General features: G+C 34.1%; 9 protein-coding genes and 1 non-coding gene across 21 annotated transcripts; 5 read left to right on the forward strand and 5 right to left on the reverse strand.

Annotated features, from left to right (window-relative positions):
- Positions 1–221: 221 nt before the first annotated feature.
- LOC123216198 (protein LAX PANICLE 2-like) lies at positions 222–6,731 on the forward strand. Of its 2 annotated transcripts, none has more exons than XM_044636594.1 (4): positions 222–1,306; positions 1,444–1,494; positions 1,658–1,730; positions 6,282–6,731. In XM_044636594.1, the coding sequence occupies exons 1-4, from the start codon at positions 996–998 to the stop codon at positions 6,438–6,440; spliced, it is 594 nt and encodes a 197-aa protein (XP_044492529.1). In that variant the 5' UTR covers positions 222–995; the 3' UTR covers positions 6,441–6,731. The 2 variants fall into 2 exon arrangements, with proteins under 2 accessions (XP_044492529.1, XP_044492530.1); XM_044636595.1 differs by having other exon boundaries at positions 231–1,306; positions 6,285–6,731.
- Positions 6,732–10,229: 3,498 nt separating this feature from the next.
- On the reverse strand, positions 10,230–13,867 carry LOC123215387. 3 transcript variants are annotated; one of them, XM_044635449.1, is made up of 4 exons: positions 12,751–13,867; positions 11,646–12,503; positions 10,898–11,077; positions 10,230–10,767 (listed from the first exon to the last, which is right to left on the reverse strand). In XM_044635449.1, exons 1-2 carry the CDS (start codon positions 13,670–13,672, stop codon positions 12,370–12,372), a joined length of 1,056 nt encoding a protein of 351 aa, XP_044491384.1. In that variant the 5' UTR covers positions 13,673–13,867; the 3' UTR covers positions 10,230–10,767; positions 10,898–11,077; positions 11,646–12,369. The 3 variants fall into 3 exon arrangements, with proteins under 3 accessions (XP_044491384.1, XP_044491386.1, XP_044491385.1); XM_044635451.1 differs by having other exon boundaries at positions 11,646–12,508; positions 12,751–13,865; XM_044635450.1 differs by lacking the exon at positions 11,646–12,503 and having other exon boundaries at positions 12,751–13,866.
- A 2,437-nt stretch (positions 13,868–16,304) lies between these two features.
- LOC123215544 (transcription factor bHLH137-like) lies at positions 16,305–18,213 on the reverse strand. Of its 4 annotated transcripts, none has more exons than XM_044635691.1 (7): positions 17,748–18,213; positions 17,516–17,644; positions 17,371–17,436; positions 17,209–17,277; positions 17,035–17,121; positions 16,783–16,954; positions 16,305–16,665 (listed from the first exon to the last, which is right to left on the reverse strand). In XM_044635691.1, exons 1-6 carry the CDS (start codon positions 18,015–18,017, stop codon positions 16,796–16,798), a joined length of 780 nt encoding a protein of 259 aa, XP_044491626.1. In that variant the 5' UTR covers positions 18,018–18,213; the 3' UTR covers positions 16,305–16,665; positions 16,783–16,795. The 4 variants fall into 4 exon arrangements, with proteins under 4 accessions (XP_044491626.1, XP_044491627.1, XP_044491625.1 ...); XM_044635692.1 differs by having other exon boundaries at positions 16,783–16,951; positions 17,516–17,647; positions 17,748–18,208; XM_044635690.1 differs by having other exon boundaries at positions 17,516–17,647; positions 17,748–18,208.
- Positions 18,214–21,707: 3,494 nt separating this feature from the next.
- On the forward strand, positions 21,708–23,105 carry LOC123215545 (acyl carrier protein 1, chloroplastic-like). The gene is made up of 4 exons (XM_044635694.1): positions 21,708–21,920; positions 22,316–22,414; positions 22,540–22,662; positions 22,758–23,105. Exons 1-4 carry the CDS (start codon positions 21,852–21,854, stop codon positions 22,884–22,886), a joined length of 420 nt encoding a protein of 139 aa, XP_044491629.1. The 5' UTR covers positions 21,708–21,851; the 3' UTR covers positions 22,887–23,105.
- A 5,795-nt stretch (positions 23,106–28,900) lies between these two features.
- LOC123217637 (serine carboxypeptidase-like 45) lies at positions 28,901–31,929 on the forward strand. The gene is made up of 10 exons (XM_044638723.1): positions 28,901–29,362; positions 29,468–29,569; positions 29,695–29,790; positions 30,175–30,267; positions 30,366–30,445; positions 30,575–30,856; positions 30,970–31,094; positions 31,193–31,285; positions 31,369–31,486; positions 31,591–31,929. Exons 1-10 carry the CDS (start codon positions 29,107–29,109, stop codon positions 31,738–31,740), a joined length of 1,395 nt encoding a protein of 464 aa, XP_044494658.1. The 5' UTR covers positions 28,901–29,106; the 3' UTR covers positions 31,741–31,929.
- A 52-nt stretch (positions 31,930–31,981) lies between these two features.
- On the reverse strand, positions 31,982–34,990 carry LOC123217638 (protein NEOXANTHIN-DEFICIENT 1-like). 4 transcript variants are annotated; one of them, XM_044638725.1, is made up of 11 exons: positions 34,724–34,990; positions 34,457–34,556; positions 34,266–34,349; positions 34,110–34,173; positions 33,934–33,980; positions 33,266–33,320; positions 33,145–33,183; positions 32,849–33,017; positions 32,655–32,718; positions 32,515–32,571; positions 31,982–32,301 (listed from the first exon to the last, which is right to left on the reverse strand). In XM_044638725.1, the coding sequence occupies exons 2-11, from the start codon at positions 34,519–34,521 to the stop codon at positions 32,040–32,042; spliced, it is 906 nt and encodes a 301-aa protein (XP_044494660.1). In that variant the 5' UTR covers positions 34,522–34,556; positions 34,724–34,990; the 3' UTR covers positions 31,982–32,039. The 4 variants fall into 4 exon arrangements, with proteins under 4 accessions (XP_044494660.1, XP_044494663.1, XP_044494661.1 ...); XM_044638728.1 differs by having other exon boundaries at positions 34,457–34,543; positions 34,722–34,990; XM_044638726.1 differs by having other exon boundaries at positions 34,457–34,553; positions 34,722–34,990.
- A 2,412-nt stretch (positions 34,991–37,402) lies between these two features.
- On the reverse strand, positions 37,403–41,892 carry LOC123216984 (auxin response factor 2A-like). 2 transcript variants are annotated; one of them, XM_044637706.1, is made up of 12 exons: positions 41,328–41,892; positions 41,189–41,245; positions 40,942–41,094; positions 40,775–40,859; positions 40,085–40,175; positions 39,622–39,906; positions 39,413–39,488; positions 39,166–39,334; positions 38,925–39,029; positions 38,137–38,822; positions 37,851–38,041; positions 37,403–37,746 (listed from the first exon to the last, which is right to left on the reverse strand). In XM_044637706.1, the coding sequence occupies exons 1-12, from the start codon at positions 41,571–41,573 to the stop codon at positions 37,575–37,577; spliced, it is 2,316 nt and encodes a 771-aa protein (XP_044493641.1). In that variant the 5' UTR covers positions 41,574–41,892; the 3' UTR covers positions 37,403–37,574. The 2 variants fall into 2 exon arrangements, with proteins under 2 accessions (XP_044493641.1, XP_044493640.1); XM_044637705.1 differs by having other exon boundaries at positions 38,925–39,050.
- Positions 41,893–45,673: 3,781 nt separating this feature from the next.
- On the reverse strand, positions 45,674–45,746 carry TRNAR-ACG. The gene has a single exon. It is a non-coding gene; the product is annotated as a tRNA-Arg (tRNA).
- A 3,190-nt stretch (positions 45,747–48,936) lies between these two features.
- On the forward strand, positions 48,937–52,824 carry LOC123217236 (U-box domain-containing protein 44-like). 2 transcript variants are annotated; one of them, XM_044638123.1, is made up of 4 exons: positions 48,937–49,384; positions 49,682–50,506; positions 50,618–50,918; positions 51,208–52,824. In XM_044638123.1, exons 2-4 carry the CDS (start codon positions 49,703–49,705, stop codon positions 52,659–52,661), a joined length of 2,559 nt encoding a protein of 852 aa, XP_044494058.1. In that variant the 5' UTR covers positions 48,937–49,384; positions 49,682–49,702; the 3' UTR covers positions 52,662–52,824. The 2 variants fall into 2 exon arrangements, with proteins under 2 accessions (XP_044494058.1, XP_044494059.1); XM_044638124.1 differs by having other exon boundaries at positions 49,702–50,506.
- Positions 52,825–54,459: 1,635 nt separating this feature from the next.
- LOC123216372 (putative disease resistance RPP13-like protein 1) lies at positions 54,460–58,386 on the forward strand. The gene has a single exon (XM_044636797.1). It carries the CDS (start codon positions 54,460–54,462, stop codon positions 58,384–58,386), a length of 3,927 nt encoding a protein of 1,308 aa, XP_044492732.1.
- The last annotated feature ends 1,867 nt before the right edge of the window (positions 58,387–60,253 follow it).

The raw sequence follows: 60,253 nt of genomic DNA on the forward strand, positions 1-60,253 counted from the left end.
TTCTAAAAAGAAGGAAACTTTACTGTCATTTTTCTCCTTGAAACATGCCCTAAAGTGTAAGTTCGAAGGCCCTTAAATACTTTTTCCATTACAAAACAAGTGGAGCTTATGCATTTGTTTTTAATAAACAAAAAGATATTACAGTTCGACCTCCCCAAGAATATTTGTATTATTATAATTAGGTTAATAATATAACTGACTGACTGACCACCATCTCTTTCTCTCTCCTTTCCTGCGACTATTTCACCTCCACAAGCTTCCAAACGAAGAGAATTAATGGAAAGTGAGATTTGTAAGGCTTGTTCTCCCTCTTGTCCTATGACATATTTATGATGAAACAGAAAAAAATAGCCCTTATCTGATTAATGGGTTTCTCTCTCTTTCTTTATTCCTCAATTTCAAAACATGCTTATACCAATAACTAAAAATCCCTCTTTCCGATATAACTCACTCCTCCATAAATTTTCAATCCTTGACTCATGTTGATATCAGCTATAACAATTATCATCCAAACTGCTGGTTCGGGTTTTTTTGTTCTTGGATATGACCATGGTGCCTGCTGAAAATCTTTCTAAGCATCATCATCAGCATCATCTTTATTCTGGTTATGGTGGTTGGGGTAATAGTTGTCCGGAGAGTTTTGGTCTTATGAGTCGAATACAAGGTTATGACTATAGTAGTGAAGCTTGCTTAGGATCTGATCTATTTGCTAATCCCATGGCTGAAGATGAATCAAGAACTAACAGTCTTAACGAAGCCGGCTCAAGCTCGAAAGAAAACCAAGAAGATCAAATAGATGAAGGATGGCTGCAACTGAGTATAGGTAGTCATCACAAAACAAACCTTGACATCAAGCATCATCAGGAGGACCCAACGGCGGAAGAGGAGGATTGATCGAGCTTGATCTATTACCAGGTGGAGGTGGTAGTTCACTACAATCAAGGCCTTTAGCCCCTACTTTTCATGTGCCTGATTTTCGAGGTCCTCGGCCGGTTATGAATATTGCCGCAGGTGCAAATAGTTTTAGTTCATCTTTATTCTTTCAACACCAAGGAAGTAGCTCAACATTTCCTCCTTATCAAGAGATTAACTGGGCATTTAGACCCATCTCACAAAACATTGCGATGGCTTCTTCGTCTTCTTCTTCATCTTCTTCTTCTTCGATGCCATTTGGGTCCTACTTCGCACGACCATTTCAACATACGGGAATAGACGTTGCTGGGCCAAGCTCAGATTTGAGAGTTATTGATCCTCCTCGGAGACCCCAGTCTGGCATTTGGTTTATGCTATTAGCATCACAAAATCAGTTAAGTGCAAAACAAAGCGTACAAAACAATAGCTATAGCCCCACTTCTCTTTACTTTTCTTGTTTTCTTTGTCATCATCTTTTAATATATTAAAAGACTCTCAGTTTACATTCTTTCTATTCATTTATCAACGCAGAGCGAGAGAACCGTTCTTGCCTCAGATACAGAAGAGCTACTTAAGAATCAAGTAATTTATTCCATTGTCGTACTCTGCGTTTTATCCTTTATACTTTGTTTTATTTCCTTACAAGAAAAAAATTTAATGTCGTGTAATCGTAGACGTTTTTCCTTTTTTCTTTATACTTCCTTTAACTCATTCATTTGTGTTTATTGATTTCTCAAACGTTCAGGGACGGGAGGATGACAGTTCGACTATTAATAAAGTATCTGGTTAATAAGCTGAAGTTGGACAGCGAATCACAGGTACTTAAAACCATTTCTGCTACTTATTTTCCTTCCAAATGCTTATCAGAAAGTAGCTCCTTGATTTATATATGCTGCGCATTATCACTCTCAAACACATTTATTTAAGTTGCTTTAGCTCCATTCAGAAAAGCCAAAAAGAGAAAACCAAAACCTTTTCGTCCACCACTTAATTACACAAATATGGTCGTGGTTGGTGTTAGAGACATGATAGAAACATCAGAACTAAATGCGTTTCTCTAGGGATATATATTTCCTTTTGATAACATAAAATTTAGGTGGGAAGTATATTTCTAGGTAGCCATCTTCTCTTTGTGTATCATTAGCCTTTTACCCCATATTCTACTGCTACATTGTTGGTCTTCCAGCAAACAGCATGTCTAATCACAGTATTGACTCTTCTAATTAAAATTCCCATAAACTTCGTCTTTAGTTAGTTATAAACGCTTTTACTGACCAAGCTTGAAAGTGTAAGCTTCAAATGTAGATCTTTGCCGATGATATATAGAAAACTACCTACCACCTTCTTTTTCGGACCATAAAATAAATGGATGAGGGTTTACTTTCGTCCTTGTACACATGATTTTACTGTTTAGACCATGAACATTTTTAAAAGTAACCCGTAAGTTGACATAAAGTATAATGATGTCGAAGTTCCATACAAAAATATTCAGAAAAGTATACACGTAAAGCAAATGGGTTGTACCTATAACTAAAAAAAACCTTAAAGTAGAATCCTAGGCTGAGTCTCCGCGTATTATGGATCGTATAGCTACAGTAAAGACAAAGCATTATCGACGTCTTTGTTCCCTCTCATGGAACTATCATATTTTATAATGTTAAAAGATTAAGAGTCTATATTGTAGATGAAAATTTTTTGTTTGGGTTAGTCTGAGCTATAAGGAATAAGTTTTCTTTTATCGATTTCTAGAATCATAATTAACCAGTATTATTGAAGTTTTGAACATTCAACATGACGGTGATGGAGTTTGGCTCAAGTTAAAGCATTGTGTAGTTTGCAATTTCAGGAAAATGAACGTTCAGTTAAAGTCTAGATTTTAAATATGTTCTTAGAGGTTAAGTATGTGTTTTGGATGTCGTTAGTAATTCTTGAACAACTTAAGGGGCCAGTATTTTTTAGGAGAAAGAGAAATAGAAATTTGCTTCAATCTTATTCAGCAACATTAACATTTATTACACTGCACTCAAGACCTTAAGTTTGCCTGAAAATAGGCTTACTTTCTATATTGCACGAATTGGCTTAGAATAGATACTTCCTTCTCACTACATGTGATCAAATTTTAAGATGCTTTATTTACATTAATCTAAAAATGTTCTTGAGCTATTATTATGACACAGTAATTTGCTTCATAATTTTCAGCATGCATGCATACTAATGGTGTTGATCAGATTTTCTTTTCTAGACCTTACTAGATATTATAACCTTCAAATTAGCCTGCATTCATTATTAGTGATAATAAAAGAATAAGCATGCACGATAAATATTATTGGGTGGATCTAGTACATACTAAAGTTAATTTATACAAGGTCTTTTGATGAGAGAAAGTATCCCATAACAATTGGTATTTAGTCATTGCCTGTAAAAATTTAGTTTTATTCAAAAATAATGGGTGCACGAGATAAATATATACACATTTATGAAAAGAGAATTTTGAGCTACATGAAATTCACATCATTGTTTTCCCCGGTATTCATTACAACAATGCTTCTCTTGCACTCTTCATTATGAAATACCATTATATATGTTTAAAATTAAAACAATTATTGCATACTAAAGTTTCTTTTATACCACTTTAACGATCTGATGTATATATATACCTGTGAAACATTATGCATTTTTCAGTTAGACCCACTTCTGTATTAGGCCATCGAGAACCTTTAATTTTTCTTGAGATAGTTTGATAAATGAGTGCATAATTGCATATACAATGCAATAGATATTCGAAGAAATTATTAACTGTAGCTACACTTTAATATCGCAGAATAAAATCAATATTGTAGAATGGTCTTGTGTGTTTGATATTGGAAAGAAAATTTTTTTAAACCCGTTGCATTATATGTCCACATTCAGAACTAGAGGAAACTATACTGTGTCAGTGCTAGTAGTACGTAGATTGCTTCAAAATCTTGATATCGCTGCGTGCTTTGATTCGTTGGATTTGCTATAGATATATAACTATTCTACATTGATTACATGTGCCACCATGTATGCATACTTGTAGGTGTAAAAGCACTAAAATAATAAATTACGAGTGGAACTTTTTAAAAAAAGATGTGATACGAGGAAGAAGAAAACTTGTATTCAAGCTGTTCATTTGTTATAAGTGTTAGCAATCCCTAGTTTATATTAAATCAATCTTAAGAAGAAGGGAAAGCCTACGCTGTGGTCAAACAGTTTGTTTTGTAGAGTTAATGTCTCTTAACCTAGAGGTTAGAATTGAATTTTGCTTGCTTTTGTATTGTTAGAATGTTTAGGGACAATTATTGGTTACAAAATTAGAAAATGAGAAAAATTACACGAACAACGATGATACGCAGGGTTTCCTTTAATTAAATTCATCTACAGAAGGCATGTATATTTTTTTAAGAGTCAAAACTCAAACCAGGACGGCTCCATTAATTAGAAATCCAAAATAATCAGTTGAATCCAATATATGTAATTGTTATCGTTACCTAAAACAAATAAATTATGTGAGGTTGTTGGCATTTATATCAGTCGACATTCCATTTTGTTTTAGTTTAATGAAGTTTACCAATAAGTTGGGGATTAGGTTAGTCCTTAATAAACCATGATATGGATGAGACTTAGACGTAAAATAAATTATTGAATCACTCATTCCCAACATAACAAATTAAAATTTCTTTCTCTCTCTTAGCAGATACCCACAGATATATGGCCAGTTATGTACTCTTCACCTAAAATATATACACCTAAGTTGGTCACCCTCAATATTCTTCTGCCTTATTCCTATTATCAAATTAGTTCCCCTATAATTTAAACATCTTTAGGTCAACCAAATATGCCTTTGATTTGGCTACTTCTTGGTAGCAACTAGCTTTGTATCCGCGAACTAGCTTATTATACAATTCAATTATCACATAAACTATCTTTTCCTAGCCTCAAGATTCATTAATATTTCCTGCCGTCCAAATGCCAAATCTCAGTTTTAGAGCAATAATCAGAGGAGGAAAAGTAAAAAGCTGTATGAATGGGGTGAAGGGTTTTCGTTTTTGTGTTTGATTTTTATGAGTGAGGATTGACTTTATGATAAAAATATGGAACAAAAACTCATTTATATATATATATTTCAACTTGGATTATATTGGCCAAGTTGATATTAACACATCAAAATCATCATATCGTAGGGCCCTGAAAATCACACGTGGACCCTGTCATTCTCCTCTCTTCATTTGCATGCGTTATCGCCTCCTTTCGTCACGCTTTCGCCTCTCTCGAATCATCTTTCCGACAGCTAATATTGTAGGCCCTTCCTTATTATTTACCATATTAAAAAAAGACCCTTCTAAAGAAATAAACCTTTTTAAGTGCTGCACTTTGATTGAATTTTAAACACCTCATCATCTTTCTTCTTCCACAACCAAACACATATAATTACATAAAGAAATAAATATTATATTATATAAAAAAAATAAGCTTAATATATTTTACGTCGGAGGAAAGCAATGCATGAGAGATAATTCAACAACAGAATCATTCCAAGTTGTTGAAAAAAACAACAAATATATAATAGCATAAAAGACAGATAAGAGCCATCCAAATTTTTTTTATATTGTTGGTGAAATGGACTGCACCTGCATGCATATTAAAATATAAACCGGATAATTCTTCTTCTCTCTCCTTTATTCATCTCAACAATGACCCTTTAAACAACTATATATATACACACACTATTTGACCTCCATTTTAGGGTTTATTTTTACTTTACAAAAGGAAACGTGAAGTCTGTAGACATTCATGTGTACATTGATGATAATAATAATATTTATGATTAGGTTTTATATGCCTATTCCTCGCCTTGCTTTTTGGATCCGTTACAAATCTTCTTTGTATTTAATTTTGAAGAGAGCACTGGTTATATTATAATGTCTGATACCAAAATAAAAGTCTTATTACTTCATGATTTTGGCTTACGAGTAAAGTCTGAGTGGGTCCTGTAATCATGAAATCCGGGCCGGTTAATGGATGGATCGGGCATCTCTAATCCTTCTACTTCCTTATCTGCCCGTTGCCCTAAAAATTTCTGCAACAAATCTCTTTTTTCTCTTGCGAGTAAAGATATAAAGTTAGTGTGAGAAAGAGAGAGAAATTTTATGGGTAAAGCTGAAGTTATGTCATTGAGATAGAATGGAGAACACGTAAGCTACTAACGAAGCATGACTTCATTAAAAACTTAAATTAACTAAGGAAATCATGCATGAGGTTAATTATCTTTATTGATTATTGTGATGGTTTGTTTGAAGACTGATGAATACAAGTTTCTGTCTGATTGTGATGGCGATTGATTGAAGCAGATAGAGATAACATGTAGAGGGCAACAGCTTCTACCTTTCTTAACGTTGCAGCATGTAAGAGATAATATATGGAGTCTCAGAGACGCAGAGACTTTGCTTCCAGATTCCTCAACTACGGATCATGTCATGGTGCTGCACTATGGTAGAACTGCCTAATTAATTAAAATACTTAAATAACAAGATTCAAAGTTAAAAAAGGAAAAAAAAAAAACAAAAACAATCCCATAATTTATTTATTTGCTCGATCTCCCACATGTATTATAGGTAAGTTATTACGAAAACCTTTCTTTCCTCTTTGTCTTCTGAGTCTATGGCTAATGGGCTTTGTTTTTTATTTGTTTCTGATTGACGGAGAGAAAATAGTTTGGAATAGTCCCAAATGGTTTTTGGGTCAATAACATGCATTACCCAAAGTTAATGTATTTCCGAGCTACGCAGGTTTGCTAATTATTATTGTTATGTCGTTTCTTTTTTTCCTTTTTTGGTTAACACTTATTCTTCGACAACCCTCGAACGAAACAATGTTTTACTATATGGCAGGAAATTTTATGTTGTATATGATTGAAAACACAAGCAGAAAATATCGTACTACATGTGTAACTCCAGATCTTGGAAAGAATAAACTGGATATCAAAAATCTACACAGTCGAAATAAGTGGAAGATTTTATCAAGATTTAGAAAAATTGTAGTAGAACCTGGCAATCCGAGTGAACAAACCTCTATGTCGTTCGATTCAACACAAACAAAACACAGAACATAGCAATTACAACCATTGGATTGAACACTATTACAAAAAAATATCTTTCACAGTTTACAGGGAAAGAAAAAAACGAAGAGAAATGACACCACCGATTGAAGAAAACGAAAGGTCTTCATCCAATATTATTGTTTATTACTGAATATTGTTGAAACCTAACTAATACTGCACCATTTCGTGAAAGTATAATCGTTTTATTAAACTGAGAAGAAGATCAATGCTCAATCAAAGAAGTCAAACTCTTCAGCACAGCAGCTTCTTTATGTTCTCCCTCAAATAAGGACATCAGTGTTTGTTTGCTGAGAAGAAACTAAGAAAACGATACATTATTCTGATCGTTTGTTGCAGTAATCACCTCTGACAACTATGGTTAATTTTCCTAAGTCTCCCTTAATTTCATCTACTGTTCATACTCCAGTTGTATACACCAGTTAATCACCATTGAACAGACTTCATCATTCTATGCAACTCACACCACCGTGTCATTCATGATTACAAAGTATTTCTTTGACAGTTAGTTAAAGTTGATCACAACTTTCATTACTATACTTGTCTCTTACGTCAAAAGTCGATGAATAAATCTAAGTATTGACATCCTTGTCCACAACATCAAATAAGGTCTCAATATATTTACCCTTTAGGAAGGCACCACTAATGTAGATCACTGGTCGAATGTTATCGTTGAATGCTTGAATAAAAAAATTTATTGCTATGTACTTAGATTATTGTTCATGTTTGGTTTCGATAATTGTCACAATCTAAGGGTTACAAAACGCTTGATTATAACAATATTTGAATAACAATATGAATGACTCTTTTTGTGTTTCTCTCAATGTCTTTAGTGCCCATGTTTTGCTCGCCATGCCATCATATATGATATATTAATTTCTTATTGAAGCCATGTCAATGATGATTTCCCTAAACCAATGTACATGATCAACCATAAAAAAAATTATCTTCAATATTTGTCCTATTGTCTAAGCCCTCGCTTATCTATAATATTGATCTCTTTTAATATGTGTGCTAAATAGCTATATGAAAAAGTTTAAAATAGTCACAACCATGCAACCTTATTGCCTTTGCATGTCATCTATACTATTCATGAAAACATTTTATCTCTCACTTAAATCTTGTGGATTTATAAATTTTATATTGATATTCATTCTCCAAAGCATGTGGTTTGCTTGCATCTTACAAAGTGTTAACCTCTATAAAAATATCATCTGCTTTGAAAGACTGTACAACACTGTTCATTCCTTGGGCATTAGACATCAATGGATGGTTAGAAAAAAAATGGTTGTTAACGAAATGCATTAAAAACAGTTAAGATATCAAGTGATACATTAAAGCTAACTAAATTTGCTAGTCATTATAGGTTTCCTAATTAGAAATTTAGAATATCAATCATATTGTCACCATAGTCAAAGGCACCCAAGTTGGAATGTTTTCTTTCCTTTCACCCAATCCACTATCATGGACAATATATCGACATCGTGCATATTCATCTTATCATTTTTATCAGTATTCTGATAAGTATTTACCATTTGATACTAAACTTTTTGTAAATCATCATTCTTAATTACATCATTATGTAATTTGTTGAACACCAATGTTAGTGGTTTTAAGAGATATATTTCTGATTTTAGGATATTTATCACATAAACAGAATTGAGTTATCTCAATAAATGCAAAAGACTAAAAAGACCATTAACATCATCATTGTTCACAATATTGTCAGGTCTCATACTATTGATAGTATCTAGTTTCATATTTATCTAATTATGGTTCTGTTTACTGTCAATATGGAGGCATTTTCTCATTAGCTGAACTTATCTCACGTACATCATGTTTGCAAGGATTTTCGCCATTTTCTTATTGTTTCCAATATATTTAATTCTATTACACTTTGTCATTCATTCCCCTTTGTACCAAACTAAAACAATGATAAACCCGACATATCGATCAATCTTATAATGGTGATATATAATTTTTAAGTAAATTATTTAACAAATACTTACATACTAATATAAAAAAACTCAATTGTTTGAAAATTTCTTATTTAACTAGAAATTTCCAAAATATAGTTATGCGACACATAGTGAAAAATATTAATTACTCCCTCTATGTAAAATTTCCTTTAACTATATAGTAAAATATCAATTAACCTCATATTTATAAAATTTTAATTGGACCCCAACATTGTAAAAATTAATTTAAACCCCCTATATGGTAAAATAACAATTAACCCGCTAACATTTTGCTAATTGTAAAATGTCATTTCAAACCCATGTGTGGTGTCACACATGAATTCTATCATTTGTGATTAAGAAAATTATCCACTTCAAAATTATAAAATCAGTTCAACATATAAAACAACAATACACAATCATTCCAAAAATGAAACATAGAGAGTTAATGATCGTACTTGAATGTAAACAAGTTTCTTTCCTTTATTTCAAATTCTTAACTTGAAAAGTGAATGAGAAAGCGAAAATGCGACATTTTTTAAGTTTTAGACACTAAAGGGGCGTTTGATTTGAGTAATATTTTATTATCAAAATAGAAAGATTACCTTAAAGATAAATTACTTAAAAGATTACTAGGTATAAATGATTACTATGTTTGATAAAATTTGATAGGTATAAATAATTATTGTGTTTGGTTAAAGGTAATAAAAGATTACTAGTAAATTATTTTACTTAAATGCCCTTAAATATAATTATTTTTAAATATTTTTTATATTATTTGTCATATTAATTAAAAATAAATTTATTTTTATCTCAAAAAATTAATAAATAATAATATAATTATAATAAACTCAAGATTCCTTCAGTAATCTTTAAATACCTAAAGTGAAAGTGGTAATCAGATTACCACCTATATTACCTGTCATGTCAGCATTGGTAATAGAAGATTACTGTAATATTTTATTATTGATAAACCAAACAAGAGAATAAAAAATAGATTACCAAGGTAATGTTAAAAGATGCCAACCAAACGCCCCCTAATTGTAATGTTGTTTGATGAAAAACACCAGCTTTTTCTTAAAAGGGTTGAGAAATTTTTGTAATTGAATTTAAGTTTTAATTATATCAGTATAATTTCTAAAAAGTTGATTAATTTCATATACACCCCTTTTAATGGGGTAATTTTATTAATTACCCATGTGTGTGTGTGTACAGTAGCCTTAGAAAGAATAATATTATTTACTTTTTATTAGGTCGAGGGACTTGCCGATGGAGTCAGCCAGTATATGATGGTGATTGCTGAAAGTACATAGGTGAGACCATGCCTTGATTCCAACTTGGAAATGCTATTCTGGCTCCAAAACAAGCCCAACTAATCCAACCGCCCAGCTTGATTCTGCTTACACAGGCATGATCAATGAAGCTCTACAAACTCTATTGCGCAACATAAATTTTCTTTCTTGTTTTGCCTAATTTAGACAGCAGCCCGGTTTCTAGAAATTTATAGATGTTTTCTAAAATTGGAAAACTTCCTTTTAACTTAGATCCGAAGTAGCCCATAACAACAATTCTTTCCAAATCTGGTTTCAACTTTCAACTCACGAGTCCCCAGCCTCAATGTCAACCTCAAGCCCAAGCCATGTCAACAGAAAGTCCAATAAAAGCCGGTCAGCTAAATAGTAGGTTCATTGTCGTAAACTCAAGCACAGCCACCTGCAACTGTTTAGATTCTAAAACCGAAAGGCAGAGACCCCAGACCTACAAAAACAAATCCCCAAAAGGATAACTCTACAAATACTTCTACACAAACACAACAAAAAATTTGCCAATCTAATGAAAACTAACTGCATCACAAATTCTACCATCAAATTTGAATCTGCACACACACCTAACAGAGAGCAAATACTATTCAATAGTGCACATTGGCAAAACCCTGAAGACTAGATATGCTCATCTGACTGGCACCGGCTTCAAGAATGAGAACCATTTATGTTTCAGAGGACTGGCTTATATTTTCTCTGAGTACAGCTGCTGACCAAACATGTGAAGGGACTTTGATACATGGCATCTGAAATATTCCAACAGTACCATAGTAAAAGGTTTACAACACTCAAGAGGTTAATCCATATGACATTATCTAGATCCAGTCATCACACAAACTTCATAGGTCACTGAAAACATTGTATAGACTAATAACATTGATGGTGATGTTAAGCAGTCAAAAATATAAACAAAACTCTCTCCAATCACAGAAAGAGGATACAACTCATGAGGACCAGAAAGAGGCATGCAGCTCAACAGAGCGGCACAACAACAGCCACACTGAAGCAGACAACAGAAATCTTTGCTAATAAACTTTTTAACATTAGTTGTGAGCACCTCATTAGGAAAGAAAGATTCCTAATTAGTATTTAAAAAATAATAATCCAATAATTGTGTCCAAAAAAGAATCTAAGACTCCTAATTAAGGATAACTAATCTCTTTAAAAGAAGCAATGAAATAAACCTACACAAAAATTCACTGAAATCGAAGTCCCATGTAATGAAATAAGCTGCAAAAGCAAACATCACAAGAAACTAGTAGCTACTGATAGACAAAAGAAGAGCCCCAGTATGCTATTTTATGAAATACTTACAGATTAATATTCTCCACAGAAAGTGTCAACATAAAAGGAAAGAAGAGATAAGAAATCTAAAAGCAATATAGAGGAGAATCTTCAAAGATATCAAAGAAGCTAAATAGGAGATTTGAAAAGAATAAAACAAACTGATTCAGGAGACATAAGGTAAATAAATAAGTTCTCCAAGATTGTAAACCGAGAAATAAATGCAACCATGTTGACATCATGGGTTATCATTTGACAGAGGAGATTACTTAAATTAAACTCATAAAAACAAAACAAGAGACATGGTATCTCTTAGATTATAAATATGCAGATAGGATCATAACCATATCAAGAGTATGATTTTGCCTGGTATCAGGAAGTATCTCTGGGGATAACTTATCCCCACTAGAAGTAGAATTAGGACAGCCGCAACCATTATATAGATTTTTCTATGCCAATAACTTGACCTGAGAATATGAGAACGTCATTTGAAAGATTTACTTCTTTAATAAGGGCAAACTGTCCTCTATATGACATGAATCACATAAGCCCCAAAGTATCATAGTATTAGACTCTGCCAGTTCCTATTTAAAAGCCATATGTCTTTTTGAAAGGGAAGTAAAACCGTTACACATGGATCAAGCCTATCCCAGAAAGCGGAATGAATACAACTCTGTCCACCACAGAGTCGCTATCATTTGATTCCACTTGGCTTGTCTGAAACTAGTAGTTTTCTGTAAGGAATATTCAACAATTAAAAGGTTGGAACAGGAACAAAACTAACAACCAAACAAGCACTATTCTCTTCAGTTGTTAGTTTTACGAAATCCTTGTAAATGCTATACTTCATTTTTTTCCTGTCTTGGTCCCAAGGATGGATGCTGTTTTCTTTCCTACACCAAAACATCAATCAAAACACCTCAAAGTCAAGCAGTGAAATGACAACAAAAACACAATTAAAATGCAAAAATACTAACTCAAACATCACATCATCACAATTAAGCTCAGACCATCTGAGACATGCAAAATTATATCTAAGCACTAATCCATGGCCGAGTTTTCATCATCAAAAAAGAGTTACAGAATTATCATTCTTATTATTATTATTAAGCAAAAAGTCATGAGAACCCCTTACGACGCTTTTGAATGGCCGTATACATTTTCCTTCTAGAACCCACCGCATTTATTCCCATATCTTTAAGATCTTCTAATGTCAACATCGGCAACACTTCATCATCCACTCCATGAATCTCAAAAACGGGTGCATATCGACTCAACCCTAACTCAATCAGAAACGACCTCACCCCATCACTCATTCCCGGATAATTATCATATTCAGTCCTCTCATTTTCTCGACTATCCGAAACCCTAGTCCGACCCGGAGCTGAACCCGGGGCCCCTCTCCTGTGACCGGGCCAAAAATCCATGGCCACGTTATCCACCGAATGGACTGGGCTTTGGTCTTTTAACGGGCTGTCCGAATTGTGATCGAAATCTCGAAACGTTTCCTCCCCATCCTCTCTACTGTCACCTTCAGCTCCCTGGTCGATTCTCGATATCCAATTAGTTCTCGCTCTCTTCGTCGTCGGCGCTCTCTTAGATTTCACTTTCCTGTGAGAAAATTCAAGATTGTTAGAGTTGATACCATCGCCATTCTGATTCTTGTTTTCGTTTTCGTGAAAATCTTGCGAATCACTTCCGTTCACTAGGTTTGTTAAAGAACGAGCCTTGATTGATTTAGAGGAGCTATCTCTAGGGAGACGCCAGCTGTGATGGAACGGTTTGTTGCAGCGCACGTGCGAATCGTAAGAAGGTTGGTCTCCGATCTCGCCCAATCTTACGCTGGGCCGACGTTGCCGTTTCGGGGCCAGAGGTGGGCCGGCGGGGTCAATTTGGACTGCAAGTATCGCCGTCGTATTCGTAGATGCCGGAGTGGCTGTTGCGTTTGTGGTGGATGCTATGGCGGCGGTTATTGGATTGTCCGGTGGCTGTAATTCAGCGGCCATTACAGTAACCAAGGGAAAGGGTGTATGTTTGTGCGTGTGTGTTGTAAGCATGCGTAGGATAAGGAAGGGTCGCGACGGAGGGATCTGCTGATTCTGGTTGCGATTCAGTATGTGGTTTTGTCCGTTGGATCCTAATTGTGGTCCCTAGTCTTTCATGTTTTATTATAATCAAACGGTGGAGCTTTAAGATGCGTCGGTACAATTACAAAGAACTAAGTTGTAATTGTCCACTGAAGTTGTTTATATTGGATTGGGGTTGCAATTGGGCTCCAGTCAACCCAATGTTTAGGTTTAATTAAAAAAAAAAAGGCCGAAGGACAAAATGAATTTTCTAGTTTGACATTTCCTTCCCCAGATAAGTCCTGTCAGATTCAGTGATAAGTTTTTACTCCTCTCCTAATTGTAGGTTTTATTTTTATTATTATTATTTTTTAAGGCCAAAGGACTGTTTCCCACCCAAAGTATATGCACTCTCAAGTTTCTTCTCACTAATTTTAAAAATCATATTTATCCACTCATAGGCTGTTAAAATTAATTGAATCCGTTAGTTATATCATATTTCCCCCTAAACCCTAAAACTAACAATTTCTCCAAATTTAAGTTTTAAAAAAACAACATTTTTCCTCTTAAGGTTTTCAATTTTCAGATTCAAATTCTTGGTGTCGTATCTTCCTCTTCGACGACCTCCAAGCGATACCTCTTCCTCTCCAACACGGTCTCCTTCTGGCGACTTTCATGAGCATGGTCGTCGATGAAGACAAGTCATCTTCGTTGAGACGAAGACGAATCGTCTTCGTCCAGAGTCGAAGACGAGGTCTTCGTCGACGAAAATGACTTGTCTTTGTCAACGAAGATGACTTGTCTTTGTCAACAACCCCACCTAGGAGAGTCGTCAGAAGGAGGCCGCATCGAACAGAAAGAGGCATCACCTAGAGATCGTCAGAGAAAAAGAAACGATGTCGAAAAATTGAATATGAAAAATTGAAAACCCTGGGGGGAAAATGTTGTTTTTGAAAACTTGGGTTGAAAAAAATGGTTAGTTTTTAAGGTTTATGAGAGAAAATAAAATAAAATTTAAGTTTATTTTTAATAATACAGACAAAATAACAATTTTATTCTTGAAACCGTTAATTTTAACCACCCACGGGTGGGTAAATGAGATTTTCAAAGTTAACAGAGAGAAACTTAGGAAAACAACATACCTTGGGTGGGAAATAGTCCTTTGGCCTTTTTTTAATTTATTCTCATCTAAAATTTGTTGTTTTTTGAGTTTTTATTTTTTAACTTTAAACATTTTTTTTACCTATTCATAAATTGTTAAATTCATTAGTTCATAAGTAAAATCATTATTTTATCTTTAATATTAAAAATAAATTAAAATTTTATTTTTTTCCTCTTAAACCTTAAAGTTAATAATTTTTCCCCTAGACCAAGTTTTAAAAATCACATTTCCCCTCTAAGATTTAACTTCAATATCTAGCCACTCCCTTTGGCACCATCACCGACAATCTCTTTCTCTCGACGATTTCTCTTCCTTTGATAGTCTCTCTTGGTGACTCTTCTCCCTCGAAGGCGTGCGATGCTTATCTAGGAAGACGAATCATCTTTTCATATGGAGACAAGATTGTCGATCTTGTCTTCCAAGAAAAGTGTCGCACGCCGTCAAAGGGAGAAGAGGCATTGAGGGAGACTATTAGAATAAGAGGAACCATCAAGAAGGAGAGATCTTAAGAGGGAGTAGCCGAATATTGAAGTATAAACTCTAGAGGGCGAATATGATTTTTTAAAACTTGGTCTAAGAGAAAATTATTATTTTTTAAGGTTTAGAGGGAAAATGATATAAAATTTTAAAACTAACAGATTCGGTTAATTTTGATGACCCACGAGTGGGTAAAAATGTTTTTCAAAATTAAAGATTGAAAACTTGAGAAAACATCAATCTTTGGGTAGGAATAAGTCGTTTGGCCTTTTTTTAATCCTTTCATATTGAACATAAGCCATATGTGTTGATTATGTTTTAGGGTTTCTCTAATGGCTCTCATATATGTCACATTTGCAAAATATTTTTTAATAATAATGTTCTATGTACATATTTTTATTACGTAAATGGATATACATGTAATGTGTCATTATATGATTGAGTATTATTTTATCATTTATTCAAAATTATCCAATCACATGATGACAAATCATGTAATATTATATTCAAATAGAACATAAGTTCAAGCTTCCTTCAAAGTTGTTTGAGCTCAATTTGCTTAAGAGTAGTCGAACTCAAGTTTGGCTAAAGTTCAAATCAAATCAAGCTTTAAACATGATTCAGTATTGTAGTTGAGCAAAAAAATAACTAAAATAATACCATTTTGATGTGTATTAATCAAAATGATATTATATTGAATTTTTCTAAGTTTACAAGTTTGATAAGCTAAACATCCCTCAAACTCAAGATATTTAATTCCCAGACTCAAGTTTAAGTTTGTTTAAACTAAATTCGTTTTAGGATTTATTCGATTTGAGCTCAAATAAACTTGAATCAAATCTAACTTTATTTTTTTTAATATCTATTTATGTGCTCAATATAGGTGTATTAATTTCAAAAATGTATGAAATTTTATACACACACAAAGATTGGTTTCATTTTTGTTTGGTATTTTGAAAATATGTAAAAAATTGGTGCATAAAATATTGTTAATTTAACTAATTTTCTGAAAAAGCAATCCTATCCTGTTACAATTTAAATTACACAGCAAGAAATTTATCGTACTCCCCATTACAAGAAAAATCTGACAATTACATTACAACAAACGACTGCAATCTTAGCACTTAGAGAGTGGAATCAAAATTAATCCTTTGATAGAGATAGTGGAGAAACCCTTCAAATTTCAGGACAATATAGTAACAAGTCTGGAATATAGAGAGTTAAATATTTTCACAAGACTTGTTGCTTGGATTTTCAGGACAATATAGAGATAGTAGAGCTTCAAATTTCCATTTTTTCAGGATGATCTCTGCAGGTTCTCTTAATTAATTTTGTTGAAACTTACCTGCAAATAGAAACCAATTCAAATATAGTAAGATATCATATCTATGAGGAAAATTTGGAATTAACAAGACCATACCTAGCTGGAAAATTTAGTGCTTTCTATTTTATTTTAATTTACCTCTAATAAGGGCTCATTTGTCTGAACCAAGGTAATTAACAAGATCGTTTCTCCAGTCAACTGTGCCCCAAAATTGATTGCCATTGTTCTGACAGTGATTAATCATGAAAGTTTGCTCCTGATGAGGTACCTGGAAATTCGGTGGCAATTGAAAATTCAAGCAACAAGTCTTCTGGAATTAAATTCATGAGTAGTTAATCACTAAATATAAATTAATAACTTAAGATAAGATGAAAGAACTGTCTTAATTACCTCCTGGGTAAGTGCGTTTGAGTCAAAGTCCACTTCAAAGTCATTAATGCATACGGGATTTACGGAAGCAAGTTTTGCTGCAAGGAACTGAAGGTCAGAAAGAACATTAGCGGCAGTGGGATACCAAAATAGGTTTAGAAATGAAATCACAATATGTTGATCATCAAGAATGACCTCCACTTGAGTCTGTAGGATTCGGACATAGTTAATTATTTGATCCAGAATGAGAGCCTTCCCGATCATCTGTTATAATCGAGTAAAATGAAAAACTTTTCCGTGACAATTAAATCATGTGATCCTGGTAGTAAAGAAGAAAAAAAACTCCATTTTTGTCACCTTGTCACATCCAGGAACAAGTGATTGCAATAGCTTCATCCTTGCTCTAATTTTCTCTCTCCTTGCCTGCAAAATTTTCATTTAATAAAGAAGAGGATGAATTTTAGAGAAGAGGTTAATTTGTATGGTTTGCAGGTTTATTTACCCTCTCGGCCAGGCTATGACTGTCAGTGGCTTCACCCCTCCTTGCCCTCACATGAACATAACCACTTGGAGGTTCTTCGGGAGCTTTCTTCTGTTTCTTTGGAATACGTTTCGTCCTTCTCTCATCAGCCTTCTTCAAAATAAACGAAATCAAACAGAATAAGCTGATCACATTCACTCAATATCAAAGCATGTTTTTGAAATCAAAATATTATTTGAGTTCCAAAATTTACCCTTCTGTTCTTCCTCTTATTGTCCATTGGGCTTGGCTTATCCGCTCCAGGAATATTGCGGTTTTCGGAATGAGGGGTAGTTTCATGAATTTGAGCATGCAAAGGAATCTCCTGGAGATAACCATGATGATTATTAGGCAGCATTGTTTCAGAAATACAGCTATTAATATTTCCTTCCTCATTGAAGCTGGACATGTTATTCGAGGAGTTTGGCACGAGAACTGAGCCAAGAACAGAAGCAGGATCCTGAACCTGAGAGAAAAATGCCATTTGAGTGATTCAATTTCAATGAAAACCTGGGTGTGAGAGAAAAATTAATTAGATGGATGGTGATAAACACAGTAGAAAGTGGAGATAGTCAATAATGTATCTTTGACGGGAAATATCAATATAGAAAGAGAGAGATAAAGGAAAGTTCAAAGAAAAAAACATGAATTGATGTGATTTCTCCATTGCATTTGAAGAACAGATTTGCGAGCATAATTAACAGGGTTTGATGGCCAAAAGACTTATTCCCACCACAGGTTTGTTGAAACCCTAAATTGATATTTGTCAAGTATTGAAAATTAAAACTCTCATCCATAAACTGTTAAAATAAACATAATCAGCTACTTTTAAAGATAAAATCATCATTTAATCATAATAATATTTTATCTCATTTCTCCCCTTATTTAGGGGAGAAATATACTTTTAATAATGTCAACCCCCCTCAAAATTTAGAAGATTATATTACACCCTATAAAATGCATTCTCTTTTTTCGATGACCACTTTTCTTGATGATTCTATTAATCGACAACCATCTTTTCAGCATCCTCTCCCTCCTTGGTGGTATTTATAGTGCTTATTTCACATTTTTCTAGCTAAAAAATGAGTGAGAGATCTAGATCCCCTACTCATTTTTACGGCTTCATTGACCTTCCTTTTGTGGTTGACGATACCTCGTTGAATAGGAAGGAGAGGGTCAGTTCCTTGACCTTCTCCTTTTCTGATTCATGCATAGGAACGTCAGTGGTTGCTCAATATTTCAGTTGCCTGATTTTTTGCTAGCAACATCAGCTTTCTTCATCAGTTTTGTTGGTCGGCAAGATCAATTCATTAGAGATAAAGGGAGAAGCCACTAGAGATGAAGGGAGAAAATGGTAGATAAGGGTGCAAATATGATGTTTCTAAACTTTAGGGATGATTGGAGATAAAATTTTTGAATAATAGTAAACACTAAGACAAGGGAAAATGCCATTTTTCTTAATAATGTATTCATTCATCTAATTTTGGTTTTTTATGGATATGTACACATAAATGTCAACAAAGGTAAATTAATAATTTGTAATTAGATTAACAGATTTTACTAATTCTAATAATCCAAGTTTAAATTTTTAATATTTAATTAGTACTACTTCGTAATTCAACAAACATTGGGTGCGAATAAGCTTTTTGGCCGGGCGTTGGATTTTCCGGAAAGACAGAATTTCTGATCATATCATGAAATTAGATAGATTACAGACAGTTGACAAGAAATGTTTTAATGTTGTGTCACGTCGTCTACCGATTATAGAAGCTTTAATTACCATCAAATAGACAATAGCTTAATTTGTTAGGTAGTTTAGCAGGTAAATTTACCCATCTAATGGAAGATTTATCAGAATATAAAAGCTTTTTAAAATGTTACACTACAATAAATGTACTTATAGTAGTCTAATCATATATTATATTATATTATATTATATATCAAAAACTTAATTTTTTATTTAAAAAATAAAAAAATTATAATTAACATATCATCATTTTAAAATATATCACAAATATCCTAAAAAATTTTAAAATTTTTATATATATCTCTACTATATTATTATTTCCTTTAAAAAATGTATTAATTCGTATTAGTAAAATATATTGTATTGTATGATAAGTCCATTATATAATATTAATTCAATATACATCATCATATATATCATTTTTTTCATATATTGTATCGTAAAATACTGATAACTATGAATATAATGTAAACTATAAAATTTATTTATTCATTCAAGTCATTTTTTTAATTTTACGTGATTGTTTGTTCAACCTTGTATTACCAGTCTAAATTAATACTCTTTTTCTTTTTAGTCTTAACTTAAAAATTATATTTAAATTAAGTGACATTAACTACACAAGCGAAAAACAAATCACTGCGGGGCGTTTGGTTTGGATAATGTTTTATTACCAAAATAAAAAGATTATCTTAAAGATAGATTACTTAAAAGATTACTGGATATGAATGATTACTATGTTTGATAAAATTTGATAGGTATAAATAATTATTGTATTTGGTTAAAGGTAATAAAAGATTACTAGTAAATTATTTTACTTAAATGCCTTTGAATATAATTATTTTTAAATATTTTTTATATTACTTGTCATATTAATTAAAAATAAATTTATTTTTATCTCAAAAAATTAATAAATAATAATATAATTATAATAAACTCAAGATTATCTTAGTAATCTTTAAATACCTAAGGTGAAGGTGGTAATCAGATTATCACATATATTACCTGTCACATCAGTATTGGTAATAGAATATTACTGTAATATTTTATTACTGACAAAACAAACAAGAGAATAAAAGATAAATTATCAAGATAATCTTAAAAAACTTCAACCAAACACCCCCTTCATGATAAAAATAGATATTATAATATTTTCGTTGATGAGTTTGTTCATGACCAATTGAAATATGCAACTAGGAGTTACGTGCAAGCTAGTTTATATTATTTGTGATAAGAATCAAGAATGACTATGATATTTATTCCAGTTGAAGATAAGTAAGATAAGGACAACAAATAAGCGAAATACAAAATTTTGTATACAATTCGACCCAGTGATTGAAAAGTCCACATCCATACTGTAGCCATGAATGGTTTACAAAGTGTATCCTAAAAAGAAAGTATATTATAGTATCTATGTATGTCTTGCCTTACGGCCTCCCTCCTCTCTCATAGTGATATTTTATACGTATAGGACTTTAAAGAATGGGTTACATTCAAATAGGAATATGGTAAGATTCCTAATTTAAATATGATTTTTAAAATTTATTCATATTCTACTTAAATTATCTTAATTGGGAAAGAAGTAGTTTTCCCTTGTTGTTACAATAATTGAATTCTATGATACAACTCATGACATGATGGATTGCACCAAATTAGGTATATTTCATCGCGAACTCTAATTATATGTGTGCACATTTCTATTATTTGTGTAAACATTATAATGTCGTATCTTCATTTTATTCCTGTGGCAACTAACAGTGTTATTTTTAAGCAATTAGTTTATAATTGAACAGTTGTATTACTCAGAGTTGCTCACATTACCCATTTCCTTCAACTGGACTAAGTGGCTTGAATATTTTCTTTCTGGTTGACTTTGAAGTTACATAGTGCATTTGCTTGAGTCCGAAACATTTGTAGTTTATATTACTTCTTTGTGTTCTTTCTATTTGCAAGATAGCTCCGTGGTTCAAATTGTGAAATATGATTCTTTTAAAGGGTTCTTGAAAGGAGTTCAAAACCAACAATGGAGAGATTTCAGCTCATTACTCAAGTAGAGCTTGAACAAGTCAAACAGAATGTTCATATCATTCCATATTCAAACACATCACCCGAAAAATTAGAATTTTGAGAATTAATTTTGTAAATAGAAAGTGTTTGTTTTGTTTTTTCAAATGTCATATTTTTAATTGACAGTGTATTTGCTTTAGTAATTTGATTTTAGTTGAATCAATCCATGTATGTAGTCTAAGAGGGATCTCAGTTGAAAATTCATGATTTTAGTAATGGAGACTTGAGCGTAGCCAGACAGGCTAAGAAAGATTTCGCACAATGTGTGGCAGTCTATCCACTCATTTATACCAAGTCAAATATCGTCCACTCCTCTCCCTACAAGATTCCAAAAACCAACCCACTTGGATCACCTTAAAGCTTGAACATGCTTAACTTCAGTAAGAGGATAAACCCCAACAACTGTTCTATCATTTCATATTAACATTTTGTGTTTTCTGCTTCACAAATTACTTTTACTTTACTGTTTAGCTCTTATCTTTCATGTTTCTCTGAGCTTGAGTTCCAATGGCTGCTTTCTCTGCAACTTCTGTTACCTTAGCATCTTCACTCAAGCTCTTCCAGAGGAATAATGTGGTAAGTTGCTCATGCTACATTTATATTTTCATGATTAATTTGCTCTCTTGCTACTGGGTTACGTTCTTCATTCTGCTTCAGCTAGTTGGCTTCTTATTTTTGTTCCATTGTTGGAATTTTAAGCCTGCTGGTTAATTAATTTGTTATGTACTATGAGAGGTCTACCAGAATGTGGTTCTTCTATACTTTTAGAATAATTGAATCGAAGTAGCAGTAATTTTAAGATGATGCTTCTTATATGTTCCAAATGCCTCTGTAAATGACTAATACAAACTTAAAAAGTTCCGTTTTTTTTAATTGTTTGCGTCATGTAAATGAAGTTCAAAAGCTTTCAAAGTAGCAGCTGCAAATGCGGGTTTTCGTAGGATGCTAAATGTTAAAATAATTTTATGCAGATAACCGAAAGGACTTCAAATCTGAAGATGGTTACAGTAGGATGGAGAAAGAACAGCTTCCCTTCTTTGAAGACAAATAGCTTCCGTGTCTCCTGCGCTGTAAAATCACTTTCCAATTCAATTTCAGTAATCTTAACAAATGCAATAAACCACCAAAAAACTATTTACAGAAGTAGAGATGCATGTCAATTTGTGCTGACAATGCTTGTAAATATATGTGGCAGGCCAAGCCCGAGACGGTGCAGAAAGTCTGTGATATAGTGAAGAAACAGCTTGCATTGCCTAGTGAGACACAGCTCACCCCAGAATCCAAGTTCGTGGACCTCGGTGCTGATTCCCTGGACACGGTACATCGAAACGAAATATTTTTCTTGATGTTTTGCTAAATTTGATGATCTAATTTAAAAGTGCTGTACGATTGATAATATTAATGTAAATGCAGGTGGAAATAGTAATGAGTTTGGAGGAAGAATTTGACATTAGTGTAGAGGAGGAAAGTTCCCAAAACATCACAACTGTCCAAGAGGCAGCTGATTTGATACAGAAGCTTGTGGAAAAGAAGGCAGCTTAAAGAAAGAAAGACATAAGATCCAACTGACAAGAGGGTACACGTAGTGAACTGCTGTTAGTTCATTTTGCTTTCTTCTGTAATTGTTGAAATCCATAACTCCCATTTTGGTTAGAACAGAAATGATGGATTTGTGTTAGCTTAAACATTCTTTTGTGATTCTGAATATGCCAAGTTTGTTTCGAATGACAGTCATCAATGGCAAATTAGTGCTTTGGTTTACACATAAAGCATCCAGATTAGGCATGGCCGCTTGTATCAAGTGCCCCATACCACAGGTAACTTCAGGAAATAGTTGGCCGCAATGTGAGGAGATTTGGAAAGGCCAGATGCTTGGAAATTATTCCTGCTCACCCAAAGTCAGTTCCATTGCTAAGGCCACTGGATGTTTCTTGGCCAATTACATCAGCTCAGAAAAATATTACAAGCTCAATAAAATCTCTCTCCTTACAAGCTTTCCAGATTTAAAAGAACAAATGGTTAAAATGTGAGAAACTTACCTAATCAAGGGTAAACGCATAAGCTCGATTTAGTTGTTTTGAGTGTCTCATCAAAAGCGACTTAACAATATTTATCAAAATCAAATAATTGATTACATACTTAAGATTTTACATCGGTTATTAATGAATTGCCCTAATTATTTAATTGCCCACTTGAACAACCAAAGGATCCAGCATGTCGTTCAAATAGAAGATAAACATATAATTTAAAGATATTGAAAGAAAGGAAATATAGATGTCATTAGAGATCATAATACATAACTTGGATCATAATATAGATGTCATTGGTATGATGGAGATCCCTTTGACAGTGATAATGGGGGGCCTCCTAAGAGTAAAGATCTTGAATTTGGAATCTGGTGCTGTGATTGTAGATGATTCTGTTAGAGTCTGGTCACATCACAAAATGAATTTGATAGTTGTAGAAAGGTACATATTTGCTTATTGAAAAATGAAATTCCAATCCCTTTTCACTTTTGTAGTCTCGTTGATTCCATCACATTTGTGTACCCATACACCAATCTAATTTTCTTTGTTGCAGGTATATTTTTTTTCTTTGTAGTAGGCGCCAGTTTGGACTCCCAGGTCCTTCTCTTCTTGAAATTGATGTAGATGAGAGACCTGAAGATGGGACTTTGGCATCTTCTTTGATGGTGAGGCTGCAGTCTGCAAATGATTTTCACCCTGCTTACCATCTCTGAATTGGTGATGCCAATCCTCATCTACATCCTCTGTGGCAGCCTTGTTTTATCGTAGGACAAATGAGCATGATTTTGCCGTCAAAACATAAACAAACCTTTACCCTAACCCACTTCTGGTAAAATTATAATACATAATAAAGATTGATTCAATAGACACTCAAGTTGGAAAAGGAACAGTCAGGTCATACTTGGTAGCTCCGGGTGAGACTAGAGAGATCCTGTGAGCACTTGTTTTTGAGTCCCATAAACAACCCATTATAGCTAGCTATTGCCTTTTCCCTTAAATGGCCAGTAAGCCGAAGAGGATTTTGAAATTAACTGATACAGTTAAAGCATATAAAGAAGACTACCAGAAGGTTAAAAATGGATTTTGTAAGAAAGTAAAGAATACTATTTAAATAGACTCATCTTACGTATGGAAATAGTATCAGCTTGTATAAACTTGTACTGATGTGGCACAGGCATGGCTGACCATGAGGAAATGGTCAATAATCGGGTTGTCAAAAGGATCATCTATGACTGAAAAACAAGAATGCTAATCACAGTGACCATCATGTCGATATCTACTGAAGCTGGGGATACCCAAATGATTTTAATGGAGAAACTATGAAATGAAGCAGATGGTCTTAAAAGTCGACGGGGGAACTCAGAAAATTCCTGCTTTCATTATTAACTGAACCAACCCAAAAACATATGCAACGTTTTAGATAAGTTATTGCCTCCTGAGATGGAGATGGAGATGGGTGAAATTGAAATTCTTCAGTGAAATGGCATTATTATGCTTGTTAAGTGGAGCCCATTATGCAACGTTTCACCTTTTGCTCACAAATGCAATTTTTAATTTTACAGAAGTTTACTGGGAGAGTAAATGGAAGAAGAAGAAAACAATACGGCTTTGCAATTGTGGTAATTAACAGGGAGATTGGATGTAAGTAGAAGAAAGTAATAATAATATTATGTATATTTATTTTAGGTATATAATTATGTATATATTTAGATGTATCATAATATGATTGAATGTTATTTTATTTTTAATTCGAAATTATTCAATTATCTGATGACATATATAAGTGTTAAAATTATGTGAATCCACTATAGTTTTATTGATATTAAAAATTAAAATTTTAACTTATCTAATTTAATAATTGTGAGGTTGTTTATTGAATCTAAGATTTTATTTGTTTCGGCCTTTAAAAGACAATATGATTCGGATGGAATTTCTGATTTAAAAAAAAAAAAAAATTATGAAGAGATTACTTGAAGGGAGATATGGTTTTATGGTTTTGAAGGACGGAGAGGAGGCAGTAATTGTTGAAATTGAGGGAAGAGTTGTTGAGGTAGGATGGGTAAAACAACATCTTCATTTATAGAAATATTTAAACTTATAGTATTAATATTTAAACTTTAAAAGTCAATTATAAAGGGTATATTTGTCTTTTCCATATTTATCCTAAAATTTAATTAAATTTAAACATGACAGAAAGTGGAAAAATATTGTTTTTAAAGTTTTAGGCTGGGAAAGTTTATTCAACTGAAAAAAGGGGTGGTCCAAGTGGTTTTAGCTATTAAGGGGACAAATAGATTAAGTCCTGGAAGAGGGTTTTGTCATTTGTGAAATGGAAGGTTGTAAATTGGGCGTTAAAAGACTGGAATCTGTAGATAAAGCTTTTGTAAGAGGTCTCTCTATTTCTATAACAAGTCTCTTTCACACTGTCAATGGCACTTAGCACGCGTAGAGCTCTTTCTCTCTTAGCTTCAAATAAATTAAAGACAAAATAATGTCAAAGTAATTTGAAGATATGCAGATGGCTGATGAACATGTGCCCTGTTCAATTATAATATCAATAGTCACCTTTAAAGAAAGACACTAAAATTCTGAAGGCCATTTTGACCTAATCGCTCTTAATTATCTTACATTTTCTTCAGTTTCTTTTACTCACTTGGACCTTCAATATTCATTAAAATATTAACCCCAACATACACCTTTCTTTACTTATTGAAATTTTCCAGTCACTCTTCCCCACTACATTTTCTTTTATTATCCACCATTTGAATACATGAATAAACCCTAGTTGGGTATAAGGATATTGCCTCCTTTTGATTATTTTTTTTCCTTGTTATTATGACACTGTAATGATGACAATCAATTATGTTTTTAAGTGCAACTTCCTGTTGATAGATATATACTTGATCTATATCTTCTCTTGATCTTCTTCTTCTTTGTTCTTGCATTTGTGAAAGTTAGTTGAGATGGGCCACCGCCGGAAAGCCAAACAGTGGAGATTGAAGGGTTTCAAAGATGAGAAATGATATACATATATAGCTTCTGCCTTTTGTCTGCGGGTAAAAAAATAATAATAATAATAACAGTTCCATGCCATAGTCTTCTTCATGATGAAAATATATTCTAAAAACATGCTCAAGTGGGAATCATTTCCCCTTGACCCCAATGTCAGACAAAAGAAACCCACCTAATCCTATCTCCATGCTAAATAACTGGTCCCGTTTTTCAAGTTTAAAATCTTCAAAATTTTTCATACCGAGAAAAACCCAGTTCCAGATGCAGTTTATCTTCTAGTTCACTTCGTCTAGGCATTCAATCTGAATAGGGTATCTGTGAGTTGAGAAGTTGTAACTTCTACCACTAAATCTGATAGCTGAAAATGTATTCAGCAGAAAAAAAAAAATCTAATGGATGAAAATGGGTATAAAAAGTCTATTACCTATTGAAAAGTTGCGTAGCTTTTTCCCCCTGTAATTTTAAATATAATCATATAAATTATAATACAGGTTGGACTTGGAGGAAAAAACAAAAGATGGAACTTTAAATTAGCTTCCATTTCAAGCCTCTTAAAAAGCTACCTCTTATATATTACATGGGCTTCATCTGCTTTCTCATTGCACATTTTCCAATCACATATTCTCCAACTAGCCCTACCATCATATTAATTCAAATATGAAATGCCCATTTCTTATTTTTCTCTTCTTCTTTTTTCCTCCAAAAGTTATAAACATTTAAATTGTACTTGCCCTTGCTCTTAATTTGTAATACATAAATTTTGTGGGACTGCCTAAGTTTTCTTTTTTTTTTTTTCCTTTCCTTACGTTTGGAAGTTAAAGAAAAATGAGAGTTAACCTAGCTGTGAAGAAACAATTAAAAACATAGAATAACTATTAAATTTTGTCGCTAATGGCAGCCTATGAAAAGAAACAAAAAAGAAAAGCCAATCTCGCAGCCATATGGGGTGCTTGATAGGCACTGATAATATACATTAATTAGAAGTTTAATGCCATTTGAATCCGAACGCTCACCAAATATTGTCTGAACCAATTGGTCTATCAACTGTCTTAATATAGAGAGAAAAAAGATATTCTCTAATAAGTACACACAATCTTGATTTCTTGATGTTGAGAGGAGAAATATATAAAAGAATTGAAATAAAAAGTCTTGGATTTAAAAATGAGTCAGGACCTGCATATTCCATTGTTATCAATATCAGAAAGATTCACATGCTTGTATATATCTGGAATCCACCATTTCAGATCTTCTTTTTTATATTTTCTGTTTAAGAATCTAAACATGCATAACGCCAGTCAGTCATCTTTTTTATTTAATGCATATCCCCATACATTGATGCCCATTAATAGGTAATGCAAAATCTCTATTATTGTTCAGGTGAAGAACAACAATTATATTATAATTTAATTAACCAGAGGGGAGATAAAAAGGAGTAACTTTTATGAAAATGCCTTCTGCCATCTGCCATCTGCTGCTTTCAACTGGGAAACAATGCCCAGTTTTCTTGGTTAATAGGCCCCATTTGAGAGTGAAAGTTATAGAGACTTTTGCTTACTCGTGAAGGTGATGACTTGAGTACGAAGAAACAGTCTATACAGTTTTATTACTGTAGCAGAAATCTGACAAAATGGAAACTCGGACAAGTCAAACAAAGCTAAAGATTCTATTTAAGTGAAACTATATACCACAAACCTGCATCAAATACTTCTTTCTCTTTCACTAAAATACTGTAAATCTGCAAGACCACGCCAATACAAAGATTCAATTTTCATCTTCATTTACTGTATTCAACTTAGTTTCTTCCAATTAAGCCAAGTGGGCTCACCAAAAATAAAATTAATATTATGGAAATATCTGATAATCTTCCTTGAGTCACTTCTATGTCTACAGAAGAGCCAAAAATTCCATAGAAGACATGGGAAAACAAAGATATATATGATTTGGGCAATTCGGGGTTAGTAATCAACTCAGAAGCTTGTCCTTTATGGGAAAACAGAAAAGCATGGTTCGTCATTAACCATTCTTTTTCCCAACACCTTTTTTGAAAACGGAAACAATTTAGTTTTGAAAATTTTACTGAGAGATATAATAATTGCGGTAGTTGAGTTCCCAATGTAAAATTTAAAAAATAACTATTTAAAATACCTTTCTTCTAATTTTTGTAAAGCAAGTAGGTTTTTTTTTTTATCTGTAAAGCACCTTTCCGAGGAGAACAGAGCGGTAAACAACACATTGGATAGTACCAATTTTGATGGAAAATGGAATGGTAATGAGTATAATTTGGCTTATTTCCATCAGAGTATATCACAAAAATCAAAAGCACAGAAGTTCTGTAACTTCCGTGAGCAAATTCTGAATCAAAAGCACATTCTCTCTTTTCATCCTCAAGCCACGGTCACCCACCATTTGGTGACTGACCCAGTTCAGTATTATCTGACACTCTGAGAAAAAAACAGGGAAAAAAAAAATCATAATCTGAGTTCTGAGATATTAATTTCACATGTATTTCAGCTCCAACTCAAGTGTGAATAATAATAAAAGTCTTTCCCTTAAAGAATCAAAAGTTAGAAATGTTATAATTAAAGTAACAAAATCACGTTGCTTTATTATTATATAGTCCCCTCCCTGCGAGACTTCAACTAAGCTCTTTTTTTTTTCTCTTGTTCTCCTTGAAGGCACATTCTTTGTCCTTCTAGCCTCTTTATTCTCTACTGTAAAAAGCCATGTCTTCTCTACACCGGAAAATCGTAGCATTGGCTGCAATTTTGCTCCAGATATGCTTTTGCATACGAGTGGAGTGCAGTCCTTCTGTTCATTTTGACAGAATCACTTGGTTGCCGGGCCAATCCCCAGTCGGCTTTCAACAATATTCTGGTTATGTGACCGTTGATGAGAAGAAACAGAGAGCTCTGTTTTACTACTTTGCTGAAGCCGAAATGGACCCTGCTTCCAAGCCACTTGTTATCTGGCTTAATGGAGGTAAAAAATTCTCACTTCATCATAAATACAACACAAAAATAACACTAATTTTGCTGTTTTTATTTTCCTTTCCTTTCATTGCTTGCTCTTGAGCCTTTTTTGCAGGTCCTGGTTGCTCTTCTCTGGGAGTTGGGGCTTTTTCTGAAAATGGGCCATTTAGACCCAGTGGGGAGGTGTTGGTCGGGAATGAATATAGTTGGAATAGAGGTAATATAATTTACACTTACAATCAAACATTCAGAAGAGTTAAAATTCTTATTTTTCCTTTTTGTTACTGTGTTGCTTACAAAGAAGCTAAAGTGCTGATCTTTAACATGCTCATTGTTCTGCAGAAGCTAATATGTTATATTTGGAGACTCCAATTGGAGTTGGGTTCTCTTATTCAACAGACACTTCCTCGTATGAAGGCGTTAATGACAAGATTACTGGTATTTGTCACCTTTTCAATGCTCATAAGTTCATTTCTTTTTCCTTGCAAAATTTTTCTTCTGGGAGTTTTTTCGGAAAAGAAACTAAATTTAATGCTGGATGTTCAGGTCAACTTTTTCTTTTCCATCAATGGACTTCTCTTAATTTCAGGATTGCCTTTTTTTTTTTTCTTTTGTCAATCCTTTTGAATATTAAAAAAAAAAATTGCAGGCTGTAATATTTCATCATGTTCTTGGCCCTAGAATGATGATTACTTTACTGTTATACAATGTTCTATGCTTCCTGTGCTTGTTTTGGTGTTTTCTTTCTGATTTGACAATAAGTTGACCTTTACAGGCCTCATTCAACTCTCTGAAACATTGTTTTTGTCTTTGTGATTAAAGCAAGGGACAATATGATGTTCTTGCAAAACTGGTTTGTAAAATTTCCTCAATACAGAAACAGAAGTTTGTTCATCACAGGAGAGAGCTATGCTGGTAATTTTTTCTTTTCTTCCAGAAGTAATCTTTTCTTTTTTCAATCTAAACATTGATTTTGAGACTGAGATTTATTTAAATTTTCTATCTATAACTAGGCCATTATATACCTCAACTGGCTCAACTTATGCTTGAGTTCAACAAGAAGGAGAAGTTGTTCAATTTGAAAGGAATTGCTGTGAGTATTCAAATAAAAAGATTTTGAATCTTTCATCTTTACTAGTAATTTCTCTAAATTCTAACTTCTTGATTTCTTCTCTTTGATCTAAAATACCTTCTGAACCTCCACACCTCCGCTTAATTGCAGCTGGGGAATCCAGTTTTGGAGTTTGCCACAGATTTCAATTCGCGGGCTGAATATTTTTGGTCTCATGGACTGATATCTGATTCCACGTACACAATGTTCACATCTTTCTGCAACTATTCGCGATATGTAAGTGAATATTACAGAGGCACTGTCTCCCCCATTTGTTCAAGGGTAATGAGCCAAGTGAGTAGAGAAACCAGTAGATTTGTTGACAAGTATGATGTCACTCTTGATGTTTGTATATCATCTGTGCTCTCACAATCCAAAGTCCTAACTCCCAAGGTACCATTTATTATTTGTATACTGATCTATCATTTATGAATTGCGTTTCACCTTTTAACTGAACCACATCCAAATTTCTTAACAAGTTTCTCTGCAATCGTTTTGCTCCACAGCAAATGGGTGAAAGAATAGATGTATGTGTGGAAGATGAAACTGTTAATTATCTTAACAGGAAAGATGTGCAGCTGGCTCTACATGCACGCCTTGTAGGAGTCCGTCGTTGGGACGTTTGCAGCAAGTAATTCTCCACTGCTGAAATCAGTTTCTACAATTCTTTTGCAGTTCATTGTTTTAGCTGTTATGTCTAATTATTGTCTCTCCACCATACCATTACAGCATCCTGGACTATGAGCTACTTGACCTGGAGATACCAACAATCACAATTGTTAGACAACTTATCGAGGCTGGAATCCCAGTTTTGGTGTACAGGTACATATTCCTAGCCTTGAAGTTTACTCTAAAATTATATCAAGTGTTGTAGAAATGATACAGATTGATGTGTTAAATTGCAGCGGAGACCAAGATTCTGTCATCCCACTGACTGGAAGTCGAAAATTAGTAAACGGTCTGGCAAAACAATTGAATCTCAGCACCACTGTACCTTACAGGGTTTGGTTTGAGGGGCAGCAGGTAAATCATATATACTAAAAATTCAAGAAGATGATGGTAGTTTTATCAGAGAAGTGTGATTAATATGACAGACTTGTTTTTTTTTTCCTTGTCCCCATCGCCAGGTTGGTGGATGGACCCAAGTTTATGGTAATATCCTATCATTTGCCACCATTAGAGGAGCATCCCATGAAGCTCCGTTCTCTCAACCTGAGCGATCACTTGTGCTTTTTAAGGCATTTTTAGATGGCCAGCCTCTACCAGAAGCATTCTGATTTGCTTATCAGGTGGGAATACAAATTGGGATTGTAAGGAAGTTCGATTGCTAAAAAGGCAACTGTTAATCTTCTGAGAGAAATTGCATTTGTTTGTTCCTTGTTTACCAGGTCTGTAATTGTTCATGCTATGGATGTAGAAAAATTTTGTAAAAATTTCAGAGAAAGGAAAAATGTGCTCTTTGTTAACTTCTAATGTTTTATCATAGCATAACTTATCCAAATAACTGGTCAGCCCACAAATGTCAACTTCAGGGAATTTTATAAACAACATCAAGAATTAGGCAGTACAAGAATGATCAAGAAGAAACTTTTAAAGAACTTTTTGAGCAATTGGCGACAACAATAGGAGCTTCAACTCGCATTTTCAAACAATTGAATTCTAAAGCTATTATTGGCCTTGATAACATCACAGATATGCTCAACTTATGTTCATTATCTACCAGTTCTTCAGTGGCAGAGTTTGCTGTTAGGTGAGCATGGAGGTGCAAGCTTTTACCAGTGTCCTCTTTAGGTGGAAAAGATGGCCCTGAAACTTTTACTGGCTCCACCATTCTCACCCTGTATTGTTTCAGAAATCATTTCATTCACTGAAGTCAACCCAGATTAAAATTACAGAAATCTTTTTTTTTTTTCCCAATTGGGGTTTCTCTTTAGAAGAACATAAAAATTAGAACTCAAAAGGTCTGTCACAATAAAGTTAAACATTCACATGAACTAGTGGGAAAAACTGAAATTTCCTTTATAATAAGAAGGGTTTTGTAACATAAATACCTGCAATCAATATGGCAAGAATACTTTAAAATGTTTGGAATATACTCCGAATGGCCACTGCAGTTGAAAGCATAGAATTTTACCACTGTTACAAAGTGCAACTCTTTGTCCTATAACCAACAAATCGGGCAAAATTTTACCTAAAACTTGGCAGTGACATTTTGATTGCAAGCCCTGCCCTCTTGTTGAATTTCGGTGCAGGCCCTATCACCAAGCTCGAAAGCAGAAAAATATACAGTGCCATCAATAATAAGAAGGATGAAACTTCATACAAAAATAAAGATAAATGCAGAGAATACAGTTCTTCAACATATTCAGTAAAATTCAAGATTACCTGTAGCTGAAAATTTAATGTTACAAAAATCTTCAGCAGCACCACCCTTGATTTCGCTCACTTGTAAATCCATGAAATCCTTTGGAAAGTATGTCTTAGTTGTACCCAAACCAATGTTCAGAAAGTTCCTGAATTTACACTTTGGTTGCCCTTGAACTGCATTGATTCGCTATTCCAAGCATTAAAACAGAACGTTAGAACTGCCCTTGGTTGAAGTAATCTTACTTTCCTTAGCCATGCCAATTAATTTTAAAATTGAAGAGCCATAATAAGGAAGATGTAGATCAAAGCTTTACCTTAGTAAACCTTGCAACCTGACTTGGAAGCCCTACGTACTGCAAGAGAAGGCAAAATATATAAAGATAATAAATAAGATAGTACTGCAAATTAACTTCAAAAGCATTGGCGACCTCCCACCTTTCGTCCATGATCACAAGCTTCATCACTGTTCACAAGCACCCTAGCAGCCCATCTGTTGCAAAAGAAATGAGTCTGACAATCATTTATTTAGAGGAATGAGAAATGTTTAAGGTTTAGCTGCACAGCCCATTGACCTCCTAGTCATAGTTTACAAATTAAACTAGAAAAAAGATGTAACTTATATTACTCTGAAAAGTGCTTCCCATCAGCCAATTGTAAAGCCCCACATCATTACAGACAATATCTAATTGGTTCCATACACATGCTTCATTGCAACAAAGATTTTCTCTACTACTAAAGCTCTGGCAGCTAGGCCCGCTGATAAGAAAAGCAAATGAATCTGGTGGTTCATAAAAAAATTGGATTCTATGTTTTTTTCCATGCATAAATCTGATTTGACTAACCCACTCACTCAGACAACAGCAACTTGACAAATAATATAATAAACACATGAGACATTCAAGATTAGGAACTGTTAACCAGAGGAGCTGTATTACAGTTCATGAGGGTTTTCAGGTTCATGAATAACCTCATGAACCTGACTTGTTAACATTGAAAGCTCTGTGTACTATTTTAGAAAATTAATGGTGCATTTATCTCAAAACATGTTGAACCAAGTGTCATAAGTTTTAGGGCTAAATAGAAAGAGAGGATAAAGATCATACGCGCAAGATGTTGGGGGATTCCACACGATTCCTGCAATCACCACAAGCTGGTGAACAAGAAACACGCACAAGGATAAAAAGTTAAGAACGATTGTGACTGAATGAATTAACTTGAAGCACGTATACCATGCTTTTTTCTATAATGCTAATGAGTGGCTGAGATGAAAGTGTAGGACCTCATCAAATGCCCCAGCTGGACTGTCCTCATAGCTAGCGAGGAAAAAGCCACCAAGAGTGTATCTGCAGTACATAAACTCAGGTTTGTGTAACAAACATGAAACTGTTAAACCTCACTAATCAATCCCACAACTTTGAAGTAAAGTATTGAGTACCCAAATGCTTCAACTAATCTCAACTCCTTTGGGATGAATGGTCGAGCAGTTTCTGCTTTCACAAGATGAAGCTGGTATAGTGCACTGAAATAAAAGAAAAAATAAATAATTTTAACAAAATGACCAGCTTATTATAAATGTGATGGTGAATAACTGAAGTCGTGGAGGAAAACGTAGAAAACTACACTTGCCTGCCTTTAAATATCCACGGAGGCTTGCCATAGCCAGATGAACATTTTGTTTCTCCAACTTCCATAGACTTTAGATGTGCTTGAATACTACTAATTTCTTAAAAGACAAGATTCAAAGATGCCAAAATGATCTCAATTAGATGCATCCAAACTTAAGTGGGCTTAAGTAAATTCCAAATTTCTATCAAGAATTAGACTTGCAAGCATGATCTGTGGTTCATATCCTTCACTATGTGCCAACCAACAGAGGAAAAAAACGAATTACCTTATAGTAGGAATGTTAAAAGCAAGCTTTTAGTTGGGCTTGAAGCAGTTTCCAAAGAAGAAGAAGAAGAAAGAGTAGAGTTACATGTAAATAAAATGATAGAAATTAGAACAGGTATGAAAGAAAGAAGGAAAGTAAATTATGAGGAGGAACCGACAGAGATGGCGGGTGGGGTGGTGAGTGAAGCACAGAGTATTGGAAGGAGTGGATAAACTTTACCTATACATCCAACCAATCCTTTAAGTTTGGCGCCAACTGAATATAGCGGTGGCACTGTACTATTTGTTATTCTCTATCTACTACTGCTTTCCTCATCCTGAATTTAATTTTTCCATAAAATGTTTTATTATTATTCCTTCTGATTCGTGTATATACATGACTGAGACTGACGCAAACATGTGCGGCTTGTTGGCAACCAGGTAAGGCATGTTAATGGAATCCGGTTGCTTTCAATTTTCTATTCAAACTTAATTTCAGTGTCCAATAATTAATTCCACCTTTTCCCATCCATAGAATATTGTGCAAAACTTGGTTATTTTATATTAAAATTTTTTAAGCTGATTTAATATTTTAATATTAATTCCATCCACGTTTTTCAAGAACAAAACGTTCCTTTCAGAGTTCAACCGATACATATCTTTTATCTAACAGTTATGTTAAGCCCATTATTTACACTCTTGAGAGAGAGAAATACTTGTGTTTAATTTTTTATATCAGCTTTTATGAGATATTATTGTTCAATATTTTCTATATTTAAACTTAGTTGAACAAAGTTTTAGATAAACTACTGTATTAGACACAATCCTGAATCAATTAATATAATTGAGTGAAATCTCATATAACTATTATAAAAAATAGATTATTTATGAGTAAAATTTCAAATTCATTACTTGAAGAAATAGACGTAAGAATATTAAAAGAGAAATTTTTGAACCATTATAAATCTTGAGCTTTTTCATCCTTTACTCTGTATTTATGTTTATTATTTGTGTTTGAGTATATTGTTGAAATTACTTGTGTGATTGTTTTTTAATTAAATACTTTGTTTAAAAGATTTTATTTGTTTTAAATTTTAAATAATTTTATTCACCTCCTTCAACATTCTTAAAATTTATTCATAACAAATTTTACTAAAGTAATATTTTTTTAAACATTTAAGTCAATTCAGATTACTTTTATGTTAACTTTAATACTATTTAATTTAATTTTGAATCATATTAAATTGATCTAAAATAAATTTTATATTAAAAAACTTAATCCTAATTTTTTTTTGGTTATGTCGAATTAATGGACCGTGTTAAAAGTTATCAATGTAATATCCGGAATTTCTAATAATAATAGGATAATTTTTGTTTTTTGGATAGGATTAGGATAAGATAGATTTGAATTTTGTAAGATATTCTCATTAATTAGGGATAAGAATGGGAATCAACCAACTAATAATTCTCATTGAATTGAAGATTGATTTGCCAATATTACTCATTACTTGGAGATTAAGTGTGACCCTTTTGAACTTACTTGGAAAAAAGAAAAAAAATCTGTGAACCAACTTAAGCATTTCTTAAAAAGCAAAAGGAGAGACTATGATTATTGGCTTGAAAAGAAAAAAATATTAGTGAAAGAGGGCTTGGAATAGTTAAGCAGTGTTGACTAAAATAAATCTCAATATTTTTTATTATTTGGGTACATATTTGATTTATGATTGGAGGATCAGAGTTTTTTTTTTTTTTTAAGAATTGTAATTCAATTATTCTATTGTAGAGTAAAGCATGTGTTACTTAGAATTATACATTATTTGTTCTATGATAATAATATATTAGTTTGTAAAATAAATAAAAGAAAATATATATTATATTTGAATTTTTATTTATAAGATTTATGTTATCCTTGAATGTATCTATTTGTTAATAAAAAATTTCATATATATTTTATTCTATTTTATTTTAAATTTTATAAAAAACTAGGATTTTTAGTTGTTTGCTTATAAACTCACTTTGTGAATTTAAATTATTGGTTTAGAGTATTTTAAAAATTCCAAAAATTTTATGAAGATTTTATAAGTTGTTATCAAATAATTTAAGTTTCTCATAGTGTGTACCATAAACAAACTCATGCAGCGTTTACCAGCACCTGTTATAAGCAAAACACTGTAAGTTAAAAAGTGAGTGACAATCATTTAGAATTCTTTATCATACCTGCTACCAGATCTAACTGTGGCCATTCTTGCCGGTTAGAACAGCTGCTTTTTGAAAACCAATGTCTATTCTTGCAGCTTAGAACACGCTTGTCTTTGCTGCTCCGTTTGTGAAACCGAGTTGTGAAAGCCAATCAACATACAATTGATTGGGTTCGTGTATCGGACCTGTTCTGCAGTCTTCAGTCCAACCACGAAGAGGGGGAAAGAAGTTGGGTCTAAAAATTCAACTCCGATTTTACAATCAGGATTTAATACAGTTCAATATATTATATATGCAACTCCTACTTGCCACAAGCATATATATCAACAAGAAGTATACACAATCACAACAAAACTAAATGCTACCACGACCACCATATGCCAAACCTAAAGACCACACTTTTGACTTATTTCCCGTCTTACAGCCTAAACAAGATGTGGTATATGAAGATTTAATTCTTTACCCAATAAAACGTTGATACCAAACCAAATTCAACAAGTGAGATGAAGCCTAATAGAACAGTTCCATATGAAATTCGAATGAGTGACAGCACCTAATAAATACATAGTCAACTCAATATCATTCGTTTAATGGGTATAAGAAGAAAAATCAGAAAACAAATTTACTCTCAGACGAACATCTGGAGAGCTTAATAGCAAATACATTTAACTCAAAATTAAGGGCTTGCCACTGGAGGATGTGTCAAGTTTTTATCCTCCGTCAAAACAACATTTGGATCTGCCAGGACTGAATTTTCCTTTAATTTTACATTCAAGGGTCGTGGATCCATTTGCTTAACCTGCTCTTGAGTGTAAATATGGATCCTGCGGACCACACTACAGAATTCCCTACAACACACAGAAAGAATAAGCAGCCCAGATTATAATAAATTAAGAAAAGAAGCTGTGATATGCATGAAGACAATAAATTTAGATGGGTATGCATCACTTACATCCAGGGATCATCTCCCACAAGCATCATATCACCCTCATCATCAGTAAAAACAGTCATCCAGTTTTTGTTGGGAGCAATTAATTCACCATTAAATTCAAAAATACGATCCAGTTCTGCAATCAATTCATCATAGCTATTAAACTTGTTAAGGTCCACAGACCTCCCCAGAGCAATCCCCTGCTTGTGCACCTTTATTAATAAAGGAAAAAAACAAGCAAAATATTAGCATTTCCATCAAAAAGGAAAACACCATTTTCATCCAAGATTAACTTATTACAACATACCTTAACACAACTTCTGACTGAACCACTCATCTGCTTTCCCACTACATCTATAGGAGACTGTTCTGAAGTTTGAAAAATATGGCCCTGTTCATCACCTCCAACAGCATTCTTGCCTGAACTTGTACCCTTTGGTGACTCCAACAGTGAGTCAATTCTTAAATCTTGTGCTGAAGCAAGATTGATTTGTCCTTGTGGCCCATGCACAGAATTTGTGCGTAGCATGGCTAGATCTGTTGCCACAGGGTTACTCAAGAGAGAGAAACCAAAAAGTTTGTACCCGCCATCTCCATTAGATTTCACCACCTCCTCTTGTTTCAAAGACTGAGGTTGTGCATCCATCACCATTTGATGAGAAGAGCCCTCAGAATACGATGAAAGAAAAGGCAAAACCCAGCTTCCTGGCTGCTGGTTCATTTCAGGGCCATGAACTCTATCATACCCTCGAAGTGGGATAGGTCTAATATTTAAAGCATTCTGGCATTGCATTTCTTTATCCTCCACTGCACGAATTTTCCTGCTGAACTCCATCATGTTCGATGGGGAATTAAAGTGCATCATGGACCTTGGAAGCAAATTGAATATGTTTTCCCCATCTACATCATGATTCTTCACTTGGTCAACATCTTCAGCATTCCGCCCAACAAAGGACTGAAATACTTTGCAGGATTCGTGCAAGCTCTGAGAACCTGATATGGAATATAAACATAATTCAATGCATTAATTTAGGAATTCTATCCCCTGGTCCAATTCTGCTCTTATAGAAAGCTGTTTCAGTTTTTTACCCTCACCTTGTGATGGAGTTCGTACAGCAGCACTTTGACCAATGGATGATTCATTTTTCCCAGGAAATAAGCATCTCAAGGCTCTTGAAGTTTCCAAATCTGGAGATGGGTCTACAGTGATTTTTGATGACCCTGGTCAGTAAGATGTTCAGATCTTGTATTGATAAACCACAAATATAAAACATAGCAATGGGCCATCGAGACAGAACAAAACCTTCTAAATATTGTAATGCAAGTCATATTATACCTTCCTTTGTGAGCACAAAGGAACTGGTGGATGATGATCCCATGTTTGGTTGACGTCTTTTCATTCGGCAGAGTGGAAGGTTATCCTGGGGAGAAGCCAGAGAAAACTCTGCCTCCCATGGAGAAATCCTCTCTGGTCGATGATGAGGAGAATTTTCATCCCAACGCACCTAGAATAACATATGAGGTCTTTAGCTGATTATATAAATATTGTGAAATCCAGTACAAAGGATACTACTATAGAATACCTTAAGACATCTCCACTTTGAACCAGGCCATTTAATGGGATCTGCATCTTCAACTCCAATCACAGTGCCTGAGAATCTAATATCATTCAGAAAATGAATAGATCAGTGAAGAAATTTTTTTTTTTCTTTTATCAACTCTAAATAACGATGCCCAAAAATTGAGAGTGAACCCATATGGATTTTTTTGCAGGGTTAAAAAACAATGGTACCTCTGTTCTGGAGACTCTTCACCTTCAAATGTCATCTTGAATCTCATTCCTATGGTGTAGTTGTTCTTCGCAGACTCCATATATTTTTCATAAGGAACCATGAACTCAGCAGGGCTAATCCTGGGTTTGTAGTAGACAGAAAACATTGTGCCCATTTTAACAGCATGCCATGCTGTTGCAAGAACACCGATATGCATACTGTGGCTTGATATGACTGAAGAAGAAACTGTACTTGGCTGCCTCATAGCACGCCTTACCCCAACACGAAGTTCTCCCGTTTCACCCCTGGAAATAAGTATTTAGAAAATGATCAGAACGACTGAAACATCACTGAATCAAGTGTACCAATAAAATGAAAAGTCTTGGTGATAGTAAATCCAAGGAAAATAAAAGCATCTCTGGCTACAATCACCACACAACAGTCACCCTCCTAATAGATTGAGAATCACAATGATAGTAAAACCTGAGGAAAATAAAAGCATCTCCAGCTACAAGCTTCTTTGAGCTGACAAAAAGACTCCATCCGCTTTGAAGAAGATGCCTCTTTGGTTGACCTGGCATTTTCAATTCATGTATGGTGAGCGATTGTGCTAAAACCTACTGCTTAAATAACAGCAATTAAACAAGTATCTGAGAAAAATTATTTCTTGATCACAATTACAAAAGCCATGATGTTGTCAAATTGACAAAACTTTTAAGAGAATGAAGTCAGAAACCCCTTGATCACTCCTCAAGAGGCATTCCTGCCACCATAAAGATACTGAATAATCAGTCAATAGTTACACAATGTCAAACAGCCAATCAAAGATTTCAGTCAATAGTTACACAATGTCAAATAGCTAAGCATTGTGACCATCACAGTTCAAGAATACACATAACAAATACTATAAATAAACTGAAATCTCATGCCTGAAGATATGCCGCCAACACCTGGACCATGTTAAAAGATTAGAGGTTTTATGTAAATGCAAGATCTCCATCTCATTTCAAGAACAAATTACTACTAGTAATTGTCAGATTAACTTTATTAAATTCCGATTGTCATAGTTTCACTAAATTTCAAAAGCCATTCAATACAAACAAAAATCTTATTCAGTAAAGTTCATTTTAACTCAAAACACAAACAAACGACTAAGCAAAACACAATGATTACCCCGAGAGACGTGGCGAAAACGCCACTCATTTCCATGCAAGTCCTTGGTCACCAACAACTGGTTAGGAGGCTGTTTGGACATGTCCTGCAAAAAGAGAGGTGATCAAGTCCTCCACAACAATAAAAAAATTAAACAATAGTACAGAGCAGAGGGGAAAGAAGCAAACCAGACGAGGCAGGCATTCTTCAGCATGCCGTCTCAACACTGAAAATCCACCGTGAGTGCTTGTATCAGACGCCGTTAACGTCTTACAGAAGGAAAAGACCCGAGGCCGTGGAGGCGGAGGCCGCACTTCCTTCTTCACCGTATCCTCCTCATGCTGCCATGCCACACATTTCTCTACTCGTTATAGATTAAGCCAACTGATTGATTAATGAATTACAATTCCCAAAATTTCAAAAAGAAGAGCATACTTTAGACAACGGATGCAAAGTCATTTGAGCAAAAACATCATCAGTGTCCGGTTCAGCCTGCAGCAAGACAAAACACTTGAACCTAATTGAAAAGGAACAAAATATTTGAAGAGGATGAAAGTGAAGATTCCAATTGAACCTTCAATTCAACATTGACAACACGACAAAGTATCTTGGCATTAAGATCATAAGCAGGCATCTGTTGATCAGACGCTTGATTCATCGACGCTTCAACCTGCTCTATGTGACCTTGAGGAAAGTAAAAAACGATGTCACCTTGACGAGGAACCGTCACAAGTGGCCCCGCACACGCATGCCATAACTCCTTGTACAACGCACGATCTCCTCCTCCTTCTCCTACTTCAGCATCTCTGCCTCTCTCCATTGACACAATATTACAATCACTTCCGTTCACTGTGACCTAAAACTTGAACAAAACCAAAACTTCAATAAATAATTAATTGATATATATTTAACGACCTCTGAAAAGCTAATCCTGGCCACGAGACTCGAAACACTCTGCAACTCTGTAACTGAAACAGGAAGCGATAAGAAACATCCTACTCGATTCACGAACAGGTCCAATAACTTTTTGGATCGGCTTGGTTTCATCAACTGAATCATTGTTTTTTTGGTTTGTCTGTTATCATCTCGCCACCAATACTTACAATTCGCTATTAGTACAGTCAGCTTTCTCTCTCTTACAGTCACACAATTTAATGATTTAATCTCCTCTTAATAATGAGTAAATATTATTTGTTTGTAAAATATTTTTTCCTTTTTTATTAAGTAGAAATTACCGTTCCTGCACCCTGCACCTGTCCACTGCTTAAGCGGCAAGGGGAGGATTAATAACGCGCGTTGACGGGTAGTTTTAACGGAGTTCTAATCAGTCTTGTACGTGCTGATGACAGATTGGTAAAAATAGACGGCGTTTGTCCTTGCAAACGGAAAGTTATTTCTCATATACGAGGCTGAGATATTGCCCTGTTATTGACAGGCATAGTACTATCGGAAAAAAGGTGAGATGATAAAGTCGCTAAGTTAAAAAGACAGGCCAATGAGGACTCGAGTACGGCGAGGAAGTTTTACACGTGTTGTTGATGGAAGGTGAATTAATCAACCAGTGCTTTGTGTAGTTGGTCACCAATTTGAGCCTCACCATAACGAACGTGTGGAAGATTTAGGTAACGATACCTTTCTTGTGGGTGGTGTTGTACAAATGCTAGGGTCACGTGACCACATCTCTTACGTCCTACCAAGTAAATTTAGTAAAATATTTAAATTATACAATTAAATAAATTTAAAATTAAAATTAAAATTAAAATATAATTTAATCATCCAATAATATATTATTATAATTTTCACAGTTAACGAATCAATCATTATGAGCTTTAATATTTCTGCTGACTCAATAAACATACCTAAGAGCAAACTCATGCAAAGGTTTATGTATCTATTCTATTAAAATTGTAATATAACATCATATATTTATAGAGTTAAATTTAAACTTAATTTATTTAAATACATAAATAAAATTAATTCAAATAAATAATTGAATTCATATTTAAGTTTGATAATTAAATATTTTTTAGTTCAAATTTAATATTAAAAAATATCTAACTCTTTGTATTTACGAATCTAAAAAATTTGATATAAATAGACTAAAATAATATTATTTAGACTAATAACATGGTTTTAATATTTTTTATTTAACTCAATATTATAATTGAACTTAATTTCAACTTTTATCATATAAACAAAATTTAAACGACTTCACTTTTGAAAACTTTTTAGTTTAGAATATAAAATACCGATATAACACTAAAATTTTATATTAAACCTCTAGATTTTATTATTTTTATTTATCCTTCTAAATATTTCTATACACTGTATTGTCTGTACTATTAAGTAAAGATATCATCATTCTTAATTTGACCCACGTGACAAGTCAAAGACATTTAAGTCTTGCATGCTTTGGGTGAAGAATGCTTATGAGTAGCCGAAAAAAAAAACAAACAAATGTTTTAGATTAAATAGGCTACGTTTAATTTAAATCTAAAAGTGAAAAACAAAACATGAAATAAAAATTATATACATGAGTATTTAATTAGATAATATTATTATATAATTAAATTATTTTAAATTTTAAATTAAGAATAAAATTAATTAACAAGAATAACCAAACAAAAATGATAAAAATGAAAGTGATAGTTTTGTCGACCACAATAGAAATATAGGTTTTCTATATATTTATTTATTCTATCAAATATTAGTATAAATAGAATTGAAAAGTTACAAATATTTTTATTTATTTAGGGAATATTAATTTTTTTTAAAATTAGGGATAATATTTTTTAAAAAATAATATTAAGTATTAAATTTAAGAAGATACCCATATATCTAAGGTATGTAACCTTAACTAAGTGTTAAATGTTCATTATTGTCTCCAAATTGCTTTACTCTTTGTGGGCTGCAACTTGACATATTCGAAAGCTTTGACACTTAGTCGATAAGACAGATTAATTACTAATTAATCATCTTGATTAGTGACATTGTGTATATTAGTTAAGAATTTCTTACATCATTCATCTTGCTATGTTTTTAAGATATAATTTTCAATTATAATTTTTGTAGTATAATTTTTTATAATATTATAATTTATAATTAGAGTGTAATTATTTTTCAATCATTTTAGAGCACATGTTAATTCAAAAGTAACAAAATTACTGGGATTTATTGTATTAAAATTTTTTTTTTGTATTTAATTATTATATAAAGTTAATCTTTTCTCTTGTAAACTTGATATATAAAGAGACTTAAGACGACACTTTTTACTATTCATGTTGTAACCCTTTCAAAGTTTACTCAAACCACTTAATAACATAATTAAAGATATAGATTTCCAAATAATAGATCAAACCACATTAAAAATAATTATTGTTTATAATATATTGAATTGTTTAATTTACTTCTTATTGATGTAATTTTTAGTATCAATTTTACACTTGAAAGAAAGTTCCCAAAAAACTCTTCAATTACTTGATAAAAATTTACCAGACTTTTTCACTATTTCCCATTGTAATACACTTTTTATAATGACACTCGAGTTAAGGGGTTTGTTCTCTCTCTAAGATATATAAGAAAACTTACGTAATAGACATACTTCACCTTGTCACAACATTAATGTACATGCAAGCGCTAACTTATATATTGACATGATGTGTAGTATGATGACTCACATGTCATCCTAAGACAATGCCAACCGATGTGTTAGTAACTCACACCTTTAAGGTGCCAACCTTCAACATCCATATACTAAATCATGCTACAATAATACTAATCCTTCACATCCATAAGGAAACTCACATTATAAAGATATCATTAGATTCTTGCCACCATGAGATGGCTCAAGAAGTGTCTTTGACAAGTTAGGTCATTCAGGTGACCTTACCTAAAGATACGACATGCATAATCACCTAAATCTTTATTGAATATTTTTAGATAATGTGACATAACTTAATAGATATCTTGCTACAAGAACTCACACAATTCAGGGTTTGTAGTTTATGGTTCATAACTTACGGTTTATGGGAACTATTTAGGGTTTTGATTAAAGTTTATGAATCATGATTTAGGGTTTGCAAATTACAACTTAAGACTTATGGATCACAATTTAGAATTTATGACTCATGGTATAAGATTTACAATTGATCATTTATGACAACACTATCCTACATTATATTTTGTTTAATCTTGCAATGACAAATAAACGAAATATCAAAATTACTAATGAATATAAATTGAAATATGAAAAATTCTAAAAGGATAGTTTTATTTTGCCCCTCAATTTTAAATATCCAAAAATCCCTTACTTAAAAAATATCATTAGACCATCTATCGTATAAAGTATCATTTACCCCCTAAAAAGGGAAATAATATTTCAACCCAATAGACGTGACTTATTAGTTGAATCACTTCTAAAAAACCAAATGTATATTTCCATATATGAATTTATTCAAGTTTCTTGCTTAATTTTATGATTTTTGAGTGAAAATGTGATTGATGAGAGTTGGAATTCTTATGGTTGATAGTATTAGGGTTTCAAACTATCCAAAGGATAGAGATGATGACAATCCTAATATTATTTGAGATTATTGGCTATATTTGTATAATATATGGTGAGTTGCCTAAAATCATTTAAACTCTTCCTAAAATGGTTTATTAAATAATTTATCTTTTTATATTACATCACTAATGAAATGATCATTTACAAATTAAGTTGTTTTATGTTAATTTATGGGGAATTAGCTACAATAAAACTATGTGTACCTACTTTGAATATACAAATAAATATATTCAATTACGTAATAATATAAATAAGTATATACCTATTTATTATTTCTATTTAAAAAAAAAAAACACATGACAAAGAAATTATCACAGTTGAAGGATTTGAAAAAGGGAAATAAGCAGTTGCGAATTCGACTCCACTGGGGATCGAACCCAGAATCTCTGGTTCCGTAGACCAGCGCCTTATCCATTGGGCCATGGAGTCTTTGTTCTTGAAAACTAATAATTTGAGTATATATTTGTCATTTAAAAGTTTAATCATGATTTGTGAAACCTACCATTGATTCTTTTAATTCGCCCATAATTAAATATTTATTGTTTTTAATTGACGTATTAAGAACGCAAGAGTTTTATGTTCCAACATGTTTATATAATGTAAGTATATGAGCTACCAATTTACAATATGTTATCAAATAATAATAAATTATTTTTTCTATTTACTTATATATTTAAAAATATGTTATTTATCTGTGAAGATCAATCAGATTTATAAAGAGAAAAGAAATGACATAATACATACGAAGTAATGATTCTACCATCTAAAGTGTTTTTATCATAAATATCTAACAATTTTCATCTCACATTAACTCATGCAAATAATAGTATAAATTTTTGAAATCTTTTCCGCACTCCAAAAATTGGAAGCCCTTGAGAAGCAAGGATAGACATCTTTCAATTTAAAAATATGGCATTCCTTTGTCATATACCCACAAGCAATAGTTTCCATCCTCATTGACTATAATTATGATCTTATATTTAATGCAAACATTTAAGAAATTAATATCTTGAATTTGAATTTCAAATTGTAATCAATAACATTGTTTCTTAAATCCTGAAGTGTGTAAGAAAAAAAAAAAAAAAACACATATAGTTACCCAACATCTTGCTCTAGCTTAAGATTAGTTTTGCTTCCTCTTAAGCAAGTGGCAAGACTCTCAAATCCAACAGTTCCCTTAGGGCCTTTCTCCTATGTCAAGTCAATTTCAAGACACTTTTCTGAATATTTTCATTCTATAGAAATATTTTATAATTGTAAATGTAAACTTTTACGTAATAAGTCGAATCACATTACAAAATTATCATATGTTCATCTTTATAATTATATTTGTATTGCAACATCATAATAGATATTAAAATCTATTATCAAACTCTTAACGTTGTTATCATAATCTATTTTATGTAAAATTTTAAATTATGTACATTGGTTGATGAAGATTTATAAACTTTGCATTTCCATTATTAATTTCTTTGGAATATGAATCCACATTCCTCGGCATTTAACTACTTTCTCACTAGATTCAGTATAAACCAAATATGAATCCCACTACCCAATCATCAATGGAGAATCCCAATATCTAATCAGGTTCGCCGTCGATCAATGGATAGGGTTGGATTCGAGCTGAGCTGAGCTCGGCTCGCAGCCAGCTCGGGACGATCGTCTCAGACGACTTTCTCTGCGTGCGAATGGGTTGGGTGGAGTTGAAGCTTGGAAGAGCGTCGGACTCGACGATGGCTCATTTTTCATATCAAAACGACATCGTTTTGTATATATATGGATCAAAACAATGTCGTTTTGTATAAAAAAATTTTTAAAAAAATCTACCGAACCAACCTGAGTCAGCTCGAGCTTGGCTCGAGCTTGATCGAGCCGAGAAGAACCCGACTCGTTTCGGGCTCAAACAAAGCTGAGCCGAGCTCGAACTCGAGTTGGCTCGGCTCGAGTTGGCTCGGCTCAAGTCCAGCCCTATCAATGGATAACAAGATGCTTCTCCTCATGAAACTTGATACATTACAGCTGGGTTGGCCTCACTTTTCTGCCCACAGAGTTGCTGTTGCATTATTTTTTCACACATAATTGGAATTTGGAAGTCAAAAAGTACACATTTTGAATTGGTTGGCCTTCATGGGCTACATTGTCCTAGCCTCACTTAATGTTTTGAATTTGTCACAGGACTTTGGGCTCATATCGTAAATTATGATTTCATGCACACCGTACTAGTAGGTGTTGTATTCTTCTTAGCTTTTGTTTTCAACGGTCCGAATTTCACATTTATGGCTCAGGCTCACCAGACTTCCAAATTAGAAATAACCCAGAGGATTTATTCCCACCAAAAATATACTATTTTCTTAAGTTTCTTCTGTTAATTTTGAAAATCTTCTTTACTTACCCATGAATGATTAAGTTTGTTAGTTTTAAAGGTAAAATCATTATTTTATATTTAATATTAAAAATAAACTTAAATTTGATTTCATTTTTTCTCTAAATCCTAAAAACTAACAATTTTTTCCCCAATCTAATTTTCAAAAATAGCATTTTCCTCCTAGGGTTTCTAATTTTTCAAGTTCAATTTTTTAGATGATAAAGAGACTTCTTCGATGATCTCTAGACAACGTCTCTTCCTCTCCGGCACATCCTCCTTCTAATACTTTACGATATCGTCATCATTAAAGACTCGTCTTTGTCCAGAGACGAAGACGATTCGTCTTAATCAGAGATAAAGATGGTTTGTCTTCATTCTCTGACGACGATGATGTTGCACAGTGTTAGAAGAAGGATGCGTCGGAGAGAAAAAAACGTTGTCTAAAGATTATCGGAGAAATCTTTTTATTGTCAAAAAAATTAAATTTGAAAAATTAAAAACCCTAAAGAGAAAAATACTATTTTTGAAAACTTGGATTAAGAAAAATTTTATAGTTTTTAAGATTTAAGATAAAAATGAAATAACTAACGAATTCAATTAATTTTAACCGTTTATGAATAAATAAATAAAATTTTTAAAATTAAGTAGGAGAAACTTGAAAACCCAGCATACCTCAGGGGTGGGGATTAAGCCCTTTGGCCTTTGAAATGAATAAAAGGGTAGTCAGTCGAGGGATACCTCAGGGGTGGGGAATAAGCCCTTTGGCCTTTGAAATGAATAAAAGGGTTGTTTGTTGAGGGTTGCTTTCATCATCAACGCGCCGGCCTAGATTTCATTTGTTTATATTCAGAGGGTTTTAATATTTGGAATTTAATACAAGATTCCCAGTCTCTGAAGACTTCAACACACAGGTAAAAAGCAATAACTAGGGCACAGTTTGGGTTAATCGGCTGTGTTCAGACAGTATTTTTCCGTATTTCAGGTCAAAAAAACTTATATTCGAATTAGAATTATATTTAAACGGTAATTTTTAAATAATTTGATGTGATTGGATGAATTGAAGTGAATTGCCCATTAGGCTAAAGCTTTAACGTGAGTCAAACGTGCTGAAAATGTTAGTCAAAACGCGGTAAATGCATGTGCATGTTGAGAAAAGAGGGCATAATGGAATTACACTAAATAAACAGAACAATTTCCATTTCATTGACCCCATAAACTTCTCATCACCAGCTAGAGCCATAGAATACCAACATTCAAATCCAATGGGGTAGACAAAGAGGGAAAGAGACGGGTAGATGAATTTAGAGTGTTTGACTCAGTCTTCTCTTTCTCATTCGCAGATGGTGGCAAGTCAGTGCCGACTGACAACAACAAGATTGATAATTTGATACTTTGATACTCTTCATCGAATAACTCCAACAGCAAACCTCCAGTTTACTTAGACCCCCATGTACGAAAGCTTCTAAATTTTTTAAATTAACTTCTTTGAAAAGCTGAAGAAAATAACTACCCTTAATTTCTATGCTTCTTGTTGGAGTTGAAGAAGCACCAGAAGTGGACGGGTTGACAAGTAGAAGGATACAAGTCATAGTCTTGCTTTCACATTCTTTGTTTCTCGTATTGTATTTCCCGTCTAAGACGAGGCAGTTAGTGGGTTGAGACTATTCTTGGTCTCGCTGGCCAGTCTGCATTTCTTCATCAGGTTCTGTTCTTTCTCGTTTCTTCATCTCTTCGATTTTTGTGCTTTGAATTCCTTCTATCTGCCCTGTCTTTTTCTGTTTTTTATATACGCGTTTGTGTAGTTTCCACGATTAATTTCTTCTTCATCTTTGATTACTCCGAATTTTTTGGCTTTTCTCGTTTTCTATTTCAACTTTCTCAGCTATTTAATCTCTCCTGTCAGTCTTCTTTTGGTGTATAATTTCTATTAATACGCTCTATTTGCTCTGTTCTGGGAGTTCTTATTTTTCTTTAATTGTTTTATCAATTCCTCTCTCAGACTCTTAACCATCTTAATAGAATGCAAGAGAAGGATAGTAGAAGCTTTTCGGTGGTTGTGACAGAGCTACAAGCCTTAACTGAAGAGGTGGCATCGCTTACAAGAAGCTCAGAATCTGAGATAGAAATCTTCAATGAATTTACAATTACTCTTGAAAAATTCACTCCGATTTTTGATGGTATGAAAGACAATAACAAGGTCATGGACATACCTTCAATTCGAAAAGCAATTGAATCCCTCGAAAGAGAGCTTAGGCGAGCCAAGTCTTTGATAAGAAATTCCAATTCAAGATTGATTATGAAGCAAATGGAGGGTTTAACTCGAGATATTGGGAGATCTTTAGGCCTCGTGCTCTTTGCAAGTATTGATCTGAAGCTGGATATCAAGGGACAAATTGGAGCGTTGCATAAAGAATTGATGAATGCCAAGTTTGATAAGAGTTTAAGTCCTAGCCCTAGCCAAAGTCCGAACAAAAATCCAAGTTGTGAATCCGGGTTTGCTAGTCCAAGCGCAAATCCAAGTTATGAATCTGGGTTTGCAAGTGACTTGGACTCAGAAAAAGAAACAGAAATTGAGGAGGAAACCGTTAGGCTTGGAATCGATGATGTTGTGTTGCAGCTTAAATATGGTGATGATGAAGGGCTGAGAGTTGCGATTTTGAATTTAAATGAAATGGTCACTGCAAAAACAGTTGACAGAGAGTGGATTAACGAGGAAGATATTGTTTCAATTCTGCTAAATCGGTTAGGTACCAGCAAGCCAAACAATCGGTTAAGTATTTTTCAAGCCTTAAGAACTCTTGCATCAGAGTTTGCTGACTGCAAGGTATATCATATATGAGTTCTTTATCACTATCATGTACGTTGATTTATTCTGATTTGGTTTGAAATGTCAGAATTAGAAGTTAGTTATCTCACATTGCTTAGTAGTTTGCAGGGGAAGATGGTCGATGTTGGGTCATTATCAGCATTGGTGAAATCTTTGACGCGAGATGTAGAAGAGAGAAGGGAAGCTGTGGGGCTGTTGCTGGATCTTTCAGATCTTCCTGCAGTTTGGCGACGGCTAGGCAGAATCCAAGGGTGCATTATTATGTTGGTTGCAATGCTACTTGGGGATGACCCTGTTGCTTCATATGATGCAGGGAATTTGTTAGATGCATTGTCTAGCAATACTCAGAATGCACTTCATATGGCAGAAGCTGGTTATTTTAAGCCATTGGTGAAGCATCTGCAAGAGGGTAATAATACTGTTTGGAATTTATGTTCCTTCTCCCTCCTCTCTAGATATTTATCTGCTTGATTTGATTTGATTTCTAAGAAAAATGAAGTTTCTCTCCTATTTTCATTAGAATTTCAGAAGAATTGATTTGACTGGACAAGCAAAAGGGTCTCGACTTCTTTATCTTTTTATTTTGGTGATATGAATTTTTGTCCGAGCTAAAAGCTAACATGCTCTTGACTCCCGAAATCTTGTAAATTGCCATGTTCTTATTGCATAATGAATTTATCTAATACTTGTCCTTGCAGGTTCTGACATGTGTAAGATCCTCATGGCAACAGCACTTTCCAAGATGGAGCTTACTGACCAAAGTAGAGCTTCCCTTGCAAAGGATGGGGCAATTGAACCTCTTGTTAAAATGTTCAAAGTTGGGAAGCTTGAAGCCAAGCTATCTGCATTAAGTGCATTGAAAAATTTGTCTATATTGGAAGAAAACATACCGCTTTTGATCAGTTCAGGAATTGTGGCACTTCTGCTTCAGCTCCTCTTCTCAGTAACATCTGTGCTCATGACTCTTCGGGAGCCAGCATCAGCAATTCTTGCAAGAGTTGCTCAGTCAGAATCTATTCTTGTCAACCAAGATGTGGCTCAGCAGATGCTTTCCCTTCTAAATCTTTCTAGTCCAACGATTCAGTATCACCTCTTACAAGCACTTAATAGCATTGCTGCCCATTCCAGTGCATCAAACATTAGAAGAAAAATGCAAGAAAATGGTGCAATTCAACTGCTGCTACCCTTCTTGAAAGAAACCAGCACAAAAATAAGGATAGCTGCATTGAATTTGATTTGCACTCTCTCAAAAGATATGTCAGGAGAATTAACAGACCAGCTGGGGGAGTGCCATGTTAACATGATTGTTAATATCGTATCATCGTCTACAACTGAGAGTGAAAAAGCTGCTGCAGTTGCCATACTAAGCAATCTACCAGTTAATGACAAGAAAGCTACAGAATTACTTAAGAAGGTAGGTTTGCTGCCAATTCTGATCTCCATAATGAATTCAAGCACTGCAACTTCAACTCCAACAACCCAGTGGTTAGCAGAGAGTGTAGCTGGTGTGTTGGTTCGGTTTACAGTTTCCTCTGATAAGAAATTGCAGCAATATTCAGTAGAACAAGGGGTGATTCCATTGCTTGTGAAGTTGCTGTCAAGTGGGTCAGTGATTGCTAGAAGCAGAGCCGCGTCCTCACTGGCTCAGCTATCCCAGAATTCACTCTCTCTTCGAAAGTCCAAAACATCAAGTTGGTTGTGTGTCCCTCCTTCTGCAGATGCATTTTGTGAAGTTCATGATGGTTACTGCTTTGTCAAGAGCACATTTTGTTTGGTCAAGGCTGGGGCTATCCCTCCATTGGTCCAAGTATTGGAGGGTAGGGGGAGAGAAGCTGATGAGGCTGTTCTTGCTGCGCTTGCAACACTCATGCAGGATGAAATTTGTGAAAGTGGAAGTAATTATATAGCAAAAAGTTCAGGCATTCAAGCCATTGTTAAAGTTTTAGAATCCGGGACTGTGAAGGCTCAAGAGAAAGCGTTGTGGATACTGGAGAGGATATTTACAATTCAGGAACACAGAGTAAATTATGGAGAATCTGCGCAAGTGGTGCTCATTGATCTGGCCCAGAATGGTGATTCCAGATTGAAATCAACAATTGCAAAAATATTGGCACAGCTTGAACTCCTGCAAGGTCAATCGAGTTACTTTTGAGACAATTCATGCTGTGTAAGCAACATTGTAATTCTTAATATTTTCTTTAAATTTAAAAAAGAAAATTCTTTGTTTGCATCTTTCATTTTCATCTGGAATTTTTTTATTGTGTAATTAAGAAACACTTTGCATTCCAAAATGAAAAATAGCATCCTTTCCTTCCTCCTGGGCTGATTGGTACTGGCTTCTGTAACCTCTTGGTTTTGTTGATGCTACTAAAAACCAGGCATGTGCATGCTCAAGAGTGCAATTATTTCCCAGAGATATAACTGTCAAGCTAAAAGATTTAATTTGGATCATGAATGGCTAAAACTTTAAGTTACAGTAGAATAGCAAATCATGAGAGCATACAAGAAGCTAAAATAATATTCATGTTGTAACTTGCAAATGCCATAATTTTGTGTTATTGCAGAGGGAATTCCTATTATCTCCTGTAACTTGTGAATTTATGGGGTTCTTCTTTGAGGGTCTTGTACTTTACTGAAATACTTTAAAGAGGATAGCATTATACCTCTTATCTCATGGAACATGTGAATCTTTTTATTATCCTTTTCTAACTAAAAACCGATTATTACAACCTTTATCTTTAGTATTTCTGCAAAATTCGAAGCTGGTTGAATGTTTAAAAATTTTAATTATTATTCTCATAATTTTGATCATGTAGCTACTAAATTCTTTGTTTTGTGTTATTATTTATAAGTTAAAGTGGCTGATTAATTTAATATATAAGTCAGTTATTTTAATTAATCTTTTTATTAAATAAAAACTTTTTTTAAATATCTATTTAAAACAGGCATGTCAAGGGGTTTGGATTATGTCATGAGTATAATTCAGATTCCTTTTTTTTAACATGATCCATAGAGGTATGGTTTGTTACCGTAGTAAACTGTGTTGGAGTTTTGGGGTAAAACCTGCAAGTTAGTCGGTACAATCTGATAAAAAATATTAAAAATTAAAATAATTAAAATTTTAAAAATTATACCTTTGTGCCCAACTTTAAAAAACACATGAATTGATCTGTTAAGGGTTCGTGAAGGCACACCCAAGAGACCTTGGGTCATGCTGCAAATTTTTCAATTTTTATGGTCAGCTTAGTCCACTAAGCCCATCAATTAACAAGCTTAGATCAACCACAATCCTAGATATATTAGGTTGTGCCTTGAGCTAGATTAGGGCCAAGCCGAGCTAGAGCTCGTTTGAGTTTGAGTTCAGCTCAATTTGTAGAAATAGAGTTTGAACTTGAGCTCGAGCTTGCCCTTGTTAAGTTTGTTGCAAATAAGTTGGAGTTTAACTCATTTCAAGTTCAAACCCGATTCGAATTCGAGTTTTAATTAATTCGTTATTAAAACGATATTGTTTTAATACATATTGATCAAAACGTATCGTTCTGTATCAAAATTTTTAATTTGTGAGTTTGACGAACAGTTCGAGCTCGATATTGTAGGCTCGAGCTTATTTGAGATTGATTTGTTTTAGACTCATTTGAATTTTGAACTAAATTTAAATTTCAGTTTAAACAAATTTGATTCGAATTCAACTATAATGGCGCTAGAACCAACCTTAGATGCCCAAGCCATCTCTAGTTTAAGAAATCATATTTAGTTCTAGATCTATCCGCCACAACTTTGGCATTTGCAGATTTTTTTTTTTTTTTTTTATCTCCTATGTCCTTTACAAACTAGCCAACATAAGATTCATACCTTCCTTCATGCCATTGTTGTAGTTCTTACTGGAAGAGATATTGCGGATCAATTCATCCTGAAGTATTCTGCTTCCTCTTTTTGTAGTACTCGACAACATGGCTGCTCAGATTTTGTTGAGATCAGGACAATTTCCTTCTGCTTTTTTCCAGCAGCTTCTCCACAAGCTAGAGTCTCCTGAACTCGTTCATTTCTTTCGTAAACATAAACTGGATGAGGCATGGCTGAAGAAGTTGAAGAAAACCATTTTAACTATCAATGCAGTGATCGACGATGCTGAGAAGAAACAATTCAGAAAGCTGGAAGTGAGCGATTGGCTTGCTCAGATTACGGACTTTTGCTATGATCTTGAAGATTTACTGGACCAGATTGCCACCCAAGCTTCGCGGAGCAAGTTGGCAGCTGAGCCCCGAGAATGGAGCTTGGTATTTACATTTTCGCATGATATAGGAGTCCGTATGGATGAATTAAATGCCAGGTTAGAACAACATGCGGAGCAAAAAGATAGACTTGGTTTAAAAGAAGATTACATTGCAGTAACGAAATCCATTCTACTGCCTACAATGGCAAATGATCAGCAACCCCAAGTTGTATTTGGCAGGGATGAAGATAAAGAGACTATAGTTAGGCTGTTGGTTTCAGGTGACAATCAAACAGTTGAGCAGTCAGATGTCATTGCCATTGTGGGAGAAGGTGGAGTTGGCAAGACCACCCTGGCTCAGCTTGTGTACAACGATGAAAGGGTGAACAGATATTTTGACTGCAAAGCTTGGGTTTGTGTTTCGGGTGCTTTTGATGAGAAAAGATTGATTAAAGCTATTCTGGAACAACTCACTGATCAACCTTCGGGTGTTGAAGATCTGAATTCTCTTAAAGTTAAGTTGAAGGAGAGTCCTAACCTGAAAAAAATTCTATTCATCTTAGATAACGTTTGGTGTCAAGAGTCTACCATCTGGGAAATTCTGCGGTTTATTCTTACCTATGGGGAGAACGGAAGTAAGATTGTTGTTACCGCACGCAGTTCAGATATTGCAGCACTTATGGGCACTCTTCCCTCTTACCATTTGAAGCCATTACCATACGAAGATAGCTGGATGCTTTTTGCAAAAAGTGCATTTGAAAATGAGGAATCCAGATTATATCCCAAACTAGAAACTATTGGCAAAGACATTGTGAAGAAGTGTAATGGTTTTCCTTTAGCGGCAAAACTGCTTGGACGTTTAATGCGTTTCCAGCCAACGGTTGAAGAGTGGGATGCTGTGTTAAAGAACAACATATTTGATTCTTCATCCGACAGGAATGGCATTTTCCAAGCTCTTATGTTGAGCTATTATTATCTCCCTGCACATCTTAAGCGATGCTTTGCATACTGTTCGATATTTTCCAAGGATCATGTGTATGAAGAGGAGAAGTTAATCCTCCTATGGAAGGCCGAAGGCTTTCTGGAGCAGCCAAGTCGTGAAAGAATGGAAGAGGTAGGCCATCAGTATTTTCAAGAGTTGAAATCAAGGTCTTTCTTTCAGCAATCAAGCACCATTAGATCTCACTATACAATGCATGATCTTGTTCATGATTTAGCTATTATCGTATCTGGATATTACATTTCAAGATTGCCAAATCAAGGTCAGTTTTCTAGCTCGGTCAATCATGATTACTTTTCGAGATTGGTAGATGTTAAGATTTCAGATTTTGGTTTGAACAAAGTTCGGCATTCGTCATTTTGTGGAGGCAATTTTAGCGAAATTGTTGATGATTCTAAACCTGAGTTCTTAAGGACCCTTCTACCATATGAATTGCCGCCAGAGAATGAATCAAGTCACATAAGCAGTGGGGTACTAGAGATTCTGTTGGATAACCTATACTGCTTGCGGGTGCTTTCTTTTTCTCATTATCCTATAATTGAGTTGCCTGATTCAATTGGTGATGAATTGGAACTTTTACGGTACCTTGATCTCTCTCACACTGCAATTAGTAGGTTGCCAGATTCTGTAAACTCTCTCTACAATTTGCAGACATTGATCTTGTCAAATTGTAATTCTCTCATTAAACTGCCAAGGAACATGGGGAGCCTTAATAATTTGAGTCATCTCGATTTAGTTGGAACTAACTTAAAAGAGATGCCTGCAGACATTGGTAGATTAACAAGCCTTCAGAAGTTGTCTGACTTTGTTGTAGGCAAATATGGTGGCTCAAGTATTAAACATTTGGGGTCCCTTTTAAATCTTCGAGAAGCTCTTCATATCTCACAGTTGCAGAATGTGGTATTTGCTAGTGAAGCATCCCTGGCCAGTTTGAAAAACAAGGAGGAACTTGATGTCCTGGAGTTGGAATGGAGTGACACCACAGTTGATCCACAGACTGCAAGAGAAGTGCTTGAACAGCTGCAACCTCATGCGAACCTGAAAAGGCTCAGCATTAAATTTTACAATGGCATAGAATTTCCAGACTGGCTAGGAGATTTGCTTTTCTCTAATATGGTGTTCCTATGTCTCAGCAACAGTAATAATTGCTTACAATTACCTCCACTTGGGCAGCTGCGGTCTCTTAAAGTGCTTATTATCAAACAGATGAAACAAGTGAAAAGGATCGGTCCAGAATTCTATGGGGCAAATAGTTCTTCAGATCTCAGGCCGTTTCCCTCTTTGGAGACTCTAATTTTTGAGGCAATGCTGGAATGGGAAGAATGGATTTCTACTGACATTGAAGGAGCAGAGTTTCCTTGTCTTCAGGAGCTTCATATTCGAAAATGCCCAAAGTTGAAAAGGAGCTTACCCAAGTGCCTTCCTCCTTCGACTAGAGTTGACATTTCAGAATGTCCAGAGCTTGTAGTGGCACTTCCCCAAGAACCTTCTAAGCTTTTGAGTGAAGATGTATCAGGTATTAAGCATGAAGGTCCATCTCTAAGAGCTGAAACTGTTGATAAGATGAGCATAGAGAACACAGAGTCTGCCAAAGACAATTTGCATGATATCCTTGATTTTGAAAGGTTGAAAGTTTCAGAAATCTCACAATTAGAGAAATTACCTCCAAACCTTTGCAGCCTTAAAATTGAAGGATGTGAAGCACTTAAGTCTATACCTGGGGGACTGATGCACCGTAATCCCAATCTCCAGCACTTATATATCATCAATTGTCGGTCTCTCAAGTTCTGCCATGGAGGATATTGGCCGACTGCCTTGAAAACTGTATATATACGCAACTGTAGGAAATTAGAATTCATCTCCCTTGGAGTGACAATACAACTGTATCCAGTCCCTGAACACTTGTGCATCGGCAGCAGCTGTGATTCTCTGACAGAATTCCCTTTATCCTCCTTTCCAAAGCTCAGAAGTCTAGTCGTTTGGGATTGTGCAAATTTCAATTCCATACTGATTACTGAGGATCATGAATCACTTGGTGCCATGGAAATCAGGGATTGTCCTAGCCTGGAATATTTCCCTGAAGAAGGATTGCTGAGCCCCAACCTTAAGTCAATTCTGCTTTCTAATTGCAGTAGTCTCAGGGAACTTCCTAAGCAGCTCCAGAGACTGACATCTCTTGAGTCACTGTTTATAAATGAATGTCCAGAACTCAAGTCAATTCCTGAAGCGGGGTTTCCTAATAACTTAAGCTCACTTTGCATCATTTCTTGCCACAAACTCACACCCTGTAAGGAATGGGGATTACAAGGGCTTGAATATCTTAGTCGTTTTGAGATTGACGATCTATGTAGATACTTGGAATCATTTCCAGAGCAGGAGCTGCTTCCCAGCAACCTTAAGTCTCTACGAATTAGCAGACTTTCGAATCTCAAATTCCTGGACTATGAGGGCCTTCAACACTTGACATGTCTTGAAGCATTAGAGATCAACTGCTGTGGCAAGCTTCAGTCTTTTCCTGAAGAGGGTTTGCCATCCTCCTTGACCTTCTTGTATATTAAGGAGTGCTCTTTGCTGCAATCAAAACTTCAAAATAAGAGAGGGAAAGACTGGTACAGGATATCTCATATTCCCCACATACAAATTGATGAGGAACTCTTCTCATGATGAAGACTCTTTTTTTGGTAAGTAGTAACTCTTCTCATGATTAAGACTTTTTTTTGGTAACTCTTCTCATGATTAGGACTTTTTTTTCAGGAACAAATGACAATATATTTCATTAACTATCAGTTTAGCGTGATTGAAAAATCCATTAACATTAAAGATCTATCAATAGAGATTGTGATTGGTGGTCACAGCTTTCTTGTTGTGATGCTGCCAATGAACTAACAAAAATCACAGAATGAGAGAAGAGAAATAACAAGATTCTGAATATAGAGAACAAGAGAAACAGAGAATTCTTACAACTGAATAACTGTTTCCATTTCTTCCCGCCTGTACAATATATGGGCATCAGAATTGGCTAACTAATTTCGTCCAAAATGCAACGTATCTACGTACGTAGTACGACAACACAGTGTCCGTTATTTTCAATACAAAAAACAGCACGTAACAACTTGACTTATTAAGTAACACTCATATTATGCTTAACGACGCCGTATCTTTCACAGCTTCTATCTAACGACGTCTTCATTTGCAAAACGAGGCCAATTCCGCATTTCAATCACCCGCCAAATCTTCTTTCAATACTCTGTTACCTTCCGCTCCAGCCAGCTTCTTGTTCAATTTATATCATATTGATTGGTGTTTTTCCAAATGATACAGAAGCATATAGATTCGATCATGGATATTTTACAAGCCCTCATACAGGGAAGAATGCCTCAAAGCCTGATGGGCTTAATTTAGGATTTTCGAAATTTGGGGACTATACTTTTTGTCACTATATTTCTCTCATCTGTGTTAGAGAAATATACATGGTAAATCTTGGGCACATTTTTATGAGATGACTAGAAAATAATTAAGACAAACCTCTATCTAAACTAGTCCCACATGTTTCACAATATTTCCTTTCTAAATATTGTACTTGGGAGAAAAAGTGAACCTACTAGTCATGAAGAGGAAGCTGGGATGCTGCAGAGGAGATGTGTTTGTAGGGAAAACAAGCATAGTAGCCATAAATAAGATAAAATTATGATAAGTTATGTTGTATGAAATGAGGTGAAATTGGAAATTTATTAGATTACTGCATATGCTTGATTAATGTAAAATTACTACAGGAAAATCTTGAATAAGTTCTGTGTCTGATTATTTTCAGAAAAGTAACATCCCTGTTTTGGGGGTTCAAAGTTGATTTTATAGATGAAGGTGCCCCAGAGTTTCGTATATTGCTTTCTATTTAAGTGAAAAGTTGGCTCTCTGCCTCCAGAAAAGGAGCAAAATGTTCTTGAGACAGCTTTCATATTTCACTCATCCAGATTTATCTCTAACTAGTATGAAACTGATTGATGATTATCCGTCTTTTCGGTTAGTTATCCAACATGTCCATGTGACTTAGTTCATCATTTTTGTTAGTTGCAAATAATTCATGAGGAATTCTATAATAAATGTGCATGTCTCGCTTTAATCATACATCTATGTGACCCTTAACTAATCCTTGCTTTATTTTCCTGCTTTTTTTGTTTGCCACAACCTTGCTCGTGGCGCGGAGAGGTCATTCTAAGCAAGGGAAACTTGATAGAAAAAATTACAATGCATGGTGAACTCAAGATGAAACTATGGAGTCCCTGTTTTGAGGTTTATCAATTTGAATATTCTATACTTTTATGTAGTATGTTATCATTTGGGGGTCCTCACTCCACAATATCCGAAGAAAATGAGTGCTTTATAAACAAATGATTAATTTGAATAAGGTTACTGGTCATTTGATTGTTCTTTTTTGTGCATCAAACAGAAAGCAGATTTGCAGTAGGATCCTCCTCCTTTATTAGCTGTCATGGATATACCACATACATTCTTGGCAAAATTTTGACAAAAA

The sequence above is a fragment of the Mangifera indica genome, chromosome 5 (genome assembly GCF_011075055.1).
Source record: "Mangifera indica cultivar Alphonso chromosome 5, CATAS_Mindica_2.1, whole genome shotgun sequence".
Taxonomy (NCBI): domain Eukaryota; kingdom Viridiplantae; phylum Streptophyta; class Magnoliopsida; order Sapindales; family Anacardiaceae; genus Mangifera; species Mangifera indica.

Excerpts from the sequence above, each read along its gene's own strand:
- LOC123216198 (XM_044636594.1), top strand. The coding sequence starts at position 996 with ATGAATATTGCCGCAGGTGCAAATAGTTTTAGTTCATCTTTATTCTTT. Across the intron at positions 1,307-1,443 it reads CTATTAGCATCACAAAATCA|AGCGAGAGAACCGTTCTTGC; the intron begins GTTAAGTGCAAA and ends TTATCAACGCAG. Across the intron at positions 1,495-1,657 it reads AAGAGCTACTTAAGAATCAA|GGACGGGAGGATGACAGTTC; the intron begins GTAATTTATTCC and ends TCAAACGTTCAG.
- LOC123215387 (XM_044635449.1), bottom strand. The coding sequence starts at position 13,672 with ATGCTTACAACACACACGCACAAACATACACCCTTTCCCTTGGTTACT. Across the intron at positions 12,504-12,750 it reads TACGGCCATTCAAAAGCGTC|AAAACAGCATCCATCCTTGG; the intron begins GTAAGGGGTTCT and ends GGTGTAGGAAAG.
- LOC123215544 (XM_044635690.1), bottom strand. The coding sequence starts at position 18,017 with ATGGCATTTTTCTCTCAGGTTCAGGATCCTGCTTCTGTTCTTGGCTCA. Across the intron at positions 17,437-17,515 it reads GTCATAGCCTGGCCGAGAGG|GCAAGGAGAGAGAAAATTAG; the intron begins GTAAATAAACCT and ends AAAATTTTGCAG. Across the intron at positions 17,278-17,370 it reads TTGTTCCTGGATGTGACAAG|ATGATCGGGAAGGCTCTCAT; the intron begins GTGACAAAAATG and ends CGATTATAACAG.
- LOC123215545 (XM_044635694.1), top strand. The coding sequence starts at position 21,852 with ATGGCTGCTTTCTCTGCAACTTCTGTTACCTTAGCATCTTCACTCAAG. Across the intron at positions 22,415-22,539 it reads GCTTCCGTGTCTCCTGCGCT|GCCAAGCCCGAGACGGTGCA; the intron begins GTAAAATCACTT and ends TATATGTGGCAG. Across the intron at positions 22,663-22,757 it reads GTGCTGATTCCCTGGACACG|GTGGAAATAGTAATGAGTTT; the intron begins GTACATCGAAAC and ends ATGTAAATGCAG.
- LOC123217637 (XM_044638723.1), top strand. The coding sequence starts at position 29,107 with ATGTCTTCTCTACACCGGAAAATCGTAGCATTGGCTGCAATTTTGCTC. Across the intron at positions 29,363-29,467 it reads TGTTATCTGGCTTAATGGAG|GTCCTGGTTGCTCTTCTCTG; the intron begins GTAAAAAATTCT and ends CCTTTTTTGCAG. Across the intron at positions 30,268-30,365 it reads CACAGGAGAGAGCTATGCTG|GCCATTATATACCTCAACTG; the intron begins GTAATTTTTTCT and ends ATCTATAACTAG.
- LOC123217638 (XM_044638725.1), bottom strand. The coding sequence starts at position 34,521 with ATGGAAGTTGGAGAAACAAAATGTTCATCTGGCTATGGCAAGCCTCCG. Across the intron at positions 33,018-33,144 it reads AGGTTGCAAGGTTTACTAAG|CGAATCAATGCAGTTCAAGG; the intron begins GTAAAGCTTTGA and ends TGCTTGGAATAG. Across the intron at positions 32,302-32,514 it reads TCTTGCCATATTGATTGCAG|GGTGAGAATGGTGGAGCCAG; the intron begins GTATTTATGTTA and ends GAAACAATACAG.
- LOC123216984 (XM_044637705.1), bottom strand. The coding sequence starts at position 41,573 with ATGGAGAGAGGCAGAGATGCTGAAGTAGGAGAAGGAGGAGGAGATCGT. Across the intron at positions 39,907-40,084 it reads GATGCTTTTATTTTCCTCAG|GGGTGAAACGGGAGAACTTC; the intron begins GTTTTACTATCA and ends ACTTATTTCCAG. Across the intron at positions 37,747-37,850 it reads GTGGGAGATGATCCCTGGAT|GGAATTCTGTAGTGTGGTCC; the intron begins GTAAGTGATGCA and ends TGTGTGTTGTAG.
- LOC123217236 (XM_044638123.1), top strand. The coding sequence starts at position 49,703 with ATGCAAGAGAAGGATAGTAGAAGCTTTTCGGTGGTTGTGACAGAGCTA. Across the intron at positions 50,507-50,617 it reads CAGAGTTTGCTGACTGCAAG|GGGAAGATGGTCGATGTTGG; the intron begins GTATATCATATA and ends AGTAGTTTGCAG. Across the intron at positions 50,919-51,207 it reads GGTGAAGCATCTGCAAGAGG|GTTCTGACATGTGTAAGATC; the intron begins GTAATAATACTG and ends TTGTCCTTGCAG.
- LOC123216372 (XM_044636797.1), top strand. The coding sequence starts at position 54,460 with ATGGCTGCTCAGATTTTGTTGAGATCAGGACAATTTCCTTCTGCTTTT.